Genomic DNA, 71,211 nt, shown 5'->3' with positions numbered 1-71,211 from the left:
CTCTATGTACAAAAGGATGGCTTTAATTAATAATAATTGTTATTTCAAGTTAAGTTTTTGAATAATCCACAAATCAGGGTGCTTGACTTGCAGGCTAGGAAAAAGCTTACACTTTAAGGAAATGTATCAGGGCATCCAACTTGAGCCCCAGACTGTGTGTGCCCAGTGGTGTGTGTGTGCGTCATGAGGTCATGTTGCGCTATCCCATATGTGTGAGTGCTGCTCCGCCTCCACCTGCTGTCGCTGCTCTCTGGCGCCACTGCAGCAACTGGGCCAGGGCCTCTGCCTCGACCGCGAGGCCCCAACAGAGGCCCTGCAGCAGAGGTGGAGGTCCCGGCCCAGCCACTGCCATGGGGCCAGATAGCCAGCGGAGATAAGGCAGTGGGAGGCAGCGGCAGCATGCGGAGACTGAGCAGTGCGCAAGCACACGATGTGACAGCCAGGTACCCACAATAGAAATTTTGTGGGTTCCTAGGCACCCAGAGATGGTCCCAGAGATTGGCAGGGGGTTGGACTCGATGGCCCTTGTGGTCTCTTCCAACTCTATGATTGTATGATTCTATGATTCCCTACCTCCAATTATAATCCTTAAGATTGCTTGTTACTCGGCTGCTAGGCAGACAGTCCTTTCTTTTGGGGTATTACGCTTTATCTGCATGGTTTAAATAAATACTCTGTGCTTTAGGAACACTTAGCACTAAGTATATAAATTGCTCTGAGGTTTACCCATTTGGAACTAGAAAGAAGCTAATTCATAATTCAGACATCAACTTAGCTGCACTCTACAAACCTATAGCGGCCCATGAGACGCCCACTAATCCCAAGAGCTGTAACCTAAACTCAGGGTGGTTTCTAGATTTACTATATAAACACACATCGTAAGGAGGAATGTGCCTGGCTGGTCTAGTCAGTCTATCATTTTCAGAAATGATTTTTGGAAGATGCTCCATAGAGAGCACTCTAAAATCTAAGGGCTTTGTTTAACACGTATGCTTAATCAAGTGTTCAGCATGTTTGGAAAGCAGTGAGTGTGTTTTCTAAACATTTGCAGGTTCCACTTCTTTTTGCATGGCTATTTTCTGCCAGCATTTGGTAAGATAGTCATCTGTATTGCCCAGCCAAATAATTAGAAGTGTCTGAACCTACTTACTCATGAGATAAAAAGAAAAAGAAATAGGGATGGGATAATAAAATAATAGAATAATAGAGTTGGAAGGGACCAATCATTTGCCTAATGTGGAGCTCGAACCCACAATCCTGAGATTAACTTGTCCTTCCCACTTAGCAGGGCAGTAAGGTCAAATGGTTACATGCACAACCGTGAAGTGAGGCAGTTGCTTCAGGGTGGCAGGCTCCAGCAAGCACACAGAGGAGGAGCTGCAGGTCTGCCTGCGGAGTGGGTGGGCAGGCAGTGGTAGGTGTTCAGCAGAGGAGGAGGCCGGGGTGACATTTTCTGTTTTGCCTCTAGTGGCAAAATGTCCAGGGCTGGCCCTGTGCACTCTCATCATGCTGTGGAGAAGCCACTTCCTTATAATGACATCTCACACCATTGCTCTGTGGTTTCTTTGGTGGTTTATTATTAATTAATTAATTAATTAAAGGTCTTACCCACCCTTTAAACGAGGTCCAGGGTGTCTACTTGGGTGGGACCAAGGATATGAATCCAATCTACCCAGTTAGCAGTGTCCTTCTGAGTGGAGTTTCTGTTGGTTGGCCAGGGACCACAACATCAGCCCAGCTCACATCGCACTGCTGCTTAATTCACATAAATACTGCCACTGCTTGAGATAACATCGCATTTGCCACATAGCTGGGTAAGTGTTCAAAGGAATCCTAAATTATCATTTAACACGTGGTTGTCTCTCTTCTCCCAGGCTTTTTTCTTTTTTGAATGAGCATGCAATTCAAAATTCTCCCTGTATTCAAAAGCTAAGTTCACATACAAGCCAAATTTAATAAATCTTAGCAAACTAGAAACAAACAAACTGAAACCTTTGAAGTGTTTTTAACTATAAAGGTGGCTGTAATAACATAAAGGTCTGTCTTCTTGATCAGATGCCAGCTCCACTGATGCTTTTTGGGTATCAGTCAGCACCTTGTGGACTGGAATTTGTGGTGGGACTCTTTCTTAACGCCTCAATGTCACAAGCTATCTGTTTAGCTTCTCTGCTCCCTGTGTAGTGCCTGGCTTCACAGCAAAAGGAGCACTAGAAATAGCATCCTGACGGGATGTTCAGTTCAAAACCCACAAGAATGTGTGCTCTCTCTCTCTCTCCCCCCCACACCTTCCATGGTATAGTTTGGCATTATACATGCAACTGGTGTCATCTGGAAAATTACAGTATTGGAACTAATATCCTGCCCACTTCTTTTTGGTTTTTTAAAGTGATTTAGAGCTCCTAAAAATAAACAGGATGCCACAAGACATTTATATATGCCAGGGAAACCCCTCATGCACTCTGGCTGCAGACAAAGCAATGCTAGAGATCAGTTTTAAGTTGTTTTTAGAGGAGGACAACCTCTCAAAATGAAGGAAGCCATAGAAATGAAGGAAAGGAGAAGACAGGGATTTTCTCTATTGATCTTCTGGAGGATCATGTTCTTTTGAAGAACACGAATAGGATTCATCAATGGCACACTGTTATTCTCCCCTTCCTTCATTTTGTTCTTTTTGAGGCTGTTTGCACTTCATGCCCTACATGCCTTTGAGTTTGTTCTCGAGAACTGTACCGTTGTAGACTCTTGAAGGAGGAGTGGCTGCAACAAAATGTTGCAGTGTGGTGCACTCTGGATTAGCTTCCAGCCAGCCGGCCAGGCTGTCTTCCAGGATGAATTCATCCCATCCCCCCACCCCATTTTCCACCACCCCCACTCCTTCTAACATTTGGCAATCCAATTTTAGCTACACCCATTGAAAACTCTCTGTACTTATTTTTGCCTCAAATAAGGGACACAGAACATGTTAGTTTGTGAGCAGGTGCCAAGTTCTTGGGAAATAGGTCATTTCAGGGACACCTTTTGTAAGTTGGATGCGTGTTTGGGGAGCAGAGGTTCTTAAGGAAACTGTAGCAAGCAACAAATTTTCCATATGTGTGTGCTTAATGAAATTTATTGTCAAGAAGGAGGGTGGAATATATTGCTGCCATCTCCTCTCCCACAGACCATGGCCATCTGTGAAGTCACAGAGGCAAGGAAAGTGTCACAGTGTCTGGAGGGCCCAGATCTCCAACGCAGAAACCGGCGCTCACATGTAGGGATTTATCAGCAGACACCTGTGCACAATGCACAACTGTTGCAGGAAAGAGTCAGGACCTTGTACACAAAGCATGGTCCCACATCACTGTCCACACAGTTGTGCCCTACATGCAAGTTAGCTGTGACAAGAGCTTCTGTTGACCTTTCCATGGGCAGTCTAGTTTGACTCTGAGTCATTGGGTCTCTAGATAAGCACCATTACATAAGCAATCTGTTTACCGTACTTTTTCGTCTATAAGACACCCCCATGCAAAAGACACCTCCCCTATTTTGGGGGACTCCATTTTAAGAAAGTGAGGGGAGATGGCCCACAGCTGTTGAGCTTCTTCCCCCATGCAGCTGTGGGCAGGAAACACTCCCTAGATCGTTTCCTGCTTGCTGCAGCATCCAGGGGAAGTTGCACTCCCGCTAACTGGCTGACTGGTGGGCGCGCGCACAGCTACTCCCCCCCCATGCCACTACCCGTGTATTGGACGACCCCAGTTTTTTGACATGATTTTTTTGGTCAAAAAAACCTTGTCTAATACACGGATAAATAGGGTATTTGCCCTTAGGTGTGAATTTGTATTTGGGCAGGCAGGGGGGCATCCAATGATATTTTTAAGCAGTGCTTTTTTCATTTAAAAATGTTTAGGGGTACTCTCATTTTGGCTGCTGCCTCTTCCTCTCCCCCTTCCTCTCCCCCTCCCCCCCCGGACGAGGGGCTTGAGGCAGCAGCGACGGCGCTGAGAGGACGTGAAGGCCGATGGTGACGGTGGGCCCAGCTTGAGCAAGGAGGGGCAAGAACCAGAGGTGTAGCAAGCCCAGGTGGTGTCCAGTGCGGAAATTTTTTGGCCACCACCACCCCACATCGACAGGCTTGGGAGTCGAAGGCGGGCGCCAAATGTCACCCCCTCAGTGATGACACCTGGGGTGGTCCACCCCGCCTCCTACGCCTCTGTGCCGCCGCCCCCACGACTACCAAGTACCCCGAACCGTTGGGGGAAGGGGGAGCTATGCCACTTTGCAGGGGCGCTGGCAAAGCTGCGCAGCTTGTCCTCTCGGGAGCCACGACTCCCATCCACCCCCCCCCTCCTTGGCGAGCTGTAAAGCGGCAAAATGGGAACCGCTTACAGCGTGCCAGAGAGGGAGGGAGGCTGGGAGGGGGCCCCCCTGCTTGCTATAAGCGGCTCCTGCTGGCGGCAGAGGGATCCCACCGCCATCCGTATGGCGCTCCAGCGGCACCGGTGGCAAACCGCTATGTACAGCACATGCGTTGTATGTAGCAGTTTACCGCAGGCGCCGCTCAAACGCCGTACGGACAGTGGCGGGATCCTCTGCTTGCGGCTGCAGCCGCAAATGGAGGATCCTCCACATGCGGCTGTGGCGGCACGATGGTTGCTGGCGCTGCTGCGCCAGGGTGGCAGGACAAGCACCCTGTGGGCTGCCTTCTTGTCACCCCCCTCAGACATGGAACCTGGGGCGCACCGCCCCCTGCCCCCACCTTGTGATGCCACTGGCAAGAACTCGCTCCAGCCCAGCAGGAGGAGGAGGAGCAGCACCATCGCCCCCCCTGCAGCCACCCCAGACTCCCCTCCCTGGGCACTGGCAGGAGAATGACGGAGCTCCAGTCTGAGCTGCACTGTGGAGATGGCAGGCGGTCGGTCAGGGCAACACAAAATGTTTAGGGGTAGCTAAATTTCTAATCCTTGTTGAGCCAAATTTCTTTGCCATCTGTTTGATTGCCAGGGTGGCGTGGTTCAGCTGTTGTGATATGCTTTGGAAAGAGTTTCTGCCTGCCCTCTTTCATTGCCTACAGGACAATTAACAGCCTCCTTTTCATTCCCTTTAATGAAAATATTTTGGGGGAAAGAATGGGCAAGTTGTTTAATGTACAGACCCAGTCACACTTTGCATTGATCAGGACTGGGAAAGAGGCTTTGGTGGGATGATAAGAGGCAAATAGGAACATGGGGAAGGTTGCTAATTTCAAACTGACATCAGGCTCTTAAGGTCTCATCTGTCTTGGGATGGCCACAAACATCTTTTTGAAGAAGGGTGTTATTTTTCTTTCTTTGCAGATCTCCTGCTGAATTTCATCCGGGCATGGTAGGACTGAAGTCAGGGCATGTGTCTTTTTGTAGTAAGGCCAGAACAAGTTAAAAAGCTATGGGCAAGATAGGTTTGTCAGTGAGCAATTTGACAGTGTCTCCCCAGACTTGTCTTTTGTGACTATTTAGCTTAGACGAGATCTGGGGCAGGGGGTCCACTTGGCAACAGCCTACCCCATGTACTCAGCACTTAGGGGGCAACTCTCACAAGATGTTTGGAGCTGTGAGGAGGCAGAAGATGCTTCGTGGCTCTGAGACAGGCTGGGGTCACTCCGTGTGGATATAACAAGGCTGGGGGTGAAAGTGTTGCCATTCCATAAGGATTAAGCTGCTGATCCTGAGCTTGGTGATACATGACTAGCCTGCTGTAGATTGTTACCGTATTTTTCGCCCTATAGGACGCACCGGCCCATAGGACGCACCTAGATTTTTTTGGGGGGGGGGAAATAAAGGAAAAAAATTATTCCCCCCCCCCCAGGCACGGGGCTGGGGAAGCTCGGGCTTTGGCAGCTTTGGCATCGCTCTGGGAGCTTGCGGGGCTGGAGGAGGGGAAAGCGCTCCGCCAGCCTTCTAGCCAAGTCGGGGGACAGCGGGAAAGGTGCACTGCGCCTCCCGCTGTCCCCCGAGTTTGCGGGGCTGGCGACGGGGAGGAGCAGGCTTCTCCCCCCCCCCCGGCCAGCCAAGTCAGGGGACAGTGGGAAAGGCACGCTGTCCCCCTCCCGCTGTCCCCCTAGTTTGCGGGGCTGGTGACGTGGAGGAGCAGGCTTCTCCCCCGCCAGCCTTCTAGCCAAGTCGGGGGACAGCGGTAATGGCGCGCTGCGCCTCTCCCGCTGTCCCCTGAGTTTGCGGGACTGGCGATGGGGAGGAGCAGGCTTCTCCCCCCCGCCAGCCCCTTCTAACCAACTCGGTTTAACCCCGAGTTTGCGGGGCTGGCGACGGGGCTCTCCTGAAGCCTGCATTCGCCCCATAGGACGCACACACATTTCCCCTTCATTTTTTGAGGGGAAAAAGTGCGTCCTATAGGGCGAAAAATACGGTAGTTAGTTAAGAAAGTTGCTGCAACCTCTTTTTATTTATCATCAGTGTGCCAACGGTCTTGCACTATATTTCTGCAAAGCAGCTTACCTTAAGTTTTGTTGTTTGTATTCCTTATTTTTAAACATTTTAGTAAATACTTTTTTTGTAATAATATCAATAGTTTCAGAACCTGGACTTGTCTGGAACCTTCAGTATGTAGACAGAAAGTCAAAAGTAGAATGGAGCTCCCTTCCCTTCCCTGCTCTCACCCATGACATCAAGCTCAGAAAGGGTCTCAAGGGATTTGGAAAGGTTCTCGTAAACACTGTATGTTTAAATTATGATTAAGTCATGTTTACCAGTTAATTGTGCAGTAAATAAAGCTGCGGCTTTCACCTTCCAGTCATACCATGGCAGAGTGTTAATTAGGATTTAGAAGCTGGCAGGAGGCCAGCGCTTAGGCTGCATGGGAGGTTGGGAGGTGCAGCTTGGTTATCAGTTATGTTGACATGTGTTGAGCGTTGTGGTTAGACAGCATACCCCAAACTCCTAGGTCTAGTATTCCCTGTTATGAAAGGCCTGCTGTTTAAAATACTTGGCTCGCCATCAAACTCAGAGTTAGAAGATCAAGAGCAATTTTTTCTCTTTCCATCAGATTTTATGAGATCTTATCCACACAGGGAGGGCATGGAGAGAGAGAGAGAGAGAGAGAGAGAGCGCGAAACAGCAACATCACTCACTATTTCACTACCAAACACACAGGCATGAAAGTGCAGGATTGCAGTCTTCCACTTGTGCTCAAATCTTGTTCTTAGGAGAGTATAACTGGAGACGAAAGGTAAGAAGGATTCCTAAAGGCTCCAAAATGTAAAAATTCAAAACACCTTTTTATTATTGTGTTTTTGAGCCTTTAAGAATCCTTCATATGGTTAGTCTAACTCATTTGAAGGGGCAAGAAATCAACATTTTCAGTTTTTCACATGACGCTAAAAAAAGCAAAATGCTAATCACAACTGAAACACACTCGTATACAAAGAGCAGCCTAAAGATTAAATAAGTAAAGTGAAATGCTGATGTGTGGAAAAATAAATTTTATAATGCTGTACAGTGAAGATGTCATTCAAGTATTGTTTCTGTTTAACTTAAGGTAGCAGTTAAACTTGAAGTTAAGGAGACTCAGCCCAATTTAATCTGCATACTAATTAAATGAAGATTACAAATTGGAGAACTGAGTTATCAATTGTGCATAGTTGCTAATCTGCCATAAGCGAGGTAGGTGATGTCTCAGGAAAAGTCTTACAATTCTTATTTCTGTAGTTGATTAATGGAACTTGGTGAATGCTGCAAGTACTGCACATGCTTATAGTGCGAAATATGGGTTTGAGGCTTCACCAGTTTTATCTCTTTCTTGTCATTTTAGTTTTAAAAAGATGAGTTTCCTCTTCAGGAAGAGTGCCCTGAAATTCGGTTTCATACTTTGTCAAACCATGTATCTAACCTAGAAATTATTTTGTACTTCTCAAATTGAATGCTGTTTCTAAGATAGTTAGAGCACTAGACATGCATGACTCAGCGGCTTGCAGCAGGTTTTATATATATAGTGAGAAATGTTAGTCTGAGACTGTGGCTGGTGTTTGGGTTGGTTGGTTGGTTGATTGGTGCTGGTGTGTATAGTTGTTCAGTCGTGTTTTGCACAAAGACTTTTGAGAATAAAACTCTGCAAGGACATTCTCGTGGACTTTTTTTTGTGCTGACAAGGGTCCAAGGACCAGGCTGAGGAGACAAAGGGAGGTCAGAACCTTTCCCTCCTTTTTTTTTTTTTTTTTTTTTGCTTTTTACAAACACTGACACCCCCTCCCCCCAGTTAATGGGCATTGCCATTCAAATAGTGTGCGCGCGCTCCATCTTGTGGTTGATTATACAGGGCAGTGCTTACCTGCTTTTATTCACCCATGAGGGAGGGTGTGCAAAAGGAGAGAGAGAGAGAGAGAGAGAAGTGACTCTGGAGTAGGCAGGGTTTTAAGTTGGTGAGTCTCCGCCACGCCTGGAGAGGCAGGGGCGCAGGCAGCAGTGAGGTGGGCCAGGCAGTGTCAGGAGCCGAGGCTGGTGGACCTTCCCAGCCCCGAGGCCCTGAGCAAGGTCTGGGAGAGGGCAACTGGGATGGGGTGCTGGGGCACGCACAGGATCCTCCGCCAGACTGCCCAGCCAGCCCAGCTGCCAGGAGGGCCAAGGGGCGAGGGGGGCAGCCGAGAACAGGAGCCACCCAGGACACTCTCTTCCCCGCCCTGCCTGGGCTGCGGGCAGGGAGCACTGGCTGGACAGAGCGCCTGGCAGAGTGTCTCTGTAGCTGATTTTATGCCCCCCCTCGTTTGCACCCCTGCTGGGGGCCCACCTCTCCACCCCCTAGCTATGGCCCTGGTGGATCTAAGCCATTTATCACTTTATAGAATAAAGCCAACACTTTGAATTGGGCCCAGAAACTGATTGGCAGCCAGTGCAGTCGACCCAGGATTGACACATGTTCAAATTGTCCTGCCCTAAGTGAACAACTTAGATAGTGAAAGATACAGGAAATTGAATGCAGAATTCCAAAAAATAGCAAGAAGAGACAAGAAGGCCTTCTTAAACGAGCAATGCAAAGAAATAGAGGAAAACAATAGAATGGGAAAAACCAGAGATCTGTTCAAGAAAATTGGAGATATGAAAGGAACATTTCGTACAAAGATTACCATAATAAAAGACAAAAGTGGAAAGGACCTAACAGAAGCAGAAGACATCAAGAAGAGGTGGCAAGAATACACAGAGGAGTTATACCAGAAAGAAATGGATGTCTCGTACACCCCAGGTAGTGTGGTTGCTGACCTTGAGCCAGACATAGAATCATAGAGTTGGAAGAGACCACAAGGGCCATCGAGTCCAACCCCCTGCCAAGCAGGAAACACCATCAGAGCACTCCTGACATATGGTTGTCAAGCCTCTGCTTAAAGACCTCCAAAGTAGGAGACTCCACCACACTCCTTGGCAGCAAATTCCACTGTCAAACAGCTCTTACTGTCAGGAAGTTCTTCCTAATGTTTAGGTGGAATCTTCTTTCTTGTAGTTTGGATCCATTGCTCCGTGTCCGCTTCTCCGGAGCAGCAGAAAACAACCTTTCTCCCTCCTCTATGTGACATCCTTTTATATATTTGAACATGGCTATCATATCACCCCTTAACCTCCTCTTCTCCAGGCTAAACATGCCCAGCTCCCTTAGCCGTTCCTCATAAGGCATCGTTTCCAGGCCTTTGACCATTTTGGTTGCCCTCCTCTGGACACGTTCCAGTTTGTCAGTGTCCTTCTTTAATTGTGGTGCCCAGAACTGGACACAGTACTCCAGGTGTGGTCTGACCAGAGCAGAATACAGTGGCACTATTACTTCCCTTGATCTAGATGCTATACTCCTATTGATGCAGCCCAGAATTGCATTGGCTTTTTTAGCTGCCGCGTCACACTGTTGGCTCATGTCAAGTTTGTGGTCAACCAAGACTCCTAGATCCTTTTCACATGTACTGCTCTCAAGCCAGGTGTCACCCATCTTGTATTTGTGCCTCTCATTTTTTTTACCAAGTGCAATACTTTACATTTCTCCCTGTTAAAATTCATCTTGTTTATTTTTGCCCAGTTCTCTAATCTGTCAAGGTCGTTTTGAAGTGTGATCCTGTCCTCTGGGGTGTTAGCCACCCCTCCCAGTTTGGTGTCATCTGCAAATTTGATCAGGATGCCCTTGAGTCCATCATCCAAGTCGTTGATAAAGATGTTGAATAAGACCGGGCCCAAGACAGAACCCTGTGGCACCCCACTAGTCACTCTTCTCCAGGATGAAGAGGAACCATTGATGAGCACCCTTTGGGTTCGGTCAGTCAGCCAGTTACAAATCCACTGAGTGGTAGCATAGTCAAGACCGCATTTTACCAGCTTCTTTACAAGAATATCATGGGGCACCTTGTCAAATGCCTTGCTGAAATCAAGGTAGGCTACATCCACTGCGTTCCCTTCATCTACCAGGCTTGTAATTCTGTCAAAAAACGAGATCAGGTTAGTCTGACATGACTTATTTTTCAGAAATCCATGCTGACTATTGGTGATCACAGCATTCCTTTCTAGGTGCTCACAGACTGTTTGCTTAATGATCTGCTCCAGAATCTTCCCTGCTATTGATGTCAGACTGACTGGGCGGTAATTATTTGGGTCCTCTCTTTTCCCCTTTTTGAAAATAGGGACAACATTTGCCCTCCTCCAGTCTGCCGGGACTTCGCCTGTTCTCCAGGAATTCTCAAAGATGACTGCCAGTGGTTCTGAGATCACATCTGCCAGTTCTTTTAATACTCTTGGATGCAGTTCATCTGGCCCTGGAGACTTGAATACATCTAAACTAGCCAAATATTCTTGTACTATCTCCTTAGTTATTCTGGGCTGTGTTTCCTTTGCTGAACCATTTGCTCCAAATTATTCAGGTCGGGCATTGTTTTCTTTATCGGAGAAGACTGAGGCAAAGAAGGCATTGAGGAGTTCATCCCTTTCTGTGTCCCCTGTTTGCATTTCACCATCTTCTCCTCTGACTGACCCCACTGTTTCTTTGTTCTTCCTTTTGCTACGAACATACCCATAAAAGCCTTTTTTGTTGCTTTTAACCTCTCTAGCAAGCCTGAGTTCATTCTGTGCTTTAGCTTTTCTGACTTTGTGTCTACACGTGCTGGCTATTTGTTTGAATTCCTCTTTGGTGGTTTCCCCCCTTTTCCATTTTTTGTACACATCCTTTTTTAATCTTAATTCAGTTAAAAGTTCTTTAGATAGCCACCCTGGCTTCTTTAGGCACCTTCCATGTTTCCGTCTCATTGGTATTGCCTGACGTTGAGCTTTTAGTATCTCCCGCTTAACAAACTCCCAGCCATCATGAACTCCCTTTCCTTTTAGTATTGTTGTCCATGGGATCTCACCCAGCACTTCCCTAAGTTTTATGAAGTCGGCTTTCTTAAAGTCAAGAAATTGAGTCCTAGTATGCTTGGCTGCTCCTTTCCGCTGTATAGTAAACTTCAGAAGAGCATGATCACTCGCGCCTAATGATCCTTCCACTTCTACCCCACTAACCAGGTCATCAACATTGGTTAGGACCAGATCTAAAATGGCTGTTCCTCTTGTTGCTTCTCCCACTTTCTGGACAATGAAGTTGTCTGCAAGGCCAGTGAGGAATCTGTTTGACCTTATGCTCTTGGCTGAGTTTGACGTCCAACAAATATCCGGGTAATTGAAGTCCCCCATTACTACTATCTCCCTTCCTTTTGCATGCTTGGCTTTCTGTTCCAGGAAGGCATCATCTATGTCCTCCGTTTGGCTTGGGGATCTATAGTAAACTCCCACAATGAGGTCTCTGTTATTCTTCTCTCCCTTAATTTTGACCCAAATGCTCTCACTTTGGCTTTGAGGATCTAAATCTTGGATCTCTTCACAGGTATACACATCCCTGACATATAACGCCACTCCTCCTCCTTTCTTGCGTGGTCTGTTTCTCTGAAATAGATTGTATCCCCCCATTATTACATTCCAATCGTGGGACTTATCCCACCAGGTTTCAGTGATGCCTATTATGTCATATTTAGTTTGCTGTACCAAGAGCTCAAGCTCATCTTGTTTATTTCCCATGCTTTGCGCATTAGTGTACAGACATTGAAGTCCATTAATCATTCCCCCGTGTCTCTTATTTAAGGATTTTTTCCTCCCACCACTAGGTCCGCGTGCTGTTTGCTCCATTTGGTCTATGACATTTGGATGATCATCTTCATTAATTGATAGACTCCTACCTTCAGGAGCACTGTCTCCCTCCCCCACATTAGTCAGTTTAAAGCCCTCCTGATGAGGTTTCTGAGATTTTTGGCAAAAACATTTCTCCCAACCGTTGTGAGGTGCAGCCCATCACTTGCCAGAAGTCCATCTTCAAGAAACTGCAGTCCGTGATCTAAGAATCCAAACCGTTCCTGTTTACACCATTTGCGAAGCCAGCTGTTCACTTCCACTATTTTCCCCTCTCTCCCTGGGCCACGTCGTTCAACTGGGAGGACAGATGAGATGACAATTTGTGCATTTAGTTGCTTCAATTTCCTGCCGAGAGCCTCGTAGTCTCTTTTGATCTTCTGGAGGCTGGAGAGTGAAGTCAAATGGGCCTTAGAAAGCACTGCAAATAACAAGGCCAGTGGAAGTGATGATATTCCAGCTGAACTATTTAAAATTTTAAACAATGATGCTGTCAAGGTGCTACACTCAATATGCCAGCAAACTTGGAAAACACAGCAGTGGCCAGAGGATTGGAGAAGATCAGTCTACATCCCAATCCCAAAGAAGGGCAGTGCCAAAGAATGCTCCAACTACCGCACAATTGCACTTATTTCACACGCTAGCAAGGTTATGCTTAAAATTCTACAAGGCAGGCTTAAGCAGTATGTGGACTGAGAACTTCCAGAAGTGCAAGCTGGATTTTGAAGGGGCAGAGGAACCAAAGACCAAATTGCAAACATGCGCTGGATTATGGAGAAAGCTAGAGAGTTCCAGAAAAACATCTACTTCTGCTTCATTGACTATGCAAAAGCCTTTGACCGTGTCGACCACAGCAAACTATGGCAAGTTCTTAAAAGAAATGGGAGTGCCTGATCACCTCATCTGTCTCCTGAGAAATCTCTATGTGGGACAAGAAGCTACAGTTAGAACTGGATATGGAACAACTGATTGGTTCAAAATTGGGAAAGGAGTACGGCAAGGCTGTATATTGTCTCCCTGGTTATTTAACTTATATGCAGAATTCATCATGCGAAAGGCTGGGCTGGATGAATCCCAAGCCGTAATTAAGATCCCCGGAAGAAATATCAACAACCTCAGATATGCAGATGACACAAGCTTGATGGCAGAAAGTGAGGAGGAATTAAATAACCTTTTAATGAGGGTGAAAGAGGAGAGCGCAAAATATGGTCTGAAGCTCAACATCAAAAAAACTAAGATCATAGCCACTGGTCCCATCACCTCCTGGCAAATAGAAGGGGAAGAAATGGAGGCAGTGAGAGATTTTACTTTTGGGGGCTCCATGATAACTGCAGATGGAGACAACAGTCACGAAATTAAAAGACGCCTGCTCATTGGCAGAAAGGCGATGGCAAACCTAGACAGCATCTTAAAAAGCAGAGACATCACCTTGCCAACAAAGGTCCGTATAGTTAAAGCTATGGTTTTCCCAGTAGTGATGTATGGAAGTGAGAGCTGGACCATCAAGAAGGCTGATCGCCGAAAAATTGATGCTTTTGAATTATGGTGCTGGAGGAGACTCTTGAGAGTCCCATGGACTGCAAGAAGATCAAACCTATCCATTCTTAAGGAAATCAGCCCTGAGTGCTCACTGGAAGGACAGATCCTGAAGCTGAGGCTCCAATACTTTGGCCACCTCATGAGAAGAGAAGACTCCCTGGAAAAGACCCTGATGGAGGGCACAAGGAGAAGGGGACGACAGAGGACGAGATGGTTGGACAGTGTTCTCGAAGCTACAAACCTGAGCCTGACCCAACTGCGGGAGACAGTAGAAGACAGGAGTGCCTGGCGTGCTCTGGTCCATGGGGTCACAAAGAGTCGGACACAACTAAACGACTAAACAACAACAACAAGTGAACAACCTGGCCACTTACAATGAGATAAAATATGTATCTAAATGCATACTTGGTGTTAAAATACCATATAAGTACATGTATGGTATTTTGTACATACATACATATAAGTACATATTTAAATGTACATTTGAATTGAATTTTTTGCACAGTTTTTTAAAAAATCGCAGGTTAATATGGACTTGGGACAAAATGGGCTTGTCAAATCTGTGTCAATTTCACAAGCTTATTTATATGTCCATCCCTAGGATAGGACCTTTTCATACGTTGCTGAATGTGTCAGTGTTGGGGGACCAGAGTGAAGAAAGACATGATAATATCATAGAATTGTAGAGTTGGAAGTGAGCCCATGGGTGACCAATCCCCTACAGTGCAGAATCACTGCTAAGGAATCCCTGACAGATGGCCCTCCAACCTCTGTTTGGAAACACTTTGACATTGTCAGCCAATAAACAGATTTTCATACTTTGCCTATAACCTGGGCATGAAGTCGCTGCTGGTAATAAGCAGAAGATGATAACACAGATAGCATAGAAAAGTAGAAGTGGATCTTTTTTGCTAGGAATAACGGGGACAGAAGTCCTGAAAAAGCTGATTAATTTATTTATGTCCATGACAACAGCAGCTAGAACTTTATATGCACAGGAGTGGAAAGAAGGATTACCAGCGAAGGAGGAATGGCTTATGGACTAGGCTGAAATGGCAAAATTAACTGTCAAACTAAGAGGACATAATGATGAAGTGTTTGAGGAGGAATTGAGACCATTGGTGGATTATATATAAAAGTATCACCCATACATAAATCAATCATTTATTTATTGCCATCCACCCACAAATAGATTCCAGTACATAAAAATACAAAAACATACATACTACTTGGACATTGGATAAAACTAAGCTTGTTTCAGTCCTTTAACTAATACAAAATGCTCTCTGATCCTGATTGCCTCAGAAAGAAAGTTGGCAACTACCAAAGATACGCTGGGAAGAGATGAGGACAGCCCAGTTGAGGAAGCTTTTTGGGTGTTGCACTTGGACCAGCAACTGACAACTCATCCTGAGCTAGATGTTGGAGTAGTCCTGTGTCCAGTTTGAAAACATTGACCTTAAGCCACTATTTTAAGGCTGCCCTCCAGACCCAGGTCAGTAGAGGGCATTCCCCAGTTTCCAATAAAATGACTGAGTTAGGCACATATCTGAGGGTCTGGAGGAGAGCCCTCAAGAATTTAGCCTGGAGATTATCCAATTCAGTTGTTAATCCTCCACTCCAGATATTAGAGGCATTGAGCATTGAATACAGTTCTATGATTCTATGATTCTATGAATACTTTGATGGCAGGTGGAATATATTGGCCCCCTTTAGTAAAGAAGTAGCACAGAGTGGCTGATTGACTAACTTGTGCTTTCTGGAGGGCAGCAGATCTATGGGTGGTCTATGTCATTGTGTGATGGAATGTCCGTCCCAGGTATGGGAAGCTTCTCATCTGATCCAGGGTGTGCCCATCTGGTGAGGGAATAGCAATGGGAAATAGCACACATAAATGTAGTTGCGGGGAGAATTTTAAATATAAACAGCGGATTACTGATGATAGCCAAATTTAGATAAATGAATATCAGGAAATAAGCGGCGGGAAAGTCAAGGAAAAAATTATGTTGAACATTTTGTTTATAGATGATGATAAATGTTTTGGAATATATATGAGAGAAAAGTAGAAGTGGATCTACACCTATTATTTTTAAAACTGTCTAGAAATTATATTTTTCCTTATTTCCATAAAACATAACAAAAACAGAAACATTTTTTTCATCAGAAAAAGATGTTAAAATTTTAAACAAAGCAAATTACACTATTTCATGAACATAATACCTTGTAAGCTGGAACTCTAGTCCAATACAACTCAAAAGGTTTCCATTTATCCCAGAGTGTGGATTGTCTGTTTTCTCTTGAAACTAAAGTAATTTACAATACGGATAAAATCAGTCATTAATTTTGCCAGACAAGTCCTCACATAGTCACATTAGACCTCAAACAGCTGAATGAATGCCCCTCTTGATACAGCCCGAAGTTCTTCTAACTTGGCTTGGGGGAGGAGGAGTTCTAAAATCTCAAGTGCATGTAGCATTATAACATGAATTTTCAGTCATTTTTAATGGGTCTCCAGGACCTTTCTTTGAAGTGATGACTCACAAAGATGATTTTGTTGAGCCAACTGCACCGTAAAAATATTAAGTGTGGTTTTGAGCAGTAAACGGTTTTATTATCCTGCTCACTTCCTGTCATGAAGCATTGCATTAAATTGTACTTTTTAAAGGATTAATGACCCATTTGCTGTGCTCCATGCAGTATTAGCTGTTATAAGAATGGCTGAAAAACCAGGTTATCAACACCAACGTTAATAAGGATATGTATATATACAAGCTCAAGCTATTCTACCCAAACTTTAAATCCTATTGCATTTGTATCCATTATTTTCCTCAGATATGACTAATGACTTCCAAGTGGTATTTTGAGCAGCTGTGCCACAGGGGTATCGCCACAGGTGACAGAGGGAACCATATCTCCATATCCATATCTCCTCCCAATGAGGATAATTCCTTACGTTTTCAAAGAAGCATATATTGGGCAAAATTGCATACAGGAAATAAAACGGCTTTGTGGCTTGAAGTGCCAGTGTGCAATAGTACATCATAGAAAACAGGTCAATTTGAAACAAGGCAAAGCAAAAGCTACCAAGACTGCCTTTGCCTAGACTATAAACCAGATATTTCATAGATCTGTGTATGGACCAAGATATTGCATTGGCACTGCACTGAACCAAGGCAAGGCATCGGACACCTCAAAAGAGTGGGAACCTTCACAGATGGGACCCCCAAGTGGTTTCTGACCGAAAGCAGCAGTACCTCTTGACACACAGTGTACCGTAAGTTAATAATGCAGTCTTCTTCAGTAAAAGAATAAAGGCTTTACTGGGTTAAAATAAACTTGTTTGCAAATAACAGCAGAATGAACAGAAGATTAAAGTAGCTTCACAGCATACACAGAGTTACTGAGTCACACAGAGTCTCCATTGAGCACAGACTTCACAGAGCACAGGCTACACACACAGAGAGAGAGAGAGAGAGACAGACAGACAGACAGACAGACAGAGAGTATGCCTGCAAGCAGATACAATGCTTATACAGAGAATGAGTCATCCTCAAGATGAGGCACAGTGATTCAGCATGCTAAATGATTCTGCAGCTTTTCAGCATTTCACAACATTTCTAGACTGCTTTATTGTTGTACTGCTTCCGCTCTCAAATACCTTTGTCACATGACACCTCTCACCCACCCACAGGTAAAAAAGCTGCCCAAGGGTGTGGGTGGGAAGGGCAGTGAATGTTGTTGTTGCTGTGGCAGCGGCAGTCAACGAAAAAGGTGGAGCCACATTGGAGGATAGAGTTTGTGGGTGGGGGGTGGGAGCTCATCCACGGCTCCCATGCCAAGGGCCCCCTGAATTTTGCTGTTTCCCCTGATTCCTAGAAAACATCATTTTATGGTTAAAAAATAGCAGTAGTTCTGGCTTGGGCTCCCTGCAAGAGTCCTGACTAATCCAAGCAACACACGTGGCTGGGAGGCAGGAAGATAGAGGTCAAGGTGGGAGATGTAGCCAAAATTGAGAAAGAAGTCTTGCTCCTGCAGGCATCTGCAGGTGTTGGAGCAACTGTGGAAAATATAGGCTCTGTTAGGATAGGGCTGGGAAAAAGTGGCATTTGATGATAAAAAGGGCAGAGGGATTAAGCTATTTTTAGAATATACAATACAATTTCCCTGCCAGAGTGACAGAGTAGTTGCAGAGGGTCTCTTGCTCATCCAGAGCATGTTCCTTGGGGTATAACTTCGTCTACATTTGAAAAAATGCAGATGCGTTCCCCAGGAAATGTAAATTCCATTACTGGAGGGAGGTGCTTCCTGGCAGTTGACTCCATTACTTTGTTGTTGTTGTTTAGTCGTTTAGTCGTGTCCGACTCTTCGTGACCCCATGGACCAGAGCACGCCAGGCACTCCTGTCTTCTACTGTCTCCCGCAGTTGGGTCAGGCTCAGGTTTGTAGCTTCGAGAACACTGTCCAACCATCTCGTCCTCTGTCGTCCCCTTCTCCTTGTGCCCTCCATCAGGGTCTTTTCCAGGGAGTCTTCTCTTCTCATGAGGTGGCCAAAGTATTGGAGCCTCAGCTTCAGGATCTGTCCTTCCAGTGAGCACTCAGGGCTGATTTCCTTAAGAATGGATAGGTTTGATCTTCTTGCAGTCCATGGGACTCTCAAGAGTCTCCTCCAGCACCATAATTCAAAAGCATCAATTCTTCGGCGATCAGCCTTCTTGATGGTCCAGCTCTCACTTCCATACATCACTACTGGGAAAACCATGGCTTTAACTATGCAGACCTTTGTTGGCAAGGTGATGTCTCTGCTTTTTAAGATGCTGTCTACGTTTGCCATCGCCTTTCTCCCAAGAAGCAGGCGTCTTTTAATTTCGTGACTGCTGTCACTATCTGCAGTGATCAAGGAGCCCAAGAAAGTAAAATCTCTCACTGCCTCCATTTCTTCCCCTTCTATTTGCCAGGAGGTGATGGGACCAGTGGCCATGATCTTCGTTTTTTTGAGGTTGAGCTTCAGACCATATTTTGCGCTCTCCTCTTTCACACTCATTAAATGCTAAATAGGGTGTCTACTTGTATTACACATAGCAGAGGTTCGGGGGGACAGCTAGGTGTGCACTTACATGATTTATTATGACAGGGAAGTTCTCCTGCATAACAGATATTATGGGGAATCACTGAGGCTCAGCTTGAGCCCCTCTCTCTTGGGGGAATACTTAGCTTGAATTATTGCAGCTTCCTCTGATTCTTTGCAATTGTGCTGTGTTCATTGATTAGAGCAAAGCCAAAACAAACATGTAGGACCAACTATTTCAGTGGGTTTACTCTGAATAGAACTTAGCTGGATAGAACCAGTGGCACAGCGTGGGAGAGGCCACAGAGGCAATTGCCCCGGGCACAAAACTGATAGGGGTGCAAATGTTCAACACCTGGTGCTGTCTCAATACAGTTGGGCACTTCTGTGGCTTGGCTCCCCTGAAAATGGCTTCTCCATACAAGTGACCTCTCCAGAAAATAGAAAGACTCTTCTTTTCATAGAATCATAGAATAGAATCATAGAATCATAGAGTTGGAAGAGACCACAAGGGCCATCGAGTCCAACCCCCTGCCAAGCAGGAAACACCATCAGAGCACTCCTGACATATGGTTGTCAAGCCTCTGCTTAAAGACCTCCAAAGAAGGAGACACCACCACACTCCTTGGCAGCAAATTCCACTGTCAAACAGCTCTTACTGTCAGGAAGTTCTTCCTAATGTTTAGGTGGAATCTTCTTTCTTGTAGTTTGGATCCATTGCTCCGTGTCCGCTTCTCCGGAGCAGCAGAAAACAACCTTTCTCCCTCCTCTATGTGACATCCTTTTATATATTTGAACATGGCTATCATATCACCCCTTAACCTCCTCTTCTCCAGGCTAAACATGCCCAGCTCCCTTAGCCGTTCCTCATAAGGCATCGTTTCCAGGCCTTTGACCATTTTGGTTGCCCTCCTCTGGACACGTTCCAGTTTGTCAGTGTCCTTCTTGAATTGTGGTGCCCAGAACTGGACACAGTACTCCAGGTGAGGTCTGACCAGAGCAGAATACAGTGGCACTATTACTTCCCTTGATCTACATGCTATGCTCCTATTGATGCAGCCCAGAATTGCATTGGCTTTTTTAGCTGCCGCGTCACACTGTTGACTCATGTCAAGTTTGTGGTCAACCAAGACTCCTAGATCCTTTTCACATGTACTGCTCTCAAGCAAGGTGTCACCCATCTTGTATTTGTGCCTCTCATTTTTTTTGCCCAAGTGCAATACTTTACATTTCTCCCTGTTAAAATTCATCTTGTTTGTTTTGGCCCAGTTCTCTAATCTGTCAAGGTCGTTTTGAAGTGTGATCCTGTCCTCTGGGGTGTTAGCCACCCCTCCCAGTTTGGTGTCATCTGCAAATTTGATCAGGATGCCCTTGAGTCCATCATCCAAGTCGTTGATAATGATGTTGAATAAGACCGGGCCCAAGATGTTGAATAAGACCGGACCCTGTGGCACCCCACTAGTCACTCTTCTCCAGGATGAAGAGGAAAATATCATATCTCTGCAGCTTTTTTCATATCTCTGCGGCTTTGATCTCCTGGGTGACATGGATGCTGTTATGTAGTTGAATGTGCATGCATACTCTGTCTATTTCCCCTCAACCCCCCAGGCATTGGCAACCCATGGTACGCCACTGCTTCAGGCTGCAATTCGAACCTCATTATGCCAGGTAGGCAGAGCAGAGGCATCTCTCCTTGGCCTGCATTCTCGGCAGAGGCCAACCTGGCCAACCTCTAGGTACACCCTGCTCCTAGGTACTCACGCCCATCCTGTCAGTCACTATCTACACCAAGGGTCAGCAACCTTTTTCAGCCATGGGCTGGTCCACCGTCCCTCAGACCGTGTGGTGGGCCGGACTATATTTATTGGGGGGGGGGGGGAATGAACGAATTCCTATGCTCCACAAATAACCCAGAGATGCATTTAAGGTTACCAGTTAAATAAATAAATAAATACTACACGTTCGGGACGTTGATGCTGCAGCGATGGCGGTGGCAGAAGGGCGGCCACCGCCATGACCTCAACCACCACGTCTCCCCTACCTCTGAGGCTCCTATCTCTTTTCTCCATGAGCCTGGGCATTTGGGAAGGGAGGCTTCCTGTTGCCTACCTGAGAGATCCCTGTCCCCTCCTGCTTGCACGCAAGCTCTGATAGGCAGCACGAAGCCTCCCTTCCCAGCTGAGTTGCTGGGGTCAGGGAAGGTGGAGGCAGCCCGGAAGCTGCGTCTTGGAGCCCCTGCACCACCATCATATGGGGACTTCTGAGCAGCTCCTGAAGCCAGCCAGAGCCAACTGCTCCAGGCTGCTGTGACTGCCAATTCTGCGTTTCCTAGGGACATTAGATGACATCCAGGGACACTCTGGGGATGGAATTTGTCCGGGGATTTATTCGCAAATCCTGGGACTGTCCCCGGGAAACGGGGGCATCTCGTAACCCTATTTTAAATAAAAGGAGACATTCTACTCATGTAAATACATGCTGATTCCCGGACTGACCACGGGCCAGATTTAGAGGGCGATTGGGCCAGATCTGGCCCCCGGTTGCCTACCTCTGATCTACACAGTGGCTCTTGTGGCCAGTGCTATTTTTCTAGAAAAAGAAGTGCCAGAACTCACCATGAATGTCTCCCTTATTCTCTTATAATGGCCATTATAAGAGCTGAGAGATGCTGGAACTGAGTTCTGGTGAGTTCCGGCTGAAACAAAGCCCTGCTTGTGGCACTCTGCCAGCACAGACCTCCTCCTTCTGCCTGCCCAGTGTGTGGGTGAGAGGAAGGTCTGCTGCAGGGATCCCTGCTGGATCAAGCCCAATGAACAGGCTGGAAAAGAGGTCTAAGAGGGCTGAACTGGCCCAGAATCCACTGGATCTTCTACTGCTCTCACAGTTGCTACCGGCTGACATGGGTTTCCAATGGAGCCAGCATGGTGTAGTGGTTAAGAGCGGTAGTCACGTAATCTGGTGAACCGGGTTCACTTCCCCGCTCTTCCACCTGCAGCTGCCGGGTGACCTTGGGCCAGTCACACTTCTCTGAAGTCTCTCAGCCCCACTCACCCCACAGAGTGTTTGTTGTGGGGGAGGAAGGGAAAGGAGAATGTGAGCCGCTTTGAGACTCCTGAAGGGGAGTGAAAGGCGGGACATCAAGTCCAAACAACAACTCTTCCTCCTCCTCTTCTTCTTCTTCAGTGTGTACTGCCACCATATATTTTTTAAAGCGAATAATGGTCAATGTTATCTGTTGGAAATTTTCCAATTCTCACCTCACCTTATTCTTACATATAATGCTGCTGCAGTTCTCAGTGTTCCCCTTCAAAGCCCTCTTCAGCCTGAACTGTCCCAGTCCACCAGTCTTAAAGATTAAGGAGTGCACTTTCCTCCTCTGATGAGAATCCTTCTAAAATATCTGCTTTACAGCACCCACTTCCTGCAACCTGCTTGCTTCTTGGTAAAACCGGGAGGTTTTATTTTAACTATGCTGCAGGTCTAGTGGAAAGACTTCATACTTTAGCCAAAATGATGACCACCTATGCTTAATAAATGACTTTAAACTTCTTTTATAGCCAGGTTTGGCCACCATTTGCAGAAACCTTTGGTCAGAATCAAATTTTAAAAAATTAATTATAGACGCCAGTGGGAAAACATAGAAAGCCAGACTAAAACTTTCACCATTTATTAAATAAATGTAACCACAGGTCCTCCTGCTGCATACTTTCCTAGTCAGGGAGACAAACTCCAACCAGGAATAAACCTAGAAATGTGCGGTGAGTGACATCACTGCCTCAAAAAGCCAAGAGAATCATATGGAAGGCAGAAAAATTTCAATGCCAGAGATTTGGGGTATTAATTAGCATTTTAAAAAAAGTCACCTCAATGCTGTGCAGCAAGTGCAACGTGGTGCATATTTCTTGTTTGCTTTTTAATAGGTTTGGCCTGTGAGAACAAGCATGCAGATACTTAGCTGTCATTTTTGAAGTGTTAAAAAATATTTTATAGTTGTAAAGGCTTGCAGTTAGTTACAGTATAGTAAATAGATGTTGGTGTTTTTGGAAGACTACAGATGGCTTCCACTTGCGGCTTTAAACATTTTCCACTCCTATTTAAATATTTATTATACCATATTCCCATATTCAAGCTATACATGATAGTTTGGCAGCTATAGTTTGGCAGAAGTGGGCAGCTACATCCCCAAGGCTAAACGTTATTGCTAATATGGAACCACACTAGCTTCAGGCTTGGGAGCAGGTGGGACTTAAGAGGAGCAGAACCACCTCTTCATCCAAAGCCCTGCAATTCACACTGCCCTGGCAGAAGGTGGGGCTGGTTTTCTTCTTAGATCCAGATCAGGCCCCTCTTTGTTTGCAGATCCTTGGCTGATCCTGTCCTCCTTCCACTCCACTTGGGAACCTTCCCCAGGCTGCCCTCAGAGGGAATGCCTGCCTAGAGTGGGTGCTCCCCTTGCAATCTAAAGTGCAACCCTCTGCAATGCACATGAGTTCCATGTGAGATGTCCCAGGTGGTTCTCCAGCATCAAATCACCGTGTCAAGGGCTCAAGGGCAAAAGAAGTGCAAGAAGAGTCTTCTGGAAGAGGTAAGTGGCGCATCTAGTCCAACATCCTGTTCTCACGGTGACCAACCAGAAGCCTGGCTCCGAGAGGAACAGCACGCTCCTTGATCATTTTGGTTGCCTTTTTCTGATCCTTTGCCACCTCCACAACAATTTTTTTTTTTAGGTGAGGCAGCCAGAACTGAATGCAGTTCTCCAACCTTAGATTTATGTGACAGCATTATGCTAGCTTGAAAACCGCTGTTCTGGAAGATTGCTGTGAGGGGAGTTATTCCTTATCAAGGCTTTCCTGCCTCTGTTTGTGCAGTCAATAGTCTCACCCTACAGCCAATAAAGCCCAGTGGTGACAGCACAGTGTCCTAAATACACTTTCCAGGAAACGACTGTTTTTAAAAAGCTATTATGGCCTGTTAGTTGAGCAAAGCATCCATGCATGATGCTCGGTATCGAATACATGTATCATTCTTACACTAGAGATGACTTTTTAGCTAGAAACCAGACTTTGCCCATTTCTTTATTTGTTCAGGCATTAATTTTCTGAGTGAAAGGCAAAAGAACTGAATTCTGTTTACTCAGAGCTGAGTCCTGATGGGGAGAAACTGAGTTCCTGCAATTTTGTATTGCTAATTTATGTTTATTTAGGCACTGACATTTTTATTATAGCGATGTACAGAACTTGTGGAAACATAGAAAAGGTGGAAGCAAGCAAGAGTCTTTAAGGAATATGTTTTCTTGTCTTTAATTTTCTGGGAGAGGATCTAGCATTTAAATCTTGTTTCCTCAAAGAAAATTTACAAACTGACATGGAAAATGTATATCAACTATGTTGTAATATTTTCCTGTGTCTTTGGACTTATATTAGTTGCTGGATTTGGTGCAAATATTTTGGCTCTCATTATCTCCATAAAATACAGTTCCCTGAAGAAAAATCAGCTGGATGTTCTTCTCCTGAGCATGCTTATCGCAGACTTACTTACACTTCTCCTGATGCCCTTTGTGTTGGCTTCAGTCCTCTACTACACATGGCTTTGGGGAGATGCATTTTGCAGGTTTTTCCAGTTCTGTTCAGCTTTCTCCTTGGCTGCTAGCATCTATTCCCTCTGTGCTGTCTCCATTGCTAGAGCAAGAATCATCTTGAGACCTTACAGAACTCCAAAGACCACAACAATGATCTTCATTCTCGTCTCGGTTTGGGTCCTGAGCTTTGTTGTCAGTTTGCCACTAAGGATCCACGCTACAATGGAAACAAGACTTTCTGCAAATATATCCTTCTGCGTACCTACCATATACCAGCAGCAGTACCAAGTGGTCCTTAGCCAGTTCATCCTATATTATCTCATCCCAGTCTTGGTGATTGTGTCCAACTATGTCCGACTTATCATTTTCCTTTATAAAAGTCCTATGATGTCTGTGGTGAGTTCTAGAAACACACGGAAAGCCTCTGTAATGATTTTTCTTGCCACTGCAACCTTCTCAGTCTGCTGGCTTCCTGTATATATTTTAGAATTATGTATCTATTTAAGGATCTATCATCATAGCTATATCTGGGACTCTTTATATTTTGTATGTAATATCCTTCAGTATCTTCAACCATGTGTTAATCCTGTCCTGTATGTGTTGTTATCCAAGCGATACAGAAAACAAAAGACGAAAATGTTATGTTGCCAAAAAAACAGAGTGCACCCACAGATCCACAGTATAACTGAATGCAAAGACTGACCATATGCTGAGTAAAACTGGTATTGGATTTCAGCTAAAGAGAAATTTGAAGGGGTTTGAAAAGCTCTAATAAGGTGACACATCAGCAGAATTTAAAGCAAAATTTTAACAAATTCAGTAGAATGGAATTGGATACTGACATCTTGAACACTGACGTGCTCAATAAGTGTTCCCTATTTGCCATTAATTAGTGAATATTAGCTTGATTTAATAAGGATAACATGTGGAAAAAACTAAGAATAATTGTCAAAGGTAGACATTTGCAGAATGTGGATGGGCATGTACGTTCAAATGCACATCCAATTGAAAATAATGTACTCCAGACAGGGATGCACATTTGGATATACCCAATAAGATGCATGAAGAAGCTTGTTTCCATGAATAGATCTGCTTATTTGGCTCAGAGCAATAGTCTGTTTTCATGTCAGTATATGCCATTTGAGTTGTATTTAGACACACAAATTTGATTAGAGAATCAACTTTTTCTTCTAGTTTTTTTCAAACGTGTTTGTTAAGGTGTTCTTGTATGCAATAATGTCCGATCACTGACAAGAATATAAAACTTTAAAATAAAAGCCAGCAAAGGGGAGAAAAGGCTATTTAATATCCTGATACTTCCCCTCTGTATGACATTTAATTTGTATACATACATTTCTAATTACAGTTGCTAATTTATCTTCCAGTACAAATATTTTGCTTTACAAAAAGAATTCAATGAGAATTGTACTCTAAATAGTTCACAATGATTCGTGTATGCAAGCCTTAAAATATCCTTTATAAGATGGGACTCTTTATATTTTGTATGTAATATCCTTCAGTATCTTCAACCATGTCTTAATCCTGTCCTTTATGTGTTGTTATCCAAGCGATACAGAAAACAAAAGACAAAAATGCTATGTTGCCAAAAAAACAGAGTGCACCCGCAGATCCACAGTATAACTGAATGCAAAGACTGAATATATGCTGAGTAAAACTGGTATTGGATTTCAGCTAAAGAGAAATTTGAAGTGGGTTTGAAAAGCTCTAATAAGGTGGCACATCAGCAGAATTTAAAGGAAAACTTAAACAAATTCAGTAGGATGGAATTGGATACTGACATAAAGATGTGGTAGCGGCTGTCCCCTCCGTTGTGGATGGGTGAGACACACCCCAAACGTGGATCACCGAAAACCATCTGTATTCATATACGAGGTGAGATTTGAACTGGAGATGTCTTGAATCACACTGGCTACCAGGGTGGGATTCAACTAAGTTTTACCCAGAGTAGACTCACTGAAATTAATGAGCTTAACTAAGGCCTTGCCCAAACTCCCACTTTCCCCGCAACTTTCCTCTGGGAAAACACGCTCTTTTCTGCTGAATCAGAGCAAATATCAATGGGTTTTCCATGGATTGATGTTTATTCCAATTCAGCAATAAATAGTGGGTTTTCTTCGAGAATGTAAGAGCAGTAAGAGCTGTTCGCCAGTGGAATTTGCTGCCAAGGAGTGTGGTGGAGTCTCCTACTTTGGAGGTCTTTAAGCAGAGGCTTGACAACCATATGTCAGGAGTGCTCTGATGGTGTTTCCTGCTTGGCAGGGGGTTGGACTCGATGGCCCTTGTGGTCTCTTCCAACTCTATGATTCTATGATTCTATGATTCTAATGTGGCAGGTCAAACAGCTCAGAGCTGTGCTCTCTAGGTGAAGTGTGGATGAGCCTTAAGAGCTATTCATTTCAACCGGCCTATTCTGAGTAACACCTCAATAATAATAAATGTATTATTTATACCCTGCCCATTTAGCTGGGTTTCCCCAGCCACTCTGGGTTGCTCTCAGCAGAATATCAACAGAAAAACACATCAAACATTAAAAAACTTCCCTAAACAGGGCTGCCTTCAGATGTCTTCTAAAAGTCTGGTAGTTGTTGTTCTCTTTGACATCTGGTGGGAAGGCTTTCCACAGGGAGGGTGCCACTACCGAGAAGGCCCTCTGCCTGGTTCCCTGTAACTTGGCTTCTCGCAGTGAGGGAACCACCAGAAGGCCCTCGGCACTGGACCTCCGTGTCCGGGCTGAACGATGGGGGTGGAGATGCTCCTTCAGGTATACAGGACCGAGGCCATTTAGGGCTTTAAAGGTCAGCACCAACACTTTGAATTGTGCTCGGAAACATACTGGGAGCCAGTGTAGGTCTTTCAAGACCGGTGTTATGTGGTCTTGGCGGCCGCTCCCAGTCACCAGTCTAGCTGCCGCATTCTGGATTAGTTGTAGTTTCCGGGTCACCATCAAAGGTAGCCCCACGTAGAGCGCATAGCAGTAATCCAAGCAAGAGATAACTAGAGCATGCACCACTCTGGCGAGACAGTCTGCGGGCAGGTAGGGTCTCATCCTGCGTGCCAGATGGACTTGATAGACAGCTGCCCTGGATACAGAATTGACCTACACCTGCATGGACAGCTGTGAGTCCAGAATGACTCTCAGGCTGCACACCTGGTCCTTCAGGGGCACAGTTACCCCTTTCAGGAACAGGGAGTCCCCCACACCCGCCCGCCCCCCCCAAAAAAAACAGTACTTCTGTCTTGTCAGGATTCGATCTCAATCTCTTAGCAGCCATCCATCCTCCATTACCACCATCAGTATCAGGGGGATTTTTTTCTTAGTATAAACCCAAGCAGCAGCTGAGGAAGAGATGATACGATTTGGGTCAATCAGTAGTTTTAGGTTGGCTGCATTCTGCTCAGATTTTGAAGCTACACTGATGCGGCACATCGTCTTCTTTAAAGAGTCTCTTGCAACCGTGCTTCAGTTCTGGGAGTATATTTGGGCAAGGGAGGTTTGCATATATTTGCTATTTCATGTTTACTTTTTTTGGCATAAACAGCCTGTGTGGATTTGATTAACTTCACTTTAAAAGAGTGACTCCACCAGCACGCAGGTTGGGATGCCAAACATTTTGGAGTCTATGTCTCTGCTCAGCCACCCCTGGAGACAACTTTCAAATCCTGTGGCAGGAGATGCAAGGAGGCTGAAGACGAAGGCAAATTTTGAGCAAGCAGTTTTCTGTGACTGCATTGTGGGAGAGAGAGCAAGGCAAGAGACATAACAAGCCTCTCACGGGACCTTAAACTCCCATCAAGTTCAGCATATTTTGTCAGTATTTTCCAGTTTCACTGGGATATTTTGACTCAGCGATTGTGGACTTGCTGACATTGCAACCGACCTTCCTTCAGGTTGAACCAAGGTCATCTGATGTAACAAGTACATAATACTGTGAGTGCAGACGTCTTCACCTCTGGTATCAACACCACTTTTAACGTTTGAAATTATTCCCTCACTGTCTCCTGCCTGTCTGAAGCCCCAAAATCATGCTTTTTGAAGGCTAGTCAGAGAGCCAGTGTGGTGCAGTGGTTAAGAGCGGTAGTCTCGTAATCTGGGGAACCGGGTTCGCGTCTCCGCTCCTCCACCTGCAGCTGCTGGTGACCTTGGGCCAGTCACACTTCTGTGAAGTCTCTCAGCCCCACTCACCTCACAGAGTGTTTGTTGTGGGGGAGGAAGGGAAAGGAGAATGTCAGCCGCTTTGAGACTCCTGAAGGGGAGTGAAAGGCGGGATATCAAATCCAAACTCCTCTTCTTCTAGTCAATTTATTCACTGTTGTTGTTTAGTCGTTTAGTCGTGTCCGACTCTTCGTGACCCCCTGGACCAGAGCACGCCAGGCACTCCTGTCTTCCACTGCCTCCTGCAGTTTGGTTATTTATTCACTAGATCACATTTTTTAACCGTTTTCTTTGGTCAACCAGTTTAAAACCCTAGCATACAGGCCTAATTCTGTTCTGCACCATCACCTGAAAATGCCTGCTGTTTCTATTAATAGCAAATTTGGTCTAAACAGAGCTCCGCTTTCTCAAGCTGCAGACTAGAGAGCCAAACCACCAACGCTGTCATGTTCCAATGAATGATGTTTGTAGGGCTTCTCCAGATGACCTATTTATTGAGCTTTCATCCTGATTTGCTTGCACAAAGCTTATGCAGAGGTTAGATTAAATTTGTTCACAGGTTATACAATAATCAGCACTCATCCTGATTTTCTCGCATCTTCCTGTTAAGCATTCAGTCATTCTAACTTCCGAATGTCTTTTTCTTTCTGAACTGCAAAAAGTCCATTTCTTTTTTAAAAGTGGATTTGTTGCACTTGGGCAACAGAGCTTTAAACAGTGCTGGTGCTTAGAAGCAGAGGCTCTTAGAAACCGGTGGTGGTGGGAATCTTATATATATAATTTATAGCAAGTGTAATTGTAATTGTCATTTCCTTCCATGGTTCAATCTTAGAACTACTAAAACAGCAGACTCATGTAATTAAAACAAATATGCACCTTTATATTATAAATAAATAAATATAACAACAATTTGGTATCAAGGTGTCTTGAAGCGTAAACAGAATTATTATTGTGCAGCACTTGAAAAGTCTCAATACTTAAATCACTTTTCTTTTTATGTTAGCAATAAAAAGGTATGTTTTGTTGCAATCACTCTCCAGATGGGCTCCATCCATATATTCTTTTATGGAGTCACAGAGGAACAATTCTATGATTCTTTAAAGCACAAGATGGTAGGATATAAGAGGAGAAGAAATGATATTTGAAATGCTTAACTAAGTATGTGCAAACTCTCAAATTGCAACTCCTCACATCACTATTAAAGAAGCATACACAATGAAGCTACCTTTATTTGATTTATTAAATTTATTTAATTTGTATACCGCCCCTCACCCAAAGATCACAGTACGGTTCACAGCATAAAAACACAAAGTGAAAATACAAAATACGGTATATAACATTTATGAAGGATAACGCTGTCAATGGCTGTGAGTCCAGAAGACTTGGTAGGGCCTGGACTGACTCCAGCTGCAAAAGCTAAGGCTGCTGAACAGACTCTTGGGCTGGGGGATTGCTTAAGGTCTTTGGGGTGTTGTCAATATTAATTTTTGTCTCTCTATTTTAGATCTTATTCTGATTTATGTGGAAATTGTTTAATTGGTTGTGTACTTTTGATGTTTCAGTTACTGTTTATTACTTTATGTTTGTAATTATGCAATTTTTTTTTTCATGTTGTAAGCTGCCTTGAGCTTGGTTTGAAAGGCAACAACAAAGAAATAAAATTATGTATGAATATGTTGTTGGCATCTGTCCATCTTGAGAGATAGGTAAAGGTAAAGGTACCCCTGCCCGAACGGGCCAGTCTTGACAGACTCTGGGGTTTGTGTGCCCATCTCACATCTATTGGCCGGGGGCCAGCGCTGTCCGCAGACACTTCCGGGTCACGTGGCCAGCGTGACAACGCTGCTCTGGCGAGCCAGAGCCGCACACGGAACGCCGTTTACCTTCCCGCTGGTAAGCGGTACCTATTTATCTACTTGCACCCGGGGGTGCTTTCGAACTGCTAGGTGGGCAGGCGCTGGGACCGAGCAGCGGGAGCGCACCCCGCCGCGGGGATTCGAACCGCCGACCTTTCGATCGGCAAGCCCTAGGCGTTGAGGCTTTAGCCCACAGCGCCACCCGTGTCTTATCTTGAGAGATAGTGGAAAGTAAAACCATTGGAGTTATAGCACCTGCTGTGGTTGGAGAGGCCGCAACGGGAGAGAGATGCTTTATTGCAGCTGGGACAGAGGAAGGTGTCTGGCTTTGCTGCTGTGAGCTGCCTTGAGCCTGGTTTGAGCTATGGAAAGGCAGCGTACAAATAACATTATGTATTTGTCTGTATGCATCAATGGCTGCTCCTATAACAGCTATGTTCTACCTCCGCTGTCAGAGGCAGCATACAGCTGAATACCAATGGCTGGGGAGGGGCTTGCAGACTTTGTGTGGGCATCTGCTTGGCCACTGTGAGAACAGATGCTGAACAACATGGGCTTTCTGCCTGATCAGTCTGGGCTTTTCTTATGTTCTTATGAATGCTCAATAAACAGGTCATCTGAAACCACTGAAGTTTCCTTACTGTGAGGGTTTCCTTCAGCCTCTTCCTCCATTTACTGCGGGTGTTGGGAGGCACCCTTTGGCCATCGCTGAAATTGCAAGCACCATAAACTCTCCTTTTATGAGCATGCTTTTATAAATGTACCTTAAGCTGGCACACCATAGCAGACTTTTAAAGAGCTGCCCTAGGGAATAGTACGGCATACACTATATGTGTATCTCACCAGGGGTGTTGGGAATGATTAATTGCTGTTTACATATATCCAAGAATGTAAAATGTGGTGGGCTCTTAATTACATGCTGTGCCACACACTCTCTTGTGCTACTCCCACAATTAAAGTCTGGTTTTAAACTAAATAAGCATTTATTAATGTTCTGTCCTATCCCCACCTGAAATCCTTAAAGGTATAAAAAAAGATTTAAAAAAATTTGGACCCCCGCTACTCTGTGAATTACTCACTGCCATACTGTACAATATACTGCCAATGGTGTTCAGTTAGAAAAGCAAATGTTTATCAAATCAAGCATAATCTTTAAAAAACAAAAAGTTGACCAACTGATGGTCTGCAGACCATATGTGACTTGTCTCATCATTTTATCTGGTTCTCAGTGGACCTACACAAATTTTAACTTGGGTGAGATTGTTTTACAAAAGACGATAATGGCATTCAAAAGTTTTAAGTGAAAATCAGACCCACCATAGTGTTTCATTTATTTTTAACTACCGTATTTTTCGCCCTATAGGACGCACTTTTTCCCCTCCAAAAATGAAATGAAAATGTGTGTGCGCCCTATGGGGCGAATGCAGGCTTTCGCTGAAGCCTTGAGAGCGAGAGGGGTCGGTGCGCACCGACCCCTCTCACTTTCCACGCTTCAGGAAACTATCCGCAAGCCTTGGGAGCCCGGCGAGAGTGCCCGCCGGGCTCCCAAGTCTTGCGGGCAGCCACCTGCAGCCCGAAGCACGGGGCGCACTCTGGAGCACGCCCCGTGCTTCGCGCAAATGTCCGCAAGCTCCGGGAGCGATGGTGAGGTTGCGCAACCTCGCCATCGCTCCCGGGCCTGTTCTGGGGGCTGAGGTCGGGGGAAGCTCAGGCTTCCCCCGCCTCCAGCCCCGCAAGCTCCGGGAGCGATGGCGAGGTTGAGCGCAACCTCGCCTTCACTCCCGGACCCCCAGCCCCGAAGCTAAAAACGAAGCCAGGACAGCTAGCGGGATCCTTCTGTGCTCTTTGGGGCTTGGGGGGAAATAATTTTTTCCCCTCCCCCCCCCCAAAATAAGTGCACCCTATGGGCCGGTGCACCCTATAGGGCGAAAAATACGGTATTTAATGCAATGCCCAGCAGTGTCCCAGCCAATATACTCCATAATGATGAGGTGCTTTCTGTTAGATGCTGCCAAAATTATTTGAGGGTTTGGGGATCTTGAGGAGGGCAGGGAATCAAGTTGCATGGCAAAAGAGGCTTCTGTTCTTGGACCACCATTTGCAGAGCCGATAAACCCTTATGAATATTGTAATTAGCAATCACAAATCTGAAAGAGGGCCACTATGGAGTGGTCATAATTTTGTGGTAGAGCACATGCTATTCATGCAAAAGAAACCTGTAGCATCTCCTACCTGAGACTAGGGCCAGCTTAATACCTTTTGGCACCTGAGGTGAACCACAAAATGGTGGGGGGCAGCAGGGAAGGGGGGATTGAATCTACATAAGAAAAGGGGGGAAGGAAGAGCTACGTCAGGAACAAGGGGGGCATAAAGATCTCCATGTGTTGTGTTCCCTGGAGACTGAATCTGCTGCCCCTGGGGATCCTGCTGCTCAAGGCGGTCACCTCACCTTGCCTCTTGGGAAGGCCAGCCTTACCTGAGCCACCCTGCGTTTGAGTACAAGTATGCTTGCCCTTCAATACAGGACATATTTTATTCTCTTTCCACATAGGTTTGGAACAGCTTCCATCACTCAGCAGCATTTCATCAAGTGCCTTGTCATGCCTGCAAGATGACTTAATTAGTAGGGTGCCTTACAAAAAAATAAGGTGGGAGGACTGCATAGGTGGGAGAAGGGAAGTGGGAACAAAGATTCCCTCTATGAATTTAACAGCCATCTGAGACTGCTACCACCCCCTTTCCTGAACATTTTCGATATTAACATAATGTAATTTGTTTCTATAGCTTTAAGTCATGCATTGCAGCTTACAAAAGAGCCCCAGACTGTTCCAGCAAGCAGCAGCTGTAGTTCTGGGGTGGGTGAAGGTAATGCATTCTCAGCTTTACTCAGGTACCTCCATAGGGTTTTGGCACATTTGGAAGTTGTTTTAGTTGTGACGCCCTAAGTGAGATTTTTGTATTATCCACATAAGGGGGCAGAGGCTGAAAGAGTGGCTTGCAATTTCATGGCTGAGGTGATGCTTGAACCAGTGATTCACCAGCTCACTCTTAGGGATATTAAAGGGGTTTTTGCTTTTATTCGTTGATTAGCCACCTTAACATTAAACTACATTGGTCCAAATCACTGGTCTTCAACTTGTGGTTGAATAACCCATTAGTGGGTTATGGCCTCATCCAAGGTGGGTCATAACACAAGGAGTAGAGGCAGCAAAGTGTGCTGGGTCTGTATAAAGGCAGAATATGGTCGCAGTCCAATTCCAGAGTGCAAACAACCTCCCCCCCCCCCAGGAACTCTGCATGTCTTGTAGCCTTCCCCTGCTTTTCTCCCAAGTCAAGCAAGAAGAAACATGGCTGGGTGGACGGACTGAGGAGCGAGTGTAGCCCTTTCTGCTTGCTATCAGCAAAAGGAGTTCACAAACTGGTCTCTATAACAGTGAGCATGTGATTAAACCTGTGCATGTGTCACAAATGCATAGATCTATCACAAGCACATCAATTTGGCCCCAGAAAAGCCCATAGGAGTGGCCACCCAGCAATATTTACTATTCTGTAAGATGAATGCATGCACAATATTTTTGAGGTACCCTTCTGTCTGGAGCCCAGGCTGCCATCTCGATAACACGGGACGCAAGTCGTAATTAGCTTGAAGATTTATTGCAAAACAATTAGCCTCAGATGCTCTAACCGAGCATCCATGTCTCACAAAATTAAAAAAAAAAAAAATCTTTCCAGTAGCACCTTAGAGACCAACTAAGTTTGTTATTGGTATGAGCTTTCGTGTGCATGCACACTTCTTCAGATGACTCATGAGTCAGTTGACCCTTCTGGAGAATGTTTCCTGCAGCCACGGAATATGCAGAACCTATGACCTTTATGTTTCTTGTTTTGTTTCCTGTCTAATATCTTTCTCATTTGTCTACTCCTGGGACTCATGTGCTTAAATGACTCCTCTTCCGGTGAGTCAGGGCTCCCCCTCCTGCTTTCTCCGCCTGCCTGTGCTTCTTCGGAGAGTTGGCTTCTCTCCAGCCCGCCCTTTGCTCCTCTGCATTCCATTCCTTGCTGGGAAGAGGGGGAGTTGATAAACGACTGCTTCCAGCTGTCTGCAGGGAATGCAAGCTGCACTGATGCTGTGCTCCTATACCTTGGGCAGAAGTGTTCATGACACCTTCCCACTGAAGCATCTCCCTCCTCACTTAACCTGATTTATTCCTAGTTCATTTATTTATTCCAATCTTTACATGCAACCTTTCATATCAAAGCCCTACAAAGATGGCACAGAATTTCATGAGCTTTAGCAGGCCTTTCCATATAATGTAGTAGGAGAGGGAATTTTGCAGAAGTCATTGAAATGGTACAGAAAACCTCTAGCCTGTGCATTATATAAGGATGAAAAGGTAAAGGACCCCTGACAGTTACGGTAAGTCCAGTTACGAACGACTCTGAGGTTGTGGCACTCATTTCGCTCTACTGGTCAAGGGAGCCAACGTTTGTCCGCAGTTTTTCCGGGTCATGTGGCCAGCAGGACTAAGCCACTTCTGATGAACCAGAGCAGGGCACAGAAATGCCGTTTACCTTCCCGCCAGAGCGGGACCTATTGATCTACTTGCACTTTGTGCTTTCGAACTGCTAGGTTGGCAGGAGCTGGGACTGAACAATGGGAGCTCACCCCATCATGGGGATTTGAATTGCCGACCTTCCGATCGGCAAGCCCTAGGCTCAGTAGTCTGGTATCATATGTAAAACAGAGCCCATATTTTTCATTGACACCTCTCAGTCGAAACTTCAGTTGCCAAAACCATGCCCTTCCCCCATCCCATCCTCATGACTTCTGGCTCCACCAGCTCTAAGCCACCCTGAGGTCTCCTGCCATCTTCCATTACTCTACCCTTGATTCTCCCTTGCTGCTCATACTTTCCAAAATGGGTGGTTTCTCCAGAACCCAGCTAAAAAAACTACAGTGCAAAAATATTTCACTTCCAAATCAACCATGAGACAGTCTTCTCAAACAGCCCAGATGGTGCAGATAAACCTCACTAAAATCAATTGGACTACTCATGAGTACAATTTTTTAATTGCATCTTTATGGTAGAAACTACCCATCAAACTTGGGACATTCAAATGTATCTTTCCAAACAATCTTTGCTGTACACAATAAATACAGCTCACCGTTATGTGGCATGTGGACATCCCTTCCAAGTGAAAGCATAATCTTGGCACACCTTATTGAGACATAGACCCAAAATGACTATTAAAAGTTGTTATTTCAGGACTGCTGATCTTGACCACAAGGAATAAATCTTCAAGGGAAAAGTGGATATAATACTCAGTTATCAGTACAAATATACATTACTCTGGATCTCATTTTGGTCTTGGATGACTGAAGTCGAGTGAGAAATTTTATTTCCATCTGAAGAGGATAAACACAATGGCAAACACTATGTCCATCAAAAGAATGTCTAGTGATGGACTATAGTCTGTGTGGCATTGTTTTGTTTGCAAAGAGATATGAACGTCCCAAGTTTGATTAGTTTTCACCAGAAAGATGTAACTATGCCTACTTACCTTGGTGTCAGGGGTGGAGTATCTCCTCCCCCGGTAGCCTCAGAGGCAAGAAAAATAAACAGTTTGTATTTTATGGCTTTTTATTCAGTCATCTGGTTGCAAGACAAAAGATCCATGTCTCCACACTTAGATTTTGGCTACTCTGAGCCTCTCTTCTTCATTCCCCAACAATATCCTGAAAATCTATGGGAAGTCCCAGGAGTCATACTCCTTTGAACCCTTTGTTCTTGAATGCGTAGGTATCCACAAGCCCTTAGTGAAGAAGGATCTTCCATACTCTCCAGGGAGGTCTCTGCTGGCTGCTAACTCCCCCCACCCTCCACTGTCTCATAGCTAGGCCACTTCTTCACGCCACTGTGAAGCAGTCCTGTCTCCTTCTCCTTCTGAAACTGCTGGAAATGGGGGGGGGGAGGCGCAAAGTCCCCCCCCCTTCTTAGAGGAGCCAATCAGACCCAGGGCTCATTTCCCATTCCTCTGTTCAGTCCAGTCCCTGACACTGGGTGAGACTATCTCTGAGCTGATTTGCAAACTTCCCCAAGTCTACATCTCCTAGCTTGAATAGGCAGGTGGTATCCAGAAGTGAAACATTTTGGCCCTACCTGTTGCTAAGGCCCTGCACCATTTTGCAAATCCATCATCTCAACCCTTTAGATCCTCAGCTGAAGCAAAGATTAAAATAAATGGAACTTGTGGGGATGTTTACTCATTACCTCGCCACCATTTTTGTCTTGCTCATACGTGGCACATAATTACAACTGTAGACTTCTTGCAGCAAACATCACCTTTTTCTTCTAAAGCATTATATATACCAAGAGTGGCCAATAAAATAATTTTTATAACTATTTATCGGATATAAACAACTTGTGTTCCATTTGGAAAAAATGGTAACTAGAATAAATAAATTTCTTATTCAACAATTAATGAACTTTATGCGGAAAATAAAATTGCAGTTTACATTCACATCAGATTTGGCAAATACATAGAACAGACCAACATGTTTTGTCCAAAGGTTGGGAAGTGCCTAACAGATTCCCAACTGTCTGAAAATATATTGTACTTTAGAAAAACTCTGTGCTCCAAGCTTGTTGACAATGATACATCTCTGGTCAGTATATAGATCCCATCGTTGTGTAGTGTACAAGTCAAATTAAGACCAGATTTTGACGCGTTTTCTTTGAGGTAGAGCCATTCTCTGGTGGCAGTGTTATAAGACTGTACTGTTAACATGTCCTCATTCTGGCTAGATTTTTTTTTTGATCCCAGTTCATGGATGCAGCCTCCAACAATATAGATAGTTTCCTCCACTGATAGCATCTGCTGCTTGCGGATATGGATGTCACACGATTCAAAGGTTGTCCAGTTGTCAGAGCTGGGACAGTACTGCAAGATATTCAAGTTCCGGTCTGCAACAGAGAAGATATTAAATACAGAAAACTTAAATTCAACTTATTTGTACACTGGGGCCTACAACACCTGGTGGTTAAAAGGTCTGATTTCAGGTCAGTTTTCTTTTTCAAAAATGTGGAGAAAGCTTGATTACTGTCCTCTGCAAAGTAGGCTGTTGCTGCACACTTTTCCTGCTTCTCTCTCATTTTCTACTCCCTACAATATCCGTAGTTTTGTCTTCCTTTTGCCCTAGCAACCAGGATGCGTCTTTCCTGCAGTGGGTTCATCTGATATCAGGTACTCCCTAGAATTTATACTATGCAAATACACAAGCACACCACACAAGTGTGAGTGGACGTTAAAGAATTCAACCCACCCAACCAAAATTACTGTGCAAAATGTGAAAACTTTGCAAAGAGGCTTAGATGTGTCTCCTGAGACCAGGTTCTCATTATGAATTCACTGTAGAGTTAATTTACAGTACAATGGGATATATGTCTACTCAGAAGTAAGTCTCTTTGTATTTAATGGGACTTTCTCCCAGGTAAGTGATAAAAGACTGCAATCTAGGCTTGTACAGGCATTGGGGGAAAGCAGAGTTCTTCTGCCTTTAACAGCTGTGTAGCAGGCATAAATCCAGGTTAAAGCTTTTCTAGTATAGAAATATGATTATGGGAAATATTTCACCTGTAACATTCTGTCTGTCAGACATTTTATTACATATGTGGCCACTGATTTATTTTTGGGCCCTCCACAGCATATGACAAAAAGCGCTTGAAGGAGCTATGTATGTTTAGCCTGGAAAAGAGGAGACTGAGAGGAGATATGATAGCCATCTTCAGACATCTAAAGGGCTGCTACATGGAAGAGGGCACATGATTGTTTTCTCCTGCTCTGCAGAGTAGAACTCAAGGCTTCAAGTTATTAGAAATGAGGTTCCTACTAAGCATTCGGGGAAAACTTTCTGGCAGTAACAACTGTTGGACAGTGGAACGGTCTCCCTTGGGAGGTTGTGGACTCTCCTTCCTTGGAGGTTTCTAAGCAGAGGTTGGAGGGCCATCTGTCATGGATGCTTTAGCTGAGATTCCTGCATTGCACTGCATGACCCTTGGGGTTCCTTCCAACTCTTATGGTTTTATGCAAATTCGTGTCATCTTTTCCATGTGAGTTGAAGGGCCCAATCACATATTCAGTGTACTGGTCTCAGAAAATCCTGTTGCCACCCTTGTACCTTTCATAAGCAAGTCAAACAGTCTGAAGGCTTCAGAAGACAAGCGAGTCTTTTCAGAGACTCGCTTCATAATATCAATACAATGTTTAAAGAAAAAAAAGATCAACAGGTTTTCAACCTCACCATACACCACACGCTTAATATCAGTCAACACTAATTCTCTTGCAATTTTGCTTAAATGTCCTGTCAAAGTCACACTCAAGATGGTGAAAAGAAAGGGTTGTTGTTGTTTTACAACCTTTCAGTGTGTGTTTATCGCTTAAGTAACAGCTGTTTGACTTATATTGTAATACTAAAATATGGTACAGTAGTACCTCGGGTTACATACGCTTCAGTTTACATACGCTTCAGGTGACAGACTCTGCTAACCCAGAAATAGTGCTTCAGGTTAAGAACTTTGCTTCAGGACGAGAACAGAAATCGTGCTCCGGCGGCGCGGCAGAAGTGGTGCTTCAGGTTAAGAACAGTTTCAGGTTAAGTACGGACCTCCGGAACGAATTAAGTACTTAACCTGAGGTACCACTGTATTTAAAACCAACCACAAACATTGCTATTAAAACACACTGCTTATTAAATTGAATACAGTCATACCTCGGGTTGTGAACGTGATACATGTGAGAGGCATGTTTGCAACCCGCAGCGTTCGCAACCTGAAGTGCTGCGTCTGCGCACGCGCATGACATCATTTTGTGCTTCTGCGCATGCGCTGAAACCCGGAAGTAACCCGTTCCGGTACTTCCCAATTTGGCGCAGTCCGCAACCCGAAGGCGCGCAACCCGCAGCGTTTGTCACCCGAGGTATGACTGTATTGAACATGCCAAAGAGCATACAAGTGTTAAAATAACACTATTCCTTTCTAGTACTTGTCTTACCTCTTGTAGTGTAGCCTCCCATGACGTAGATCTTGCCCTGGCACTCACACGCTGAGAATTCTGCAAGAGGGGTTGGTAAGGATGCTGCAAAGTTCCACCAGTCGTGCTCTGGGCTGTAACACTCAACATTGGAGAGGAATTGCCCACCAATGGCATACAACTTCCCACTAACAGCCAACAACTTGAAATTAGACCTACAGACAAAACAGTTGGAGAGTTAAATCATTGAATTATACTTTGACGTGCTTTTGAACTGCTAGGTTGGCAGGAGCTGGGACCGAGCAACAGGAGCTCGCCCCGTTGCGGGGATTCGAACTGCCGACTTTACCGGCAAGCCCTAGGCTCAGTGGTTTAGACCACAGCACCACCCACATACCTAGATGAAATTAAACAAGCTAAAATAGGTAAAACGCTGGGGCCAGATGGACTTTCAGCAAAGTAATAAAAACTTCAGGACTTTCTGGTACAACCACTTAAAGAATTAATGAATGAGATATTAGGGACTGGGGAGGTATCCAGAGTCCTGGAAAGAGGCCTATATTACACTGATTCTGACGCAGGATACCGACCCACTTTTAGTTTAAAATTATAGGCTATTAAACAATGATGATAAACTATTTGCCAACATACTAGCCAACCGAATGAAGGTTTTTTTTAGTCGCTTTAATCCATCAACATCAGGCAGGTTTCTTGCCAGGCCACCAGATGGAGGATAATATAAGAAATATAATTGACATTATAGATTTGGGACATAACATCCAGATGGCAGATGGGAAATGCTATGGAAAACAGACTAGAAATTTATAGCATGCTGTACACTGAAAGAAAATTATATGAAAATGATGTACCGGTGGTATTTGACCTCTACTAAGCTGGCAAAAATGTATAAAACAAGTACAAATACCTCCTGGAAATGTAAAGAAAAAGAAGGTAACTTTTATCATTTGTGGTGGACTTGTAAGGTAATAAAAGCTTTCTGGGAGATGATATATAATGAAATGGAAAAAAATGTTGAAAATAACCTTTGTTAAGAAACAAGAAGTTTATTAGGAATCACATTCCAAAAGAAGCAGTGTACACCTGCATAGAAATCCAAGTGGGAACAAACCCCATAGCCTTGTGGAGAGCAGCCAGGTAAAAATTACTGGTAGTGGAGATAAACTATTTATTTATTTTGTTTACTTATTAAATTTGTATACTGCCCATAGATCTCAGAACAGTTCACAACATATATTAAAAACACGACACACGTTGTGATTGAAGTCTACTATAGGCCACTATCTCAAGGAGAAGAGGTGGGCGCTATCTTCCTGAAAGAAATGAGAGCTGTTTCAGGGAAGGAAAGATGAGCAGTCCTGGGGAACCTTTACCCTACCGTCAGTTCCAAGTATCGGATCCCTAACAGTCCTGACAACTTCCTCTTTCAGAAGGAACAAGGGGATCATGAGTTGATCTTAACCAGTAAGACAGTTCTTTAATGGGGCAGGAACTCTGGGAGGATGTGACCATGTAAGGCTGGAATATATGATCTTATGGAAAGCCAAAGCATAGTCAGATGTGTACCTCACAGAGTTTAGAATTACTAGGCAGGAACCCATGGCTGGATGTGCTTACAAGGAAAAGCTGACGGGGCTGCAAAAAGGCATAGCGAGGAGCTGAAAATAAAGTGGACTTCTGTAATAAATGAAAGAGGACAATTCACTGAGAGCAGGCTTGTTGGTGAGGGGACAGTATCAAAAAAGCTAAAGCTTAGAATAAGCAAAGGCAAGCAAGAGATCATGATACAAACAAACAGGGCATTTCCCCAGGAATTTCTGAAGCAAGGGGAAGAAGAAAGAAATTGTAGGCCTGGTGAAATGGGGTGAAATGTTAACAGGGCAACACCTACACTCAACTGCTGTATAGCTTCCATATTCTTCCAAAATGAGATTTTTTTTTTGGTAATCTCACATTAATGTGACTGGAGAAGAGTGACGATTGTCGTCCTGGGCAGGGCTGCCATTGGCAGGGAGAACAGAAAGTAGTGAAAATCAAATTCCAATGAAAAGGACCCAAAAAATCAGTTCAGTGTCACAGCATCTGTTTCAGCCTGGTTTCCTCACATACCAGAGATAACTTTGGAAGCCCAAAGTTATGTGGGAGATGCTGCAATTGCTGCTACTTTCCATGTATAGTTCATCCCTGCTGGGAACTGGAGCAGTGTTGGCCTTTGGAACCAAAAATGGTCATCCCCCCCCCCCCGCAACCACTCTAGTGTGTGAGGGCAGGGCTGGTAAGGGATGTGAGGGGGGAGAGCACAGTTTCAGACTCTCTCCACATACTGTTAATTATCTGAGTTATCAATCACTGAAGGCGGTTCAAATGTAAGCAAGAGTTTTATAAAAGGTGACTTTCATTCCATACAGAATATTTGTTCTTTCAGCAGCAATGTGACTCTGAAAAGCAGGATGCATATTTGCAGCTTGTTGGGTGGGTGGGTGTCGCGTGGAGAGAAAAGGGTCAATAGTTTTGAAGCCTGACTTTGCTGACATTTGCAATTAGGTCATCCTGTACATTTCCACCCACCAGTACAATTTCCCTGCTGAAAGCATCTGAGCTAGCCATGTTACAAAATGTGAGCAAACAGCCGTGACTTCAAATGGGCACCAGGAAACCTGCCCTGTTTTGTTTAAATTCAAGAGATTTAGACTAGAATAATATGAGGCTAATAGAAAAACCACAGTCAAAGGAGATTGGTTTTTTGAAAAGAATAGTTTGCAGGTGGTAGACATGACATGCAGATGTGCAGCTCGTAGGTTCTGTAAGGTGAGAGGCTTATTTCTGTTGGGGAAATTAAAAATGTAGTATTTGCCGTTTTCCACCTGCCTTTCTCACCAATGGAGGTCTTCAGAGGCTACAGCTGGAGCCCGACAGTGGAGGTCCACAATCAGGGCATGATGGAAGCAGCATTCCTCTGTTCAGTAGAGTAAAACCAATGGAAGGCAAGGTGAGCCACCAGTTTTGCGAATCTTTAGGCTTAATGAATTTGTCCCTTATCAAACCACTAGAAGTGGACCAACAATAAGAATGGGTAAAAGAAAAGAACCCTTCACACTGGTTGCACTCTAATATATTTGGAGCACCAAAGAGACACAGGAAACAATTCCCCTATGTGAGAGACAAATGGCACACACCCTTCCTCCAGGACAAGGGCAGCCCAAGTGCCATATTCCCACAAGGGCAACCTTCCAGAGGCTGCATGCAAGTAATGGGTGGGGCCAGAGACAAAAGTGGGCAGAGCAAAGGCTACCACAATTCAAGGATGCAGCCCAGAGAGACAAAAATCACTTGGGAAGGATGTGGGTCAGGGCTGGTAGCAAGGCTAGGCACAATCCCAAGGGCCAGACAGAGTGGCCCCAAGGTTTACCATCCTGATCTAAGGCTTGTGAGACGCTTCCCATAGCAAGTGCAGGCTACTCTCATCGACCATAAACCAAAGACAAAGAAATACACCACTCAAGCTCTACTGCCAAGAACGCAAAGGATGCAACTGAGCAGAAATCGCCTTTCTACGGCTGTTATTCTAAATATACACAACTTAAGACTGAAAATGACAATTTAGCCATTGTCTTTAATGCCATCCTCTAAACCCAACCTAATGTGTCTGATTTAAAATGTGGTACCCAGCACTGGATACTGAACTCCAGATGTGGTCCACTGCTGCAGAGTAAGTTGGAACTAGTACTTCTCATTACTTGGAAACTGGTTCTATTTATGTAGCCTAAAATTGCAAGGTTTTTCTTTTTCTTTTTTTGCAACAACAAAGAACATTTCCTGCAAAGTCAGGTGTCCACCATCCTACAGATATGTGGTTATTGTGTGTGTGCATGTATAACATGGCATGCATCTCTGCTGAATTTGAGTTTGTTGGCCTAGGTTTCCATTCCTTTAACAACTGCATTCCTGTCTGCTGAGGCGCTAGTTGTCTCTCCAATTTTGTGTCTTCTGCAAACCTGATCTCAAGACCACACTTAGCCAGTTTGCTATTCAAACCAGCTTGGCTTTCCCACACCTCACACTGAAAAATGCTTCCATTTATTCCAAACTGGAAAAGCAAGCAGTTCCTTGGCGCATCCCGGGCGTTACCTTTTCTGGTTCATCGAGGCCACGGGGCTCCACTCGTTCAGGCAGGGGTTGTAGCAGTGCGCGGCCGAGATCTCCTGGCTGCCCAGCCGCTGGCCGCCCGCCACGAACAGGTAGTTGTCCAGCACGGCCGCGCCGGAGCCGTGCACGTTGGCCAGCTCCGGAGGCAGGCGGGCAGGCGGGCGGGCGGGCAGCGGGAGCCAGCGGCCGGCCGCCTCGTCGAGCCTGCGCATGGAGCCGGGCGCGCCGCCGCCGCCCTCCTGGGGCCAGGCTCCGGCCAAGGGGCCCAGCGCCAGCAGGGCGGCCGCGCCTCCCGCGCGCCTCTCCCGCAGCTGCTGCCTCAGGGCGCCGCCGGGCAGCAGCAGGCGGCGCCGGGCCTCGGGCCTGCGGAGCACCTGGTGGAAGCGCGCCGCCATGAAGGCCACGCAGGCGGCCTGCAGCTCCGCCAGCCCGTAGAGCTGCGCCAGCTGGTGCAGCTGCAGGCAGTTGGGCAGCGCCACCTGCGCGGGCAGCCGGCGCAGCAGCGGGGTCACCTGCAGGTAGCAGGCGGCCTCCACCAGCGCCTCCAGCGCCTCCGCCTCGCCCTCGCCCTCGCGCTCCAGGCCGGCCAGGCGGGACGTGCCGATGAAGTCCAGCACCAGCTCCAGGCCGCGCGCCCGCAGCCCCCCGCGCAGCTCCTGCACCTCCGCCGCCGCCGCCGCCTCGCGCATCCCCGAGCGGAAGAGCGCGCCGAAGTAGTCGCTCTGCTCCCGCAGCTGCCTCTTGCCCACCGGGAAGCAGCGCTCGCCCAGCCGGATCTGCACCACCGCCGCCGCCTCCTCCGCCTCGCCGCCCTCCGCCATGGCCGCCCCGGGACAGGGCCGCCGCCGCCGCCGCCGCCGCGCTCCGCCTCCCTCGGCCCTCCGCCCCGTCGGCCTGCGAAAGGCAGGAGTCTCCCCGGGGAGGGAGGAAGAGCCCGCGGAGCCCACGGAAGGCCGAGAAAGGCAAGGGGAGAGCGGCGACTCCTGTGCCTCCCGACCCGGGGCAGGGAGCTCAGCAAGGGGCAAGTGCGAGAGGGCTAGAAAGAGCTCTAGGGATGCGCTAGAAGCATTAGCTTGCCGAAGCATTAAAATATCCCACCCAAATATGGTATGTGCATTAACTGCACCATTTTTCATAAGATGTAGCACATTGTGAGCCTGTCACCTGAATCTTGGGAGTAAATCACATTAAACCGAGCCGGGGTCAGGAGGAAAGATGTGAACATGAAGCCTCACAGAAACTAAACTTCGCTAACTTAAATTTACTTGGCAGATTGGTTAAAAAGAAGGTAAAATTCTTCAATCATTGGGCAGCCCAATTTGACGCTTTTGATGGAACACAGTAAGTGCAGGTGGTGCTGTGGGTTAAACCACAGAGCCTAGGACTTGCCGATCAGAAGGTCAGCCATTCGAATCCCTGTGACAGGGTGAGCTCCTGTTGTTTGGTCCCTGCTCCTGACAACCTAGCAGTTCGAAAGCACGTCAGAGTGCAAGTAGATAAATAGGTACTGCTCTGGTGGGAAGATAAACGGCGTTTCTGTGCGCTGCTCTGGTTCACTTGGTCATGGTGGCCACATGACCCGGAAGCTGTACGCCGGCTCCCTCGGCCAATAAAACAAGATGAGCGCCGCAACCCCAGAGTCGTCTGCGACTGGACCTAATGGACTTTACCTTTAAGAATGCCATTTGGTGCATGCCTTAGGTTTTCTACACGCGTGGCCACAATTATGCTTTTATTTGTTACACAGCACTTGACCTATCTGTGCCTTGCTCAATATTTGTCTTTCGTTACGGCCATTCAAAAAGTTTGCAGGTCTGTTCTCAGATATTTCCGGGGGGCAAAAGCCCAGCCAGCTTCTTCTCACAGTAGGTATTCTGCAGGGATCAAGGAGCTCCGCGCTCACCAAGGGACAGAAAGGCAGGATGTGTTCCCAGATTGTGGCCGTGACATTCAATCTGTTTGGTGTAGCAAGCAAAAGGCTGCAGAATGGAATTTCTTTGTGCCTGCCTCAGGTGAAGAGGGCTCCCTAGCAGTCTAAAACCAGGGTCAGGTGGGTAGAAAACTTCTTCTGTAGGGGCTCATTCCATTAAGGTCATGCAGTGTGAAGGCTTTTTGTTCTGTGAAGCACAGAATGGTGTCTTCTTGCATATCACGGCTCTCTCTGCCCTCTCTGCAATGTGCTATTGCGTTGCCAAGATGGGTTGTAGTTTACAGCATAACCTTAGTTCACAATTGCACTGCTTGGCCAGGCCAAGTTCATGCAGTCCAACAATAAGACAGTGGCTTCTGGAAACATCTACTGTTCAGGCATAGACTGCCATGGGACATGGAGGTTCAGTGTAGCTTGTGGTGACTAGTTTCTTAACCTAATTATGCCCTGTGTCACAAACTTCCCTTTGTCTAGAAAAACATAATGCAGTGGTACCTCGGGTTAAGAACTTAATTCGTTCCGGAGGTTTGTTCTTAACCTGAAACTGTTCTTAACCTGAAGCACCACTTTAGCTAATGGGGCCTCCCACTGCCGCAGTGCGATTTCTGTTCTCATCCTGAAGCAAAGTTCTTAACCCGAGGTACTATTTCTGGGTTAGTGGAGTCTGTAACCTGAAGCGTCTGTAACCTGAAGCGTATGTAACCCAAGGTACCACTGTATACAAAAATTAGATCATTTCTTTTATATAGAAAACTATATCAAAATATTCTGGTGTACATAATAAAATTATCAATGAAACACAGATAAATCAGCAAAACTTTTAAAGACAAATCTACACAATTAAAATATGTGTATACATAATAAAAAATGATGCCTAAGAAGAGCACTGCTGAATCAGACCATCTTCTCACAGGGCCCAACCAGAAGCCTGTGGGAAGCACACAAGCAAAATCTGGGTGTAACAGCAGAATTCTTCTGAATTCTGAAGCCCAACCCACACAACTAGACATGGACATTTAGTTGGAAGTAAATCCCTTTAAACTGAGGGGCCCCGTTTCTGTACGATCAGGTCTTTGAATATCAGCATTGCCACTGCATCCTTGGTACTTGACGCCTGAAGTCCCACGCGGATGTGGAGATGCGTGGCTGCATCTCTGTTTTTCTAATGCATGCAGGGGGCAGAGAGAATTCAGATCAGGATTGTGAATTCTCTTATTGATTATGGAAACAAAAGCCTGTGCATATACATACTTTACCTGCTGAGGGAAACAGTAGCTTTATATGTGATTTTCATCAGGGAAAATATTCCCAAAGGAAAAAGTAGAGCCCCTTCTTGCTGGCCCTGTTGGGTCTGGTTTGACCTGAAGCCAGACTGAAACAAGGTAAAGGGTTCTCTGTCTGCCAGACCTCAGGAACAAAGAACCAATACATTGGGTCAATATATGGCCTTAATTGGCCAGTATCAGGTTGACATGGTTTCCGTTGTCTTTGGCAGGAAAGGGGTTAACAGCCAGGCACTGGCTCTCAAAGGAGTCATTCTGCTATTGTCTGCTCAGGCAGGTAGGGAGAGTGTGCAAGGCTATTCACCAGAGAGCTTGCTAGCAATTTAAAATAGACTTGCTGCTTTCGAGCAGGCATTTTAAAAATAAATCCATAGCTAGCATTAAAGCAAGTTTCATATCTGTCAATGGAGAGTTATGCATGGATTTAGAAATGGTCCTTTTTGCACACAGCATAATCCTAGCTATCCTGCCTGCCAACAAATTCTATCCTGCTTTTTCCTTTTGGAGTTACAGTCACTTCTACAGAGTGCAGGTAAGAAAACCGATAGAGTGCTTGCTTCTGGTAAGTTTTGCTATAGCCATATTTGTGTTTTTAATTCTTCTGTCTAGGATACAAGGATATAAAATATCAAATTTCAGGCAAAATATTCCTCACACGGAAGATTTGTATCAGAGCGTCTACTTAAGCTGATTGAGAATTCAAGGTCTGGAGAGGAACAGGGAGAATTATGAGAGAAATCTGGTATCAAATCTTCTTAGAAGAGGTAATGAGATAAGCATGATCCATAGAAAGAGGCTGCAGCTGGGATATATGATGATTGACTGGGGGCAAAATGTAGATTCACAGAATCCTCTCTCCCCATTACTGTCCATGCTACACGTTCACTATCACAAACTTTACAATTTCCCCTTTCAAGTGAGGTTTTTTTTCTAATCCTCAGAAAGTCTGAAAGAGCCAGGATAAAAAACAAACCTGCATTTAAAAGGGGGAAAGTCTGGGACGGGGGTCAGCAAACTTTTTCAGCAGGGGGCCGGTCCACTGTCCCTCAGACTTTGTGGAGGGCCGAACTATATTTTTTTTTGGGGGGGTGAACGAATTTCTATGTCCCACAAATAACCCAGAGACGCATTTTAAATAAAAGGGCACATTCTACTCATGTAAATACACACCAATTCCCGGACCGCCGGATGTAGAAGGTGATTGGGCTGGATCCAACCCCCGGGCCTTAGTTTGCTCCAGTATGGATGTTCCAACAGCCACACTGAACTTAATGGGACTTACTTCTGAGTAGACATTTATTTAGAATATGCACTGCTAGTCACAAAAATAACACAATGGTTTACAAGAGTATATACATTAAAAAACAATTTAAAAGATCCCAAAAAGTTAAGTTCTGTTACATATCTGGAAGTCCCTTGTTCCGTGGGACTTACTTCCAAGAAGAAGGGCAGATGGGAAGGTAGCCCATCTAGAAGGGAAACTTCCATCCTAAACCTCCGCTGCCTTGCGGGGTATCTTCAGGAGAAGACAATACTAAGGAGTAAAGCGAACACAAATGGGTATGGAGTCTCTAAGGCAACAGCTGGATGGCACCTTGTACGCCTCCTTCTGGCAACTCCTGTAGCCAAACTGGTGCTAAATGTATCGCTCTGCTTTCCTTTGGACCCCACCAGCCAGGCTGGGCAGACCAGGCTCTCCATGTGCGCTGCTCAGCCTTGTGTCTGGGGAGGCCACTTCAGTGCTGCAAATGCAGGGGTTGATTTCACCCTCGGAGGCTCACTCCATTGTCTCTCAAGACAGAGGGATCCCAGCAACAACAGCTACAACAATGTAGTGTAAATTAAAATGCATGCAATCCTATAATTAAAAGTGAAAATCAAAACTGAATGCTGGGATCAGCCACTATGGATAACTACCCATAATTACCTACCAGATAGTAATTATTCTGATTTGGAATTTTACCTAACAAATTAATTGCAGCAGAAGCAATTGTTACTAAAAATAGGGAAACTATAGATATATTTATAAAAATCATTTTGGTATTACAAGCAAACATTTTTTTTTCTTTTTAGAAGTGAGACTTACTTGTACCATTTTACCTTTTAAGTCACCGCTCAAAATTTCTACAGATATCAGAATCTAAGGACTGCTTGGGGCAGTTTCCCTGCGAGTAGGGGAGGCGCTCCTGGTGTCAGCCAAATCCCACATTCCCAGGCTTCCTCCGCCTGGGATTTTTAAAGGGTCTCCGCCTTCACCGCCGTGGCAAGACCCGATTTTCGCAGAGCGGGTTCCTCTCGGTCAGAGGAACTCCGCCATTGCCGATGGCGCTAACCCGGAAGGCTTGCCCTCTTTTCATGACTAATCTGACACCAAATCTAAGCTCTTTAGTGCCCTAAAATAAAATGGGGGAAAGTTTCAGGAGAGGGGGGAAGAAAAGAAAAAAGATTCCCTTTCCCCTTCCTGGAACCTCCTCTGCTCTGTGAGCTCTGAACATGCTGCATGTTACTTGTTCCAAGTTGGTTAGCATCCTGCACAGGAGAACAACTTTTAGGAGCTAGGGTTATACTGTGGTACCTCGGTTTAAGAACAGCCCTGTTTATGAACTATTCGGTTTACGAACTCTGCAAAACTGGAGGTGGTGTTCCGGATTGCGAACTTTACCTCGGTCTAGTGGAAGGGCACCAGTGGCGGGAGGTCTCATTAGGGAAAGCACGCCTCGGTTTAAGAGTGGTTTCGGTTTAAGAACGGACTTCCAGAATGGATTAAGTTCATACACTGAGGTACCACTGTACTGCAACCTTTTGTTGTGAGTCCCCTCTTATTTTGTTGTAGTATTAGCAGCAGTAGTAAACAAAAGTAATAGTTGTAATAATATCATCTACGTTCTCTTTCTCTTCCATCTTAACTATGTGGGAATGTTAAGGGTAGTAGGAAAGGATATATTGAAAAAGTATTATCCTTCCTTCACTCATGCTAGTGAGTGATGTAGCAGAGCAGATTCCCCTCAATATAGCTGGAAGCTTGTTTGCAGATTCATTTGAATCTTTTAGTTAAGATTTTTTTTCCTGGTGCCTAAAGTAACAAAAGAATTACTCACATTTCAGTTCACAATATGATCTCTGAAAGACAGGCTTTACTTAGTGGTTACACATAGAAACTGAGTTCATCTCCTAGGGCAGGCATGGCCAAACGTGGCCCTCCAGCTGTTTTAGGACTACAACTCCCATCATGTTAGCTAGGGATGATGGGAGTTGTAGTCCCAAAACAGCTGGAGGACCAGGTTTGGCCATGCCTGTCCTAGGGAGACTGAGCTCATGTGCTGCTGGCTGAGAGCCAGCAGACAATAAAAGTTACATTAAGATAACAAAATGGCTGCAGGAGAGCAGCATGGCAGCAAAAGAGAGAACAAGACAACACTGGAACAAAACTGAGAAAATGGCTGCATGACTCGGCTCTTTTGTGGAGTCAGCCAGAGCCATGTCCATCTCCCAGGTCACATGCAGGGAGAGGATGCTCCAGACCAGTGGAAGAGGACGTTACCCTGACTGGATGTCCCCCTGCCTGTGCCCACTCTAGGGAAATAAGGAATGTTGCATTTGACTGCACCAATGGATTAAATCCCACAAACTATTGGATATTTGAAAAATGACTAATGGAATTAAAGGGACATTTATTTATCACTTAAAAATATATATCCTGAGGTTGCAATCCTGTATTCCTATGCCAACACACATGTTAGGCACACACTGAAATCCCATAGGATTTAGTGAAAAGTGCAGCCTGATCCTGTGCATATTTACTTGGAAGTAAATGCCATTGTGTTTGATGGGACTTAACATTTGATAAGTGCTAGGGTTTGCAGTCACACAGCTAAGTGTGGCCAGAGTAATGTTGAGCAGTAGGGTTTGGTTAATAAACTACTAGCTTCTTGTTATGGAGGTTCAAAGTAAATACAAATGCAGTGATCACTTCATTTAAGAGAGAAAAGTAACATTCTTTTCTAGCACAGCAGTAACAAAGACTAAAATTTTTATTACACTACCCCTTGTTCTACCAGGCCTAAACACACTAAGCACAACCAAATCAAGATCATGGGGCACAGTTTTAAGAGCTCAACCACAGTGAACAGTGGGAAGAGATAAATCTGGCCAGCTTCAGAGTGTCTTTCATTGCTCCACAAACTGCAGCCCAGAGATGATGAAAAAACCCACTCTATATGCTTCAAAATGACTTTGTCAAGACAGCATAGTTTTACTCTGGAAGACCATGACCATAATTTGTGAGAAGATTGTTTAGCCCAGCAGCATTGACACATCACAATAGGTTCCCTGGTGGACAATGTTTCTACTTTGGAGAAAAACCTTTTACTGAGATGTTTCTGCTGATGGCTGTGTTGGAAGTCTTTCTGCTTTTGGGCTGGGCATGGAGATCAGACTGCATTTGCTCATCCACCACTTATTATAAGAATTGTTGGATTCGACGATTCCCGGGCCTTACAGTTGATCTGGAGCGTTCACAGAGAAGAGGGGCCTACATTCTCAAAGTCTACACAGAAGCTACAGCCCAACAATGCAGCCGGACCTGCTGCCTCCTAAAGAATGGTAAGAATTCATCTTCTTCCTCTGTAAAAGATCAAAGCAGTCCATGTTAAAAACAAAGCATTAACTGTTCAGCTGATGAAGGTGTATGATTTGTAACTATGCATGCATAAAGGCAAAGGTAAAGGGACCCCTGACTGTTGGGTCCAGTCGCAAACAACTCTGAGGTTAAAATAAAAAAATTCCTTCCAGTAGCACCTTAAAGGCCAACTAAGTTAGTTCTTGGTATGAGCTTTCGTGTGCATGCACACTTCTTCAGATACATACTTCTTCAGATACGTGTATCTGAAGAAGTGTGCATGCACACGAAAGCTCATACCAAGAACTAACTTAGTTGGTCTTTAAGGTGCTACTGGAAGGAATTTTTTTATTTTGACTATGGCAGACCAACACGGCTACCTATCTGTAACTGGAACTCTGAGGTTGTGGTGCTCATCTTGCTTTCCTAGCTGAGGGAACCAGTGTACAGCTTCTGGGTCATGTGGCCAGCATGACTAAGCCGCTTTTGGCAAACCAGAACAGCGGAAATGCCGTTTACTTTCCCGCCGGAGGAGTACCGATTTATCTACTTGCACTTTGATGTGCTTTTGAACTGCTATGTTGGCAGGAGCAGGGACTGAGCAATGGGAGCTCACCCCGTCGTGGGGATTCAAAACACGGACCTTCTGATTGGCAAGCCCCAGGCTCTGTGGTTTAGACCACAGTGCCACCCGCATCCTTTTGCATGCATACATGCAAGTATAAAAGCATTCTGTCACCCTCAAGACAACAGTGACAAAGAAACAGAACGCAGAATGAGGCTACGCAGAGGAAAGATGTAAATAGGAGCTTAATAGAGGCCCACTTGAATTGTGTCCTTGGGTTTCCCCTTTGCTTTCTCTGACATAAATGAGTGGTTGCTTGTTGTTGTTTAGTCGTTTAGTCATGTCCGACTATTCATGACCCCCTGGACCAGAGCACGCCAGGCACTCCTGTCTTCCACTGCCTCCCGCAGTTGGGACAAATTCATGTTCGTAGCTTCGAGAACACTGTCCAACCATCTCATCCTCCGTCGTCCCCTTCTCCTTTGTGCCCTCCATCTTTCCCAGCATTACGGTCTTTTCCAGGGAGTCTTCTCTTCTCATGAGGTGGCCAAAGTATTGGAGCCTCAGCTTCAGGATCTGTCCTTCCAGTGAGCACTCAGAGGTGATTTCCTTCAGAATGGATAGGTTTGATCTTCTTGCAGTCCATGGGACTCTCAAGAGTCTCCTCCAGCACCATAATTCAAAAGCATCAATTCTTCAGCGATCAGCCTTCTTTATGGTCCAGCTCTCACTTCAATACATCACTACTGGGAAAACCATAGCTTTAACTTTGTTGGCAAGGTGATGTCTCTGCTTTTTAAGATGCTGTCTAGGTTTGTCATTGCTTTTCTTCCAAGAAGCAGGCATCTTTTAATTTCGTGACTGCTGTCACTATCTGCAGTGATCATGGAGCCCAAGAAAGTAAAATCTCTCACTGCCTCCATTTCCTCCCCTTCTATTTGCCAGGAGGTGATGGGACCAGTGGCCATGATCTTCGTTTTTTTGATGTGAAGCTTCAGACCATATTTTGCGCTCTCCTCTTTCACCCTCATTAAAAGGTTATTTAATTCCTCCTCACTTTCTGCCATCAAGCTTGTGTCATCTGCATATCTGAGGTTGTTGATATTTCTTCCGGCAATCTTAATTCCGGTTTGGGATTCATCCAGCCCAGCCTTTCGCATGATGAATTCTGCATATAAGTTAAATAAGCAGGGAGACAATATACAGCCTTGTCGTGCTCCTTTCCCAATTTTGAACCAATCAGTTGTTCCATATCCAGTTCTAACTGTAGCTTCTTGTCCCACATACAGTAGAGATTTCTCAGGAGACAGATGAGGTGATCAGGCACTCCCATTTCTTTAAGAACTTGCCATAGTTTGCTGTGGTTGACACAGTCAAAGGCTTTTGCATAGTCAATGAAGCAGAAGTAGATGTCTTTCTGGAACTCTCTAGCTTTCTCCATAATCTAGCGCATGTTTGCAATTTGGTCTCTGGTTCCTCTGCCCCTTCAAAATCCAGCTTGCACTTCTGGAAGTTCTCAGTCCACATACTGCTTAAGCCTGCCTTGTAGAATTTTAAGCATAAACTTGCTAGCGTGTGAAATGAGTGCAATTGTGCGGTAGTTGGAGCATTCTTTGGCACTGCCCTTCTTTGGCATTGGGATGTAGACTGATCTTCTCCAATCCTCTGGCCACTGCTGAGTTTTCCAAACTTGCTGGCATATTTAGTGTAGCACCTTAACAGCATCATCTTTTAAAAATTTAAATAGTTCAGCTGGAATACCATCACTTCCACTGGCCTTGTTATTCGCAGTGCTTTCCAAGCTCATTTGACTTCACTCTCCAGGATGTCTGGCTCAAGGTCAGCAACCACACCACCTGGGCTGTACGAGCCATCCATATCTTTCTGGTATAATTCCTCTGTGTATTCTTGCCACCTCCTCTTGATGTCTTCTGCTTCTGTTAGGTCCTTTCCACTTTTGTCCTTTATTATGGTAATCTTTGTACGAAATTTTCCTTTCATATCTTCAATTTTCTTGAACATATGGTTCTTCCCATTCTGTTGTTTTCCTCTATTTCTTTGCATTGCTCGTTTAAGAAGGCCTTATTGTGTCTCCTTGCTATTTTTTGGAAATCTGCATTCAATTTCCTGTATCTTTCACTATCTCCCTCGAATTTTGCTTGCCTTCTCCCCCCCGCTATTTGTAAGGCCTCGTTGGACAGCCACTTTGCTTTCTTGCATTTCCTTTTCATTCGGATGGTTTTCGTTGCTGCCTCCTGTATAATGTTACGAGCCTCCATCCATAGTTCTTCAGGCACTCTGTCCACCAAATCTAAATCCTTAAACCTGTTCCTCACTTCCACTGTGTATTCATAAGGGATTTGATTTAGATTGTATCTTACTGGCCCAGTGGTTTTTCCTACTTTCTTCAGTTTAAGCTTGAATTTTGCTATAAGAAGTTGATGATCTGAGCCACAGTCAGCTCCAGGTCTTGTTTTTGCTGACTGTATAGAGCTTCTCCATCTTTGGCTGCAGAGAATATAATCAATCTGATTTTGATACTGACCATCTGGTGATGTCCATGTGTAGAGTCATCTCTTGTGTTGTTGGAAAAGATTGTTTGTGATGACTAGCTTGTTCTCTTGGCAGAACTCTATTAGCCTTTGCCCTGCTTCGTTTTGAACTCCAAGGCCAAACTTGCCAGTTGTTCCTTTTATCTCTTGACTCCCTACTTTAGCATTCCAATCCCCTATAATGAGAAGAACATCCTTCTTTGGTGTCATTTCTATAAGATGTTGTAAGTCTTCATAGAACTGGTCAATTTCAGTTTCTTCAGCACCAGTAGTTGGTGCATAAACTTGGATTACTGTGATGTTAAATGGTCTGCCTTGGATTCGTATCGAGATCATTCTCGAGAGCAGTACATGTGAAAAGGATCTAGGAGTCTTGGTTGACCACAAACTTGACATGAGCCAACAGTGTGACGCGGCAGCTAAAAAAGCCAATGCAATTCTGGGCTGCATCAATAGGAGTATAGCATCTAGATCAAGGGAAGTAATAGTGCCACTGTATTCTGCTCTGGTCAGACCACACCTGGAGTACTGTGTCCAGTTCTGGGCACCACAATTCAAGAAGGACACTGACAAACTGGAACGTGTCCAGAGGAGGGCAACCAAAATGGTCAAAGGCCTGGAAACGATGCCTTATGAGGAACGGCTAAGGGAGCTGGGCATGTTTAGCCTGGAGAAGAGGAGGTTAAGGGGTGATGTTCAAATATATAAAAGGATGTCACATAGAGGAGGGAGAAAGGTTGTTTTCTGCTGCTCCGGAGAAGCGGACACGGAGCAATGGATCCAAACTACAAGAAAGAAGATTCCACCTAAACATTAGGAAGAACTTCCTGACAGTAAGAGCTGTTCGACAGTGGAATTTGCTGCCAAGGAGTGTGGTGGAGTCTCCTACTTTGGAGGTCTTTAAGCAGAGGCTTGACAACCATATGTCAGGAGTGCTCTGATGGTGTTTCCTGCTTGGCAGGGGGTTGGACTCGATGGCCCTTGTGGTCTCTTCCAACTCTATGATTCTATGATTCTATGATTCTATCATTTTTGAGATTGCATCCCAGTACAGCTTTCACCACTCTTTTGTTGACTTTGAGGGCCACTCCATTTATTTTGCGGGATTTTTGCCCACAGTAGTAGATATGATGGTCTTCCGAACTGAATTCGCCCATTCCTGCCCATTTTAGTTCACTGATGCCCAGGATGTCAATATTCTTGCCATCTCATTTTTGACCACATCCAGCTTACCAGGGTTCATGGTTCTTACATTCCAGGTTCCTATGCAATATTTTCCTTTACAGCATTGGACTTTCCTTTCGCTTCCAGGCATATCTGCAAGTGAGCGACCTTTCGGCTTTAGCCCAGCTGCTTCATCAGCTCTGAATCTAATTGTACTTGTCCTCCGCTCTTCCCCAGTAGCATGTTGGACACCTTCCAACCTGAGGGGCTCATCTTCCAGCGTCATAACTTTTATATGCCTGTTGTCTTTGTCCATGGAGTTTTCTTGGCAGGGATACTGGAGTGGCTTGCCAGTTCCTCCTCCAGGTGGATCACGTTTGGTCGAAACTCTCCACTATGACCTGTTCATCTTGGGTGCCCTGCTCGGCGTAGTGCATAGCTTCTCTGAGTTCTTCAAGCCCCTTCGCCACAGCAAGGCAGTGATCCATGAAGGGGAGTGGTTGCTATTTCCTACTAGAAAGAAATGGGAAGTGCTTACGGCCTTCTTGTTGTGAGAGCCTGGCTCTAAGTGATAGGAGATCCATAGAAGGTTACAAAGAGTCTCTGCGTGCCAAGTGTATTGTTCTCCTTGCAAGATGCCCACTGACCCATGTTGCCACCTTTCATATTGAAGAAATACTAAAATATTAGGGCCAAAATTCACCCTGTTGTCTGTGAGCTGTCAAATTATCATCCTCTTCCTATAAATAATGGATCTAAAATTTGGAATTAATACATTTCATTTGAAAGTAAAGAAGAATACATCTAATCTAGTGCCATTCTTTGTTCTTTCACTGGAGCTATGAACCATAATTTGGCCTTCAGTTGTTGTTTTCAAATTTCTAGTTACATTTCTGAATTGATCCTTAATGCAAACATTATAGTGCTAATGGCAATAAATAATACAAATATAAGAAGATTCTGTCAAGACCCAAGGCAAACACAGTAGAGATTTACCAGCACAAAACATGCAACAAACAAAGCATGAAAATATAGGCTGTAAAATGTGCCCTTCAGTTTCCTAGTTCTGCTGGACCTCTCAGCGGCCTTTGATGCCATCGACCACTACATCCTTCTGGACTGTCTAGAGGGGCTGGGAGCTGGGGGCACTGTTATACAGTGGTTCCAAGTGGTGGTGGGGGATGAGTGTTCAGGCCCCTGGGCTCTCACTTGTGGGGTGCCTCAGGGTTCTGTCCTCTCCCCCATGCTTTTCAACATCTACATGCAGCCACTGGGAGAGATCAGGGGGGTTGGGTTGGGTGTTCATCAATATGCGGATGATACCCAGCTCTACCTATCTTTCAAATCAGAACCAGTGAAGGGGGTGAAGGTCCTGTGTGAGTGTCTGGAGGTGGTTGGAGGATGGATGGCGGCTAACAGATTGAGGTTGAATCCTGACAAGACAGAAGTACTGTTTTGTACACTTTTTCCATAGGGTTTAAATTTTTTTTCTTATACCACTCTAATTTCTGACTTGTTTATAGTGTCCCCCCTCCCCATGTGTAGATCCACCCCCGGTCTTCGTTATCTTTTTCACTCTCCATGTGGACTTTAGTATGTAAGGAGCTCTGTGCTGGTTGTTCCAGCACATGGCTTTAACCAGCCTTTTTCGTTTCAGACCAGAATAGAGTCTGCAACTAGCATTTTTCCCTATACCAATAGTTTATAAACTTTTTCCTTTTGTAGCTAACCAGTGTTTTGACTGCCTATGCATCTTTTCTGATTGCTGTATGGAGAAGTACATGACTCTGACCTCTGAAGAGTTTATGCTATGGAAATGGGATAGCTTGGAAAGCCCATATAAAAAGGGATATTTTGGGACACACTGATAATAATAATAATTATTATTGATGATGATGATAATTTATTTATACCCCGTCCATCTGGCTGGGTTTCTCCAACCACTCTGGGCGGCTCCCAATCAAATATTAAAAACACAACACAGCATTAAACATTAAAAATGTCCCTAAACAGGGCTGCCTTCAGATGTCTTCTGAATGTCAGGTAGTTGTTTATCGCTTTGACATCTGATGGGAGGGCGTTCCACAGGACAGGTGCCACTCCTGAGAAGGCCCTCTGCCTGGTTCCCTGTAACTTGGCTTCTCACAGGGAGGGAACCGCCAGAAGGCCCTCAGCGCTGGACCTCAGTGTCCAGGAAGAACGATGGGGGTGGAGACACTCCTTCAGGAATACTGGACCGAGGCCGTTTAGGGCTTTAAAGGTCAGCACCAACGCTTTGAATTGTGCTCGGAAATGTACTGGGAGCCAATGTAGGTCTTTCAAAACCGGTGTTATATGGTCTTGGCGGCCGCTCCCAGTCACCAGTCAGGCTGCCGCGTTCTGGATTAGTTGTAGTTTCCGGGTCACCTTCAAAGGTAGCCCCACGCAGAGCGCATTGCAGTAGTCCAAGCGGGAGACAACCAGAGCATGCACCACTCTGGGGAGACAGTCTGCGGACAGGAAGGGTCTCAGCCTGCATACCAGATGGAGCTGGTACACAGCTGCCCTGGACACGGATTTGACCTGTGCCTCCATGGACAGCTGTGAGTCCAAAATGACTCCCAGGCTGCGCACCTGGTCCTTCAGGGGCACAGTTACCCCATTCAGGACCAGGGAATCCTCCACACCTGCCCGCCTCCTGTCCCCCCAAAACAGTACTTCTGTCTTGTCAGGATTCAATCTCAATCTGTTAGCCGCCATCCATCCTCCAACTGCCTCCAGACACTGACACAGGACTGTCACTGCCTTCACTGGTTCTGATTTGAAAGAGAGGTAGAGCTGGGTATCATCCGCATACTGATGAACACCCAGCCCAAACCCCCTGATGATCTCTCCCAGCGGCTGCATGTAGATGTTGAAAAGCATGGGGGAGAGGACAGAACCCTGAGGCACCCCACAAGTGAGAGCCCAGGGGTCTGAACACTCATCCCCCCCCACCACTTTCTGGACACGGCCCAGGAGGAAGGAGCGGAACCACTGTATGACATTGCCCCCAGCTCCCAGCCCCTCAAGACGGTCCAGAAGGATGTTGTGGTTGATGGTATCACACGCCGCTGAGATATCCAGCAGAACTAGGAAACAGCTCTCACCTTTGTCCCTAGCCCGCCAGAGATCAACCAGTGCGACCAAGGCAGTTTCAGTCCCGTGATGAGGCCTGAATCCCGACTGGAAGGGATCCAAATGGTCCGCTTCTTCCAGTCGTGCCTGGAGTTGTTCAGCAACCACTCGCTCAATCACCTTGCCCAAGAATGGAAGATTTGAGATTGGGCGATAGTTGGCCATCGTGGCCGCATCTAAAGATGGTTTTTTAAGAAGCGGTTTAATAACCGCCTCTTTCAGCGGGTCTGGGAAGGCTCCCTCATGGAGGGAAGCATTCACCACCCCACGAAGCCCATCGCCCAGCCCTTCCCGGCTCGCTTTTATCAGCCAGGATGGGCAAGGATCAAGGAGACAAGTGGTTGGTTTCACTCATCTAAGCAGCCTGTCCACATCCTCGGGGGTAACAGATTGGAACTGATCCCACGCAACTTGACTAGACAGGACTCTAGCACTCTCCCGCCCCGGCCCTGCTCCCACGGTGGAGTCTACCTCTTCTCGAAACTGAGCGACTTTATTTGCAAAAAACTTTGCAAAGTCATTGCAGGAGATCATGTGGCCCGTACTTGGCCCTGATGGAGCAGGTGGTTCCGCTAAATTGCGAACCACCTGAAAGAGTCTCCTGCTGCCGTTTTTCACAGATGCAATAGTGGCAGTGAAGAAAGTCTTCTTCGCCATCGCTATCGCCACTTGGTAGGCTCGACATTGAGCTCCAACCCGTGTCCGGTCAGCTTCAGAATGGGTCATCCGCCACCGGCGCTCTAGCCGTCTCAACGATTGTTTCATTGCCCTCAGATCCGTGGAAAACCACGGGGCTGTCCAGGCTCCATGAAATCGGAGAGGGCGCTTCAGAGCCAAACGGTCAATAGCCCTGGTTAACTCCACATTCCAGTGGGCCACCAGGGAATCAGCTGAAAGGCCTTCAACATCCCCTACTACTCTCTGGAAACCATTTGGATCCATTAAGTGGAGGAGGCGGACCATCCGAATCGGTCCCACCTCCCTGCAGAGGGGAAGGTTCACAGAGAAGTCAAGTTGCACCAGCAAGTGATCTGACCATGGGACTTCTTTCGTTTCGCTTTTACTTAGTGTCAGATCACCAACATCCATAGAGGTAAACACCAGGTCCAAGGCATGTCCGCGGCTATGGGTTGGGCCAGACTTATTATCATGCACTAATTAGATTCATGCACTAATTAGATTCAAACATTGTAGTTATATGACGCTGGAACCCTAAAGATTCTTGTTTGGATAATTAACTGTGAAAATTTTGTTAATAACTAGCACTACTGATTACAAGTGATTAGAATTTATAAACATTTACAACAGGAGCTGACATATACCACATTTTCTGTGATAACCAACAAGGAGAATCAGCGGATAGCTATGCTACAATATCACTTTTCCTGTATTTTATTACTTCAAGTTATGGGAAGGGGACTAGACACAAGCCTGCCCTTTTCTCTGGCAATCCTGTGTTTGGGTTAATTTACTTCCACCCTGAAAGTTCATGGCCACATCATTCCTCCTGAGACATGCTTACATTTCTAATCGAAACTGAATTTTCAATAGGTTGAGGCATGCAACAGACAAAGCAAGGAGGTGTAATCATAATGTAAATCACATTTCCCAGTGCACAGCTCCACCCCTCACTGCTGCTCAAGAACTGGAGGGCTGGAAGATGATGCAGTGTTGTGTCTATTTAACTGTTGAACAATTTTGCCTGATAAATGGCATTTGAAATGCATTGTGAAATACTCATAAAATTATCCTCATTGCACCTAGCTGGCTTTGCCTGTTGCTTTTTTCCCTTTGGTGTACCCCCTTTATAAAAGATTGAGACAGCTGTCTGTCATTACCCAACTTAGCAATGCGGCTACAATTTGTAACCGTCTTCCAAGGTCACCCTTGCCTTTCTCCAGCCGTAGATTGTTAGGTTTCGGAACTGAGCTTTCTAACAGAGAGCAGTACTACGTCACACAGCTGGCGCAAGATGTGAGCTGGGAAGATAAAGGAGCTGATTGAAATCAGATCTAATGGAGTGAGCTCATCCATTACCCAAGTACTGAACTCGCACAACAAAACTCACATTTAAAGACGTTTAGATATCCTGATAAGTAACTCTGCCAGCATACCAAATTCTGCCTTGCATACTTGGACATTTTAGATTTGGCTATGGATGTACTGATGCTTCTGGGTCAGAGAAGAACGAATACATCTACAGAGGGCTGCCAATTAACTAGAAAAATAGCCTCACTCACTTTTTGATATCCGAGCTAGCTGTCAACAGTTTCTGTGTCGGTTGCCCAATTTATTTATTTTCAACTCCGTCAGGTCACAGATTTTTTGAAATAGAAATGGTCAGCTATAGGTTCTGCTTCAAGACTCACCCTGTGTGATAGGAGTAGCTGGTGTGCTGGACTTAGACAGGTTATGTCCAGTGCTTTTTTCTACACCAAAAGGTGCTGGAACACACCTCCCTCAGAAGATTGACCCCAGAGCCCAAAGAGGGTATCTTTGGGCTGGGGGAGGCGTCTTTTCTTGAGCCAGAGGCAGCCTCTGTGAGACTCGGTTTGTCCTGCCTCAGCCACCTTCGTGGTGCGTGTGTTCTCTTCCTCCTGGGAGAACAAGGCGGCTGGCCTGCCCACCAGTGCAAAGGCGGCTGAGCAACAGGTGGGCGACTTCTTTAAACTGCTCTGCTAAGAGGCCCATGGCTGCTCGCCCCTCAGCAGAGCAACTTAACAAGCCCCTGCCCCACCTCTCTCCGGCTTCCGTGCGCCAAAGTTGCATGGGGGCTTGCTCGGCTGAGGCACAGCTTTCCCACATGTCAGTTGTTACCTGGGAGGTTGTAGAGCCTCAGCAAAACCCCACTGTGCCCCTGGCTTGCCTGCACCTCTTCAGAGCCTGTAGAGGATATCCCCTTTGAGGGTCTCCTCATGAGCTGGAGGTACAGTGAGGCTTTGCTGAGTCTGGTTAGGTCTCTCCCTCCACTTCCAGGGCCCAGCTGAGAGGTGCCAGAACACAGTCCCAGTGAGCTCTGGCAGAAGAAAAGCCTGGTTATTTCACCCACAGGCGGGTCTAAAGGAGATGTATTCATGTATAGCAGGGATAGTCAACCTTTTTATACCTACTGCCCACTAAAGCATCTTTCTGGATGGTAAAATTTCCTTACTGCCCCCCAGTGCTCGATGGAAGGAGGATGCAGCTTGTGCTGTAGAACCCCCGACCCCGCCCACCTAGAACCCTGAAATGGCCACTAGTGGGCGGTAGGGACCAGGTGGACAAGCCCTGATCTACAGGCATGATATGTATCCTTAACTTTATTCTGAAATCAATGCAAAGCTTTTCTTCCTTCTGTTGCTGTTTTTAGTTTCCTGTAACTTGGCAGTTTTCTATGGTGAAACCAGTAACCAGAGTCTTAACTGCCTGCATGTTTATTGCCCAGCGTTGGAGAGCTGCATACTGAGGCCTTGGATCAATGTTGTGTTATACAACATCACACCAGGTAAGGCATCATTATGCACACACAAAGAAGAAAGGGCTGCATGCCACTTGCAAATGTGTGTAACACATTAAAGTATTTTTTTAAAAAAAAACATATTTGGGAGAAGGAAATTTAGAGTAAAAAAGTTATGGGAAATTCTTAACAATTTCCCTGCCAGGGATGGAATAACAATGCTAAGTGCAAAAATGGAGACAATTCCCGTCCTCACATAGATTTGGCAGTCTGCAGTGTCTATGAGGAGGAGAGATGCTTCTTCCCTCGTAACAACTTCTAATGTGAGTTCTTGAGTGAGGTTGGGGTTGGCAGCATACCAAATCTATCCTACTTGAACTTTGGGGACACTTTGCAGAGGAGTGTGAAAATATGTCCAGTGACTTTTCTTCACCTTCAGTAACTTCAGCTAGCACAGTAATATTGCAAAGCATTGCATTGAAGCAATGTTGTGAAGGTGGAACGGTGGTTAGCAGATGCTTCAGTCATTTTGTTTTGAGCCTATAGCTTTGTATCTTCATGGGCACTTTTGCCCACCTGATTTCTGCAGGTTACTGAAATATAAAGAGGAGACAGACTGCACATAGATAGGTTCAGCTGGCAGGTGTCCTGGCTGCTGCTCAAAACACCCTCTTTGAAGAGATCTTTATTGAGGCAGACTAACAGTATGGACTGGGTGGCAGGAATTGGTAGGAATAGGCAACTAGAAACAGCAGTCAAAGTTTAAGGAGTCCAGGTTTAGGGCAAGAAGTCCAGAACTGCACAGAAGCTATGGAGTTGTCCCAATGAGTTCCCACACCCACCAGTCAAGCTTTTTAGTAAGGCAGGATAAATTTACTGGCAAGGCTCCTGTGCCTTGGAGGAATGTCAAGCTTTGGCAGGGTGGGTCTATTTCCACCTGCATAGCTCCAAATCCCCTAATGACTGCTCCCAGTGGCTTTGTATAGATGTTAAAAATCAGCCCCTCATAGAGTACTCATACACTATGCTCTTCATGGGCATGTTATCGTGTGCAACTAGGAAGGCTTCCATAGTTAGGAAACACAGGTGAATTTAGGTGACACAGACATTAAAGCCTTTACTTGTGCTTGGTTTCTGCTTTGACAGGGGTTGATCCGGATCTTCTTGTGTTTGAGAAACTCTCTTTCAAAGATATGAATACCAGGTCCTCTCTTAATAAATGGGAAGTGCATGGAAGTGCAAGGGTTGCCAATTTAGAAAAATGCCAGAATTCAACAGCTAGTTCAAGGTACCTTCTTCCTGAATCCTTATCTTCTACAGTGGTCCAAGAGCTGGTAAGTAACAGCAGCAACACAAGTACTGCACCTGCCCCTGTTCACAGGTCTCCATCCAGCACATATTTAGGACCTGCAGATGCACCACTGAAGGACTATTTTACTAAAGTGGCAAACATCTCAGAAAAGAATGGTTCAACAGCCATGTCTGACAATGCAACTGCACTTCCTAGCACTGCCGTTACATCTATCAAGATATTATCACACATGCCCAGCCCAGCCCATCTGAACAGCAGCAAACACTTGAACGAAACCAAGGTATACAGTGGCAGGAATTACACATCAGACAATGAAGACCAGAAATCAGCTTGGGAGGAAGTAGAAAGGGGGAGCTGGCTGCTTCCGGTGGCACTCTGTTTTTCCTTGACTGTGATTTGCTGTTGCACTATTATTCTTGCAACTGGGTGCCATCGCAAGAGGAATGGTCGGTATAAACCAAGACGGAGAGGTGAATCCAGAAGGTTCATTAGATACACTGTGGTTAAAGATAGCTTTTAATGGTAAATATTCCAAATCTAGAGACTAGATGATGATATGTAAGAGAAGAAAAGGGAACTCTGCAATCCTATACATCTCCACTCAGAAGACTCATTGATATGTGTTTGGGACTGATTATAGGTATTTTGAGTACTTTGCCATTAAACTAGATCGGAGATACATCTGCTTTTCTTGATTATAATGCTTCAATTCTAACAGGGTTTAAATACACCTTTCATTAAGAGTCCTTTCTCCATACAAAACCACATAGACTGGTCGGGAAATTTTTCCAGTATGCAAGCAGTCTCCTTTCTCCACCAACCCTTACAGGCCATTAGGGCCACCAGCTGTCAATTACTTGATGTCATTATGACATTAGGTGATAACTTCAAAGTGAGTGGTCTGTTTGCTGATGGTTTGGATTCAAACTATTCTGCAAATGGAAGTTTCCCCTCTTAGACTTAAAGAAAAAAATGTCCATTTTCCAGGCAAGGTTCGATTCTGCAAACTGGCAAAGGGGGTGTCTCTCACCACCCATCAGATGATTGATGCCGAGAACAAACTCCTTTGAAGAAGAGCTCAGTGCAACTCAGCCAATCTCAGCCACATATTTACCTGCCCCGCACCTGGTTTTACATATAGCACCAAGTGTTAGGCAGGCAGGTGAATGCAATTTGTAGAAAATGCATCAGCCAGATTAGTTGCATGGGCCAGAGGTTCCTCATTGCAGTACGGACTCATTGTTAAAACCGTGTTTATGGAAGACAATCTTACTCGGCTACAAGTGATCACCAAAGAAAGAAGATACCAAGACTCAATATGAACACTAATATCAAGTAATTAGAATTTATATGTCACTTTGGGCACGTTCACCAATCTTTTGCACACTTATCCCCATGTTGCAATTGTAAGAGACTGTGGTGTTGTATTTTATCTGTGTGTGACAAACCCCAGCACCACACTCACCCACCCCACCTGGGAATCGGACACGTCTCCAGGCAACAACTCCTTTTCAGCCCCTACTCTCACACTTTCATGTTTGCAAGCAGACAAGAAACTGTGATACTCAAGGCCGGAAGTACTTGCCTCTTGCAGCCCAAGGAGCAACTTACTCTCTATTTCTTCTCTGCTTCGCTACCTTTTCCATAGTGCACATGCAATGTCTACCAGAACTAGTATGCAGCCAGCTTTTTAATATCCTGCAGCTTTATCAAAGCATAAAATCCCCCCCCCCCAAGTAATTTTACATCTGCATGTTTTAGTGTGTATGCTGACATTCTGAAAATGTCCCCGTTCAAGCCAATGGCAGTCTATTATGTAGAATGGTGGTAGGAAAAACGCAGCGTACAAGGCAACTTGTTCTTCATGTGATTGGAAGTGGTGGTAGGGAAGGGTAATGCAGGATATAATTGCCATTTCAAAATCAGTCCCACATTTAGGTTGTAGTATTTTCTCCATGTGAAAATGGCCCTTGTCCATGCAAAATCTTTTAAAAAGTTTGTAGCAACCAGAGCTGGAATTTTGCTTACTTAAGGGTAGTTTGCATTCTCAGTACACTATCTTCGAAGGGCCTCAAATCCAAAGACAAGACATACATACAAGTCCTGCTCTCAGATATGTGTGTTTGGTTAATTTTATTGTAAAGCAGCAGAGCTCAAGAGGTAAGGATGAAAGGGAAGGGCCATTGCTCAGTGCTAGCAGCCATGCAGATGTTCACAGGTTCAATTCCAGCATCTCCAGGTAGCACTACAAAGCCCCACCTGCAATGCTGGAGAGCCACTGCTGGTCAGTGTAGGAAATAAAGTATACAAGCTGAAAGCGTATGCAGATGATATTGTAATAACAGTGGGAGATCCAAAAAGCACATTTCCGAAAGTCTTATAAATACAGGATTTTGGACTGGTGGCAGGTTTAAAACTAAATAAAAATAAAACTAAACTTAGTGAAAAATGTCTCAGAGCAAGACAAGAAAAAGATTCAGCAGAAGTTAGAAATAGAGGTTCACAAAAAAGTTAAATATTTGGGAATATGTTTGACAGCTTAGAATATTAATATATTTAAAGTTAATTATGAAAGAGTTTGGAAAGAAATAAAAAGGAACTTAGAGATCTAGGGAAGGATGAATTTGTTACTTTTAGGAAGAATTTCAGTAATTAAAAAGAATGTATTGCCAAAAATGTTACTCTTATTTCAGTCAATCCTGGTGATAAGCAATGTGAGCTGCTTCAAAGAATGGCAAAAGCATATTCCAAGATTTATCTGGAAAGTGAAGAAACCGAGAATAAAATACAAACTTCTTACTGACATTAAAGACAGAGGTTTCTCTCTACCAGATTTAAAATTATACTTTGAGGCAACCTGCATTTTCTGGATTCGGGATTGTATTAAATTAGAGAATATAGAACTATTAGACTTGGAAGGGCATGCTAATAGATTTGGTTGGCATGCATATATACGGTATCAGAAAGCAAAAATCCACAAAGGATTTCATAATCATATAATAAAAGATGTGATTTTTAAGGTATGGGAGAGATATAAAGATTTAATAGAACAAAAAACACCAGGATGGATATCCCCAGTAGAAGCAGTATCTTTAAAAAAGGTAAATATGAGGACTAAATGGCCAACATTTAGAGAGCTGTTAACAGAAGTGGATAACCTATTACAGTTAAAAGAATTGTCTCTGTGTGTGTGGTTTTAAAGGCTTTCCAGGAAAGACAGCTCATAGATAATAGAATCATAGAGTTGGAAGAGACCACAAGGGCCATCGAGTCCAACCCCCTGCCAAGCAGGAAACACCATCAGAGCACTCCTGACATATGGTTGTCAAGCCTCTGCTTAAAGACCTCCAAAGTAGGAGACTCCACCACACTCCTTGGCAGCAAATTCCACTGTCAAACAGCTCTTACTGTCAGGAAGTTCCTCCTAATGTTTAGGTGGAATCTTCTTTCTTGTAGTTTGGATCCATTGCTCCGTGTCTGCTTCTCTGGAGCAGCAGAAAACAACCTTTCTCCCTCCTCTATGTGACATCCTTTGATATATTTGAACATGGCTATCATATCACCCCTTAACCTCCTCTTCTCCAGGCTAAACATGCCCAGCTCCCTTAGCCGTTCCTCATAAGGCATCGTTTCCAGGCCTTTGACCATTTTGGTTGCCCTCCTCTGGACACGTTCCAGTTTGTCAGTGTCCTTCTTGAATTGTGGTGCCCAGAACTGGACACAGTACTCCAGGTGAGGTCTGACCAGAGCAGAATACAGTGGCACTATTACTTCCCTTGATCTAAATGCTATACTCCTATTGATGCAGCCCAGAATTGCATTGGCTTTTTTAGCTGCCGCGTCACACTGTTGGCTCATGTCAAGTTTGTGGTCAACCAAGACTCCTAGATCCTTTTCACACGTACTGCTCTCAAGCCAGGTGTCACCCATCTTGTATTTGTGCCTCTCATTTTTTTTTGCCCAAGTGCAATACTTTACATTTCTCCCTGTTAAAGTTCATCTTGTTTGTTTTGGCCCAGTTCTCTAATCTGTCAAGGTCGTTTTGAAGTGTGATCCTGTCCTCTGGGGTGTTAGCCACCCCTCCCAGTTTGGTGTCATCTGCAAATTTGATCAGGATGCCCTTGAGTCCATCATCCAAGTCGTTGATAAAGATGTTGAATAAGACCGGGCCCAAGACAGAACCCTGTGGCACCCCACTAGTCACTCTTCTCCCGGATGAAGAGGAACCATTGATGAGCACCTTTTGGGTTCGGTCAGTCAGCCAGTTACAAATCCACTGAGTGGTAGTCAAGACCGCATTTTACCAGCTTCTTTACAAGAATATCATGGGGCACCTTGTCAAACGCCTTGCTGAAATCAAGGTAGGCTACATCCACTGCGTTCCCTTCATCTACCAGGCTTGTAATTCTGTCAAAAAACGAGATCAAAACTATTGTGCTTTTATTTTCTGACAGGATCCAGTGTAACACTGATCACTAAATCAGTCACTGGGGGCATTGAAATTCCCACTCCACCTCCCACCACCCTGGGATTTAGGCTTTTGCACAGGCTTTCATTTCAGTTGGTTGGAGCGTGGTGCTGATAACGCCAAGGTTGCAGGTTCCATCCACATAAGGAACAACTGCATATTCCTAGGGAGCTGGACTAGATGACCCCCAGGTTCCCTTCCAGCTCTCTGATTCTATGTTCTATATGCATTTATAGACATGTACGGCTGAAATAAGGCTTCCATGAAAGCTACACAACTGCAGATTATTTGCAGGGTAAATGCAATCCTGCTGATCCCTTGAACATCTAACTACTGGAGAAGAGAAGACAGAGTAACTGTGGTCAAGCTGGTCAGTGCTCTGGGATAGTGTCTTTTTATTTGGAGGGAATGCAGGCTGAAAGTATGAAGGTTTAAATTAGATCCACTGAACTTTATGGTGTGCATCTCATAGGCCTGTGATGCCTGAAAGAGTTCTCTTTACTGCAGCTCACTCATGTTAAGTAGTCTCCTGACAGAGTTTTTATACTCAGAAAGGTTCTTGTCTGTTTCTCCTTCATTTTTCAATTCAACCACCGACTTCCTGTAGGCCAGAATTTTTTGTGAGGCAAGAAGCTCCTGCCTACTGACTTCTTCAGTTTTGTCACCTGCTCGTATTCGAACCAGTGTCTCCAAAGCATTCTTCTCAGAGGCGCTGTTCTCCCAGATGTATTCCTCCATGTCAGCCTCCGTCTTTTCTTTTTCCCACTCTTCTGTTTTCTGAAAGGAAAAATAAGTTTTTAGTGGAAAGGGTGAAGGACTCAGTTTAATACCACAGTCATAGTACTCAGTGGCCTAGAGCAGCAGCTCTAGGAACAGCGTTTCAGGTAACCTGGTGTTCCTTGGAATCTTTTTAGAAGTTTCTCACTTAGAAGGGCATTAATGGTGGTCTTGTGTGACCATTAATCATGATGTGCAGCCAAAAGGATGCACACTCCATTCGTGCAGAGGTGTAAAAGTCCTGGTCAAGGCTCTGTGGAAATGTGTGCACTCTAGAATCCTTTGCAAAATGCAGGGGTTTCTCACAGAAAAAGACAAAGGGGATGCACTCCCTGAAAGTGAGATAAAATCCACTGGTCTTTTTCAAAACGGAAGTGTCACTGCATCCTGCCTCCACACCATTGCACACACTTATATTTAGGTAAGGACTTCTATAAAAGGTTTTCCTTCTGAAAAAACAGATGCATTAAACATATCACAACTATCTATAGCTATCTCAATAGAGCATACTTATTAGCTGAAAAATTAACTGATCAGTTATCTTGGAAACAGCCAATTGACCAAATATGCATTAACTGACTTAATTTTTTGTTGTTTTAAATTTAGATCCCACCCTGTTCCAAAGGGTTGGTAACAAAAACAGCTCACAGCAGAAAATTGCTAAAATTTCCTCACCCATTCTCAACTTAATATTGAGTTGAGCCCAGCTGAAGATAGATGTATATCTTACAATTATAAAAGATTAGGCTGTTTGGTGGGGCCTTCAGCGGGGAGTTCTAAAACATAGCTGAGAATAACCTTCAGCCATTGCTTCTGACCTGCAGGAACATGCCAGAACCAAAATCATCACAAAACTAGGTATGACCTTAATGCCCATAGTCCCCGAAATAATGCCTTAGTAGATTACCAATTAAAGATTGAAAAACTATATTCAAGTCAAAAGCTTTCCATGGAGCCATTATGACCACTATGTGTGGGCCACACCTTTGAACTGTGCTTGCACATAGTTACTTCCTACACGAGTATGAAACTTTATAGGAAGAGCTAAGACAATGACCTGGTAGCTATCTGAGAATATCTCTGCTATTCTGCACCCATTCACTGTACATTAAGAACATGCGGCATATTTAGTAATCTCTGCAAATGGGAAATGTTTGTTTTGCCACTGGGTGGCAGCAAACCATCAACACTTTAAGTTTTGGCATATGGAGAAATTCAGTGCCACAGCACAAATCCAACAAGAACTTTCCAGGGAATTAGTACATGGCAGAAGAGAAAAAAACCAAAAGCCACACGGAAGCTCTGCAGGAACCCTTATCACTGCCCAACGTGGTTTCTCGACAGGATGCTGATGTGAGCCACGGGTCACCTGAAGTCAAATTCCTGAAGTCAAAGTCAAATTTGCCGTAGGACAAATGGGTGACCTCAAACAAATTACCTTCCCAGCCTGGTTTAATCTCACAGGTTTGTTGGGATGTTAAATTGGAAGCAGCCATACACAAGGAACTTCTTGCAGGGTGAGTGGAATAAAAACGTGACAAAATAGCAGGAGAGCAGCCTGTATGTCGGCACTACCAGGCAGGACCTGCTTTCGAGCATCCAGTACTCAAGTGGGGCCATTGTGAAAACAGGAGGCTGCACTAGACGAGCCTCTGTTCTGATCCAGCAGGGTTGCCCCCGTCACACAGCATGGCTTCGAACACATATAAAAACAGAATAAAACATCACACGTAAAAAATTTCCCATACAGGGCTGCCTTCAGATGTCTTCTACAAGTCAGACAGTGTCATACCTTGGGTTAAAGACGCTTTGGGTTGCGCGATTTCGGGTTGTGCACTGCGCTGAACCCGGAGTACCGGAATAGGTCACTTCCGGGTTTCGGTGCTTGCGCAAAGCTCTAAATCGTGCTTTGAGCATAAGTGCTGAATCACAACCTGTTCGTGCCCAGACTGCCTCCTGCATGGATCACGTTCGCAACCTGAGCGTCCACTGTAGCTGTTTATTTCCCTGACATCTGATGGGTGTTCCACAGGGTGGGTGCTACTACTGAGAAGGCCCTCTGCCTGATTCCCTGTAACCTCACATCTCGCAGTGAGGGAACCGCCAGAAGGACGTTGGAGCTGGACCTCAGTGTCCGGGCAGAACGATGGGGGTGGAGACGCTCCTTCAGGTATACAGGACCGAGGCCGTTTAGGGCTATCAAGGTCAGAGCCAACACTTTGGAATGTGCTCAGAAACATACTGGGAGCCAGTGTAGATCCTTTAAGACCAGTGTTATATGATCTCAGCAGCCACTCCCAGTCACCAGTCTAGCTGCCACATTCTGGATTAGCTGTAGTTTCCAAGTTACCTTCAAAGGTAGCTCCACGTGACAAGGAAAGCCCGCACCTGCTTT

General features: G+C 45.2%; 3 protein-coding genes across 4 annotated transcripts in view; 1 reads left to right on the top strand and 2 right to left on the bottom strand.

Annotated features, from left to right (window-relative positions):
* Positions 1-36,750: 36,750 nt before the first annotated feature.
* Positions 36,751-44,395, bottom strand: KLHL42 (kelch like family member 42). Its single transcript, XM_082223180.1, has 3 exons — positions 43,538-44,395; positions 39,413-39,606; positions 36,751-37,326 (listed from the first exon to the last, which is right to left on the bottom strand). The coding sequence occupies exons 1-3, from the start codon at positions 44,374-44,376 to the stop codon at positions 36,881-36,883; spliced, it is 1,479 nt and encodes a 492-aa protein (XP_082079306.1). The 5' UTR covers positions 44,377-44,395; the 3' UTR covers positions 36,751-36,880.
* A 2,433-nt stretch (positions 44,396-46,828) lies between these two features.
* Positions 46,829-64,250, top strand: MANSC4 (MANSC domain containing 4). 2 transcript variants are annotated; one of them, XM_082223282.1, is made up of 4 exons: positions 46,829-47,300; positions 50,827-51,370; positions 62,173-62,307; positions 63,406-64,250. In XM_082223282.1, exons 2-4 carry the CDS (start codon positions 51,142-51,144, stop codon positions 64,089-64,091), a joined length of 1,050 nt encoding a protein of 349 aa, XP_082079408.1. In that variant the 5' UTR covers positions 46,829-47,300; positions 50,827-51,141; the 3' UTR covers positions 64,092-64,250. The 2 variants fall into 2 exon arrangements, with proteins under 2 accessions (XP_082079408.1, XP_082079407.1); XM_082223281.1 differs by having other exon boundaries at positions 46,829-47,532.
* A 4,167-nt stretch (positions 64,251-68,417) lies between these two features.
* Positions 68,418-71,211, bottom strand: part of MRPS35 (mitochondrial ribosomal protein S35) — a 29,596-nt gene continuing 26,802 nt past the window's right edge. Inside the window, exon 8 of the mRNA XM_082223290.1 lies at positions 68,418-68,816. Coding sequence (XP_082079416.1) covers positions 68,538-68,816 — 279 coding nt within the window. The 3' untranslated portion in view covers positions 68,418-68,537. The remainder of the gene's footprint in view (positions 68,817-71,211) is intronic.

The sequence above is a fragment of the Podarcis vaucheri genome (assembly GCF_965113315.1).
Source record: "Podarcis vaucheri genome assembly, chromosome: 5".
NCBI classification, from domain to species: Eukaryota; Metazoa; Chordata; class Lepidosauria; order Squamata; family Lacertidae; genus Podarcis; species Podarcis vaucheri.
Note: the sequence above shows the minus strand (reverse complement) of the source record. Positions and strands in the feature narration are given on the sequence as shown.

Excerpts from the sequence above, each read along its gene's own strand:
- KLHL42 (XM_082223180.1), bottom strand. The coding sequence starts at position 44,376 with ATGGCGGAGGGCGGCGAGGCGGAGGAGGCGGCGGCGGTGGTGCAGATC. Across the intron at positions 39,607-43,537 it reads GCCTCGATGAACCAGAAAAG|GTCTAATTTCAAGTTGTTGG; the intron begins GTAACGCCCGGG and ends TTTTGTCTGTAG. Across the intron at positions 37,327-39,412 it reads GGGAGGCTACACTACAAGAG|ACCGGAACTTGAATATCTTG; the intron begins GTAAGACAAGTA and ends TCTCTGTTGCAG.
- MANSC4 (XM_082223282.1), top strand. The coding sequence starts at position 51,142 with ATGTTTCTGCTGATGGCTGTGTTGGAAGTCTTTCTGCTTTTGGGCTGG. Across the intron at positions 51,371-62,172 it reads CTGCTGCCTCCTAAAGAATG|TTTCCTGTAACTTGGCAGTT; the intron begins GTAAGAATTCAT and ends TGCTGTTTTTAG. Across the intron at positions 62,308-63,405 it reads GTTATACAACATCACACCAG|GGGTTGATCCGGATCTTCTT; the intron begins GTAAGGCATCAT and ends CTGCTTTGACAG.